Source organism: Natator depressus, chromosome 13 (genome assembly GCF_965152275.1).
Source record: "Natator depressus isolate rNatDep1 chromosome 13, rNatDep2.hap1, whole genome shotgun sequence".
Lineage (NCBI taxonomy): Eukaryota > Metazoa > Chordata > Testudines > Cheloniidae > Natator > Natator depressus.
The window spans coordinates 34,319,693-34,390,479 of NC_134246.1; the positions used below are offsets into that span (position 1 = coordinate 34,319,693).

Sequence of the window (70,787 nt, forward strand, 5' to 3'; positions counted from 1 at the left end):
TAGTCTGGGTCCAGCAATCACTCACACCCCCCATAGTTACTGTCCTTTGTTCCAGTTTCTTTCAGGCATCTCTTTGGGGTGGTGTCAAGGTTCCTTCCCTACTCTGAACTCTAGGGTACAGATGTGGGGACCTGCTTGAAAACCTCCTAAGCTTACTTTTACCAGCTTAGGTTAAAATTTCCCCAAGGTACAAACTATTTTACACTTCGCCCTTGGACTTCCACTGCCTCCAAATGTTTAACCGGTTACTGGGAAAGAGTTGTTTGGAAATATCTTTCCCCCCAAAATCCTTCCAACCCTTGCACCCCACTTTCTGGAGAAGGCTTGATAAAAATCCTCACCAATTTGCATAGGTGAACACAGACCCAAACCCCTGGATCTTAAGAACAATGAAAAAGCATTCAGCTTCTTAAAAGAAGAATTTTAATAGAAGTAAAAAGAATCCCCTCTGTAAAATTCAGATGGTAAATACCTTACAGGGTAATTAGATTGAAAACATAGAGAATCCCTCTAGGCAAAACCTTAAGTTACAAAAAGACACAAAAACAGAAATATCCATTCTATTCAGCACAGCTTATTTCCTCAGCCAAAGAAATCATAATCTAACGCATATCTAGCTAGATTACTTACTAAATTCTAAGACTCCATTCCTGTTCCGTCGCCGGCAAAAGCATCACACAGACAGACCCAGACCCTTTGTTTCTTCCCACCTGCAGCTTTGAAAGTATCTTGTCTCCTCATTGGTCATTTTGGTCAGGTGCCAGCGAGGTTATCCTAGCTTCTTAACCCTTCACAGGTGAAAGGGCTTTTCCTCTGGCCAGGAGGGATTTTAAAGGGGTTTACCCTTCCCTTTATATTTATGACAAGTGGCGAGGCTATCTTTTGAGCCAGCTGAAGACAAAATGGAGGATTTACCAGGGCCTTATATATTCTCTCTTGTGGGTGGAAACCTCTTTGTACTCCTGTGTAAAATCCCCTCAACAAGATGGAGTTTGAAGTTACCTGAGCAAGTCACATCTCTATGAATGACTCAGTTCTTTGCAGGCTGTCAAGGTTCCTTCCCCACTCTGAACTCTAGGGTACAGATGTGGGGACCTGCATGAAAACCCCCCAAGCTTACTTTTACCAGCTTAGGTTAAAACTTCCCCAAGGTACAAATTAATTTTACCCTGTGCCCTTGGAATTTCCACTGCCACCACCAAACTCTAACTGGGTTTACTGGGAAATGTAGTTTGGACACGTCTTTCCCCCCATAATCCTCCCAACCCTTGCACCCCACTTCCTGGGGAAGGTTTGGTAAAAATCCTCACCAATTTGCATAGGTGACCACAGACCCAAACCCTTGGATCTTAGAACAATGAAAAAGCATTCAGTTTTCTTACAAGAAGAAAAGGAGTACTTGTGGCACCTTTAGACTAACCAATTTATTTGAGCATAAGCATGAAGTGAGCTGTAGCTCACGAAAGCTTATGCTCAAATAAATTGGTTAGTCTAAGGTGCCACAAGTACTCCTTTTCTTTTTGCGAATACAGACTAACACGGCTGTTACTCTGAAACCTTTTCCTACAAGAAGACTTTTAATAGAAGTAAAGGAATCACTTCTGTAAAATCAGGATGGTAGATACCTTACAGGGTAATTAGATTCAAAACATAGAGAATCCCTCTAGGCAAAACCTTTAGTTACAAAAAAGACACACAGACAGGAATAGTCATTCTATTCAGCACAGTTCTTTTCTCAGCCATTTAAAGAAATCATAATCTAACACATACCTAGCTAGATTACTTACTAAAAGTTCTAAGACTCCATTCCTGTTCTGTCCCCGGCAAAAGCAGCATACAGACAGACACAGACCCTTTGTTTTTCTCCCTCCTCCCAGCTTTTTAAAGTATCTTGTCTCCTCATTGGTCATTTTGGTCAGGTGCCAGCGAGGTTACCTTTAGCTTTTTAACCCTTTACAGGTGAGAGGATTTTTCCTCTGGCCAGGAGGGATTTTAAAGGGGTTTACCTTTCCCTTTCTATTTATGACACAGGCTGACGCAATTCATAGAATATCAGGGTTGGAAGGGACCTCAGGAGGTCATCTAGTCCAACCCCCTGCTCAAAGCAGGACCAATCCCCAACTAAATCATCCCAGCCAGGGCTTTATCAAGCCTGACCTTAAAAATATCTAAGGAAGGAGATTCCACCACCTCCCTCGGTAACCCATTCCAGTGTTTCATCACCCTCCTAGTGAAAAAGGTTTTCCTAATATCCAACCTAAACCTCCCCCACTGCACCTTGAGACCATTACTCCTTGTTCTGTCATCAGCTACCACTGAGAACAGTCTAGAGCCATCCTCTTTGGAACCCCCTTTCAGGTAGTTGAAAGCAGCTATCAAATCCCCCCTCATTCTTCTCTTCCGCAGACTAAACAAGCCCAGTTCCCTCAGCCTCTCCTCATAAGTCATGTGTTCCAGTCCCCTCATCATTTTTGTTGCCCTCCGCTGGACTCTTTCCAATTTTTCCACATCCTTCTTGTAGTGTGGGGCCCAAAACTGGACCCAGTACTCCAGATGAGGCCTCACCAATGTCGAATAGAGGGGAACGATCACGTCTCTCGATCTGCTGGCAATGCCCCTACTTATACATCCCAAAATGCCATTGGCCTTCTTGGCAACAAGGGCACACTGTTGACTCATATCCATTTCTCATCCACTGTAACCCCTAGGTCCTTTTCTGCAGGTCCCTAGTCTGTAGCGGTGCATGGGATTCTTCCATCCTAAGTGCAGGACTCTGCACTTGTCCTTGTTGAACATCATCAGATTTCTTTATATTCATGTTAGTTTGAACATTCCCAGGAAAGCTCAGATGTGTATTGACATCTCGCAATGTCATTGTCAGTTAAGTGTTTCTTGATTGGGCACTTACTGAGAATAGTCCTTTCTCAAGAAGCTGACAAAATGCTTCACTGAGGCTGCTGAGAATCAAACAAGTACATAGCCAAGATTCATAACTTCAAATACAAAAATGATACACACATACAGAAAGTATAATCATAACCAGCAAACAACAACCTTCCCATAAAGAAAAGGAGTACTTGTGGCACCTTAGAGACTAACCAATTTATTTGAGCATAAGCTTTCGTGAGCTGTAGCTCACAAAAGCTTATGCTCAAATAAATTGGTTAGTTTCTAAGGTGCCACAAGTACTCCTTTTCTTTTTGGAGTGTCCCAGACACAGAATGCAATGCAGACAGAAGGCAGGAAGCAGGAAAGGAAAGGGTTCTTCTCCCCACATTAGACGTGGGGAAACTGAGGGAAATTGAGCAGAGAAAAGTTCAAGTTGAGGTCCTCAGCTGCCTCTGGGGGGCCCAACTCCCACGGACACACCCCAGGGTTTGGCCTGAATCCAGGGTGGGGGTAGGGAGGCTTGGAAATCTGAATCCTCAGAAACAGGGAATGAAACCCCAGGGCTTCTAAACCCCCTTGGGGGCACACGACTAGCAGACCAGCCAGCCAGGAACTGAACTGTCAGTGTTACTACTTTGTCTGTAATGTGTCCATTGTCCTGACTACCATATCCCCATTCCTCTGACCACTAGACCCCACTCCTCTCTCAGAGCTGGGGATACAACCCAGGGGTCCCAGTTCCAGGTGTCCCCCAACATTCCTTTCAATCTCTTACCAAGATTGTGACCTGCTCTTATCCGGGGTCAATCTGGAGGCACTCCCTTTCTGCAATGGGGTGGAAAAGAATCTGCGCCTAGCTCCCCCGCACCCCACCCCATCTGGAGTCACCCCCGTCTGCAATGGGTCCAGCCCAGATTCTGCTCCCAGCTCCCCTGGTGTCAATCCACAGTGTCCCTTCCTCTACATTTCCCCCCTGGCTGGGTTTGTGCTCAGCTTACCCAACTCCTGGGGCTCCTGTCAGAGAAGGATCCAGCTGCCGGCAGAGCTGAGAGCCCCTGAGCCTCCTTCCCCTTCGGTTGTTGTTATATAGAGCACAACAAGGCAGCTGGGGTTGGGGTGGGGCAGCTCCTCTTACCAAAGGCCCCAGAGATTCTGGGTGTGTCAGGGAGTTAGGGGAGAAGCGGGCACAGGGCAGGATCCTGAAACACTGAAAACTCCGCAGCCACAGTGCCTTGTGCACCTGCCCCTATGACCCTCAACCCAATGTTTCCCCAAGAATGGAAATGGAACCCAGGAGTCCTGGCTCCCAGCCCCCCCCCCCCCCGCTCTAAGCCAAGAGATCCCATTCCCCCTCCAGAGCTGGGGATAGAACCCAGGAGTCCTGGCTCCACTCTCCTCTAAACACATGGCCCTGGTGCCCCAGTGAATCTACCCCCATACTGGAGCCCTGGATACTCCAGAACCACAACCCGCTGACCCAATCAGTCCCTGCCCAGGTTCCTGGCCATCGAGAGGGGCAGTGACCCAGCCAAGGGGGGGACAGGCCTGTGTGCTGGAGACTCTGATGCCCAGCAAAGCTAATGGGAGCCAGGTCCCGCCCCTGCAGCACCACCTGAGCTCCAGGGCTTGGGGGAAGGGCAAGGGACATGGGGTGCGGTCATCTCGCCTGGGTGTGTGTCCTTCCCCTGCAGTTATGTGTGTGTGTGTGTGTGTGTGAGAGTGAGAGAGATCCAGAGCCAGCGTATGAATGGGAATGTCTGTACAGTGTGTATGAGTATGTGTGTGCAGTGTGCAGTGTGTACGAGTACATGAGCAGTGGATGAGTGAGTGTGTGTGTGTGTGTGTCTGAGCAGTGTGTATGAGTATGTGGGTGAGCAGAGTGTGTACGCATCTGTGAACGCATCTGGGGGCGTAGTGTAGAATCATAGAATCATAGAATATCAGGATTGGAAGGGACCTCAGGAGGTCATCTAGTCCAACCCCCTGCTCAAAGCAGGACCAATCCCCAACTAAATCATCCCAGACAGGGCTTTGTCAAGCCTGACCTTAAAAACCTCAAAGGAAGGAAAAGGAGTGGAAATCTATCAACTGCATGAAAAAACTTGTACAGATACAGACAGACATCATCTTCCTTTCCAAATGCAAACAGATGGACATCATACCAAAAGGACTGAAGGTAAAAAATCCATTACAATCTACATACCACACAGACTATGCTGACAGCTTGTGCCACACGCTCTGAAAGAAACTGCGGAATCACCTGATCAACATCCTCTACAGCAAACAGGGAAAGATTAAGAATGAGCTCTCAAAAATGGATACTCTCATAAAAAACCAACCTTCCACACAAACTTCCTCGTGGCTGGAATTGACTAAAACTAGACAAGCCATTTACAACGCACACTTTGCTTCTCTACAAAAGAAAAAGGACACTAAACTTTCTAAACTACTACATGCTACAAGGGGCCACAGCAATGGTTCCCTCAACCCACCCAGCAATATTGTTAATCTATCCAACTATACTCTCAGCCCAGCAGAAGCAGCTGTCCTATCTCGGGGCCTCTCCTTCTGCCCCTCCACCCTCACGAACATGATACAGTTCTGTGGTGACCTAGAATCCTATTTTCGACGTCTCCGACTCAAGGAATATTTCCAAAATACCTCTGAACAACATACTAATCCACAGAGGCTTCCCTACCAACATTACAAAAAGAAGGATTCTAGGTGGACTCCTCCTGAAGGTCGAAACAGCAGACTGGACTTCTACATAGAGTGCTTCCGCTGACGTGCATGGTCTGAAATTGTGGAAAAGCAGCATCACTTGCCCCATAACCTCAGCCATGCAGAACACAATGCCATCCACAGCCTCAGAAACAACTCTGACATCATAATCAAAAAGGCTGACAAAGGAGGTGCTGTTGTCATCATGAATAGGTCGGAATATGAACAAGAGGCTGCTCGGCAGCTCTCCAACACCACTTTCTACAAGCCATTACCCTATGATCCCACTGAGAGTTACCAAAAGCAACTACATCATTTGCTCAAGAAACTTCCTGAAAAAGCACAAGATCAAATCCGCACAGACACACCCCTGGAACCCCGACCTGGGATATTCTATCTACTACCCAAGATCCATAAACCTGGAAATCCTGGGCGCCCCATCATCTCAGGCATTGGCACCCTGACAGCAGGATTGTCTGGCTATGTAGACTCCCTCCTCAGGCCCTACGCTACCAGCACTCCCAGCTACCTTCGAGACACCACTGACTTCCTGAGGAAACTACAATCCATCGATGACCTTCCTGATAACACCATCCTGGCCACTATGGATGTAGAAGCCCTCTACCCCAACATTCCACACAAAGATGGACTACAAGCCATCAAGAACACTATCCCCGATAATGTCACGGCTAACCTGGTGGCTGAACTTTGTGACTTTGTCCTTACCCATAACTATTTTACATTTGGGGACAATGTATACCTTCAGATCAGCGGCACTGCTATGGGTACCCGCATGGCCCCACAGTATGCCAACATTTTTATGGCTGATTTAGAACAACGCTTCCTCAGTTCTCGTCCCCTAATGCCCCTACTCTACTTGCGCTATATCGATGACATCTTCATCATCTGGACCCATGGAAAAGAAGCCCTTGAGGAATTGCACCATGATTTCAACAATTTCCATCCCACCATCAACCTCAGCCTGGTCCAGTCCACACAAGAGATCCACTTCCTGGACACTACAGTGCTAATAAACAATGGTCACATAAACACCACCCTATACCGGAAACCTACTGACCGCTATTCCTATCTACATGCCTCCAGCTTTCACCCTGACCACACCACACGATCCATCGTCTACAGCCAAGCTCTGCGATACAACCGCATTTGCTGCAACCCCTCAGACAGAGACAAACACCTACAAGATCTCTATCAAGCATTCTTACAACTACAATACCCACCTGCAGAAGTGAAGAAACAGATTGATAGAGCCAGAAGAGTTCCCAGAAGTCACCTACTACAGGACAGGCCTAACAAAGAAAATAACAGAACGCCACTAGCCGTCACCTTCAGCCCCCAACTAAAACCCCTCCAACGCATTATTAAGGATCTACAGCCTATCCTGAAGGATGACCCAACACTCTCACAAATCTTGGGAGACAGACCAGTCCTTGCCTACAGACAGCCCCCCAACCTGAAGCAAATACTCACCAGCAACCACATACCACACAACAGAACCACTAACCCAGGAACCTATCCTTGCAACAAAGCCCGTTGCCAACTGTGCCCACATATCTATTCAGGGGACACCATCACAGGGCCTAATAACATTAGCCACACTATCAGAGGCTCGTTCACCTGCACATCCACCAATGTGATATATGCCATCATGTGCCAGCAATGCTCCTCTGCCATGTACATTGGTCAAACTGGACAGTCTCTATGTAAAAGAATAAATGGACACAAATCAGATGTCAAGAATTATAACATTCATAAACCCGTCGGAGAACACTTCAATCTCTCTGGTCACGCAATTACAGACATGAAGGTCGCTATCTTACAACAAAAAAACTTCAAATCCAGACTCCAGCGAGAAACTGCTGAATTGGAATTCATTTGCAAATTGGATACTATTAATTTAGGCTTAAATAGAGACGGGGAGTGGCTAAGTCATTATGCAAGGTAGCCTATTTCCCCTTGTTTTTTCCTACCCCCCTCCCCAAAAAACATTCTGGTTAAACTTGGATTTATGCTGGATATGGCCCACCTTGATTATCATACACATTGTAAGGAGAGTGGTCAGTTTGGATGAGCTATTACCAGCAGGAGAGTGAGTTTGTGTGTGTGTGTGTTTTCGGGGGGGGGGGTGAGAAAACCTGGATTTGTGCTGGAAATGGCCCACCTTGATTTTCATACACATTGTAAGGAGAGTGATCACTTTAGATAAGCTATTACCAGCAGGAGAGTGGGGTGGGGGGAGGTATTTTTTCATGCTTTGTGTGTATAAAAAGATCTTCTACACTTTCCACAGTATGCATCCAATGAAGTGAGCTGTAGCTCACGAAAGCTTATGCTCAAATAAATTGGTTAGTCTCTAAGGTGCCACAAGTACTCCTTTTCTTTTTAAAGGAAGGAGATTCCACCACCTCCCTAGGTAACCCATTCCAGTGCTTCACCACCCTCCTAATAAAAAAGTTTTTCCTAATATCTAACCTAAACCTCCCCCACTGCAACTTGAGACCATTACTCCTCGTTCTGTCACCAGCTACCACGGAGAACAGTCTAGAGCCATCCTCTTTGGAACCCCCTTTCAGGTAGTTGAAAGCAGCTATCAAATCCCCCCTCATTCTTCTCTTCCGCAGACTAAACAAGCCCAGTTCTCTCAGCCTCTCCTCATAAGTCATGTGTTCCAGTCCCCTAATCATTTTTGTTGCCCTCCGCTGGACTCTCTCCAATTTTTCCACATCCTTCTTGTAGTGTGGGGCCCAAAACTGGACACAGTACTCCAGATGAGGCCTCACCAATGTCGAATAGAGGGGAACGATCACGTCTCTCGATCTGCTGGCAATGCCCCTGCGTATATGTCATAAATATAAAGGGAAGGGTAAACCCCTTTAAAATCCCCCCTGGCCAGAGGAAGAATCCTCTCACCTGTAAAGGGTTAAGAAGCTAAAGGTAACCTCGCTGGCACCTGACCAAAATGACCAGTGAGGAGACAAGATACTTTCAAAAGCTGGGAGGAGGGAGAGAAACAAAGGGTCTGGGTCTGTCTGTATGCTGCTTTTGCTGGGAATAGACCAGGAATGGAGTCTTAGAACTTTAGTAAGTAATCTAGCTAGGTATGTGTTAGATTATGATTTCTTTAAATGGCTGAGAAAAGAATTGTGCTGAATAGAATGACTATCCCTGTCTGTGTGTCTTTTCTGTAACTTAAGGTTTTGCCTAGAGGGATTCTCTATGTTTTGAATCTAATTACCCTGTAAGGTATCTACCATCCTGATTTTACAGAGGTGATTCCTTTACTTCTATTAAAAGTCTTCTTGTAAGAAAACTGAATGCTTTTTCATTGTTCTAAGAGCCAAGGGTTTGGGTCTGTGGTCACCTATGCAAATTGGTGAGGATTTTTACCAAACCTTCCCCAGGAAGTGGGGTGCAAGGGTTGGGAGGATTATGGGGGGAAAGACGTGTCCAAACTACATTTCCCAGTAAACCCAGTTAGAGTTTGGTGGTGGCAGTGGAAATTCCAAGGGCACAGGGTAAAATTAATTTGTACCTTGGGGAAGTTTTAACCTAAGCTGGTAAAAGTAAGCTTAGGAGGTTTTCATGCAGGTCCCCACATCTGTACCCTAGAGTTCAGAGTGGGGAAGGAACCTTGACAGTATACATCCCAAAATGCCATTGGCCTTCTTGGCAACAAGGGCACACTGTTGACTCATATCCAGCTTCTCGTCCACTGTAACCCCTAGGTCCTTTTCTGCAGAACTGCTGCCTAGTCTGTAGTGGTGCATGGGATTCTTCCATCCTAAGTGCAGGACTCTGCACTTGTCCTTGTTGAACCTCATCAGATTTCTTTTGGCCCAATGTGTGTTCGGGTATGTGTATCCGTGTGTGTCTGTTGTCCGTGTTAGAGTTGCCAACTTTCTGACCGAACTCTCTGTGCTGGTGGGTGCATTTGTCCCTGTGTCTATGTGATCAGGGGCGTTCTCAACCGCTGACCTTGTCACTATCTGATCCCCTGATGTGTCCTGTTGCAGTAGGGGAGGCCAGGCTGGGCCCTGGGGGATCCAGGACAGGTCGGGCTGGCTGGGCCCAGGAGGATCTGGGACAGGCTGGGCTGGGCCCAAGGGGATCCAGGACAGGTCGGGCTGGCTGGGCTCAGGGGGATCCGGGGCAGGCTGGGCTGCCTGGACCAAGCTGGATCTTGGGCAGGCTGGGCTGGCTGGGCTCAGGGGGCTTGGGGCAGGACAGGCCCAGGGGGATCTGGGGCTGGCTGGGCCCAGGGGGATCTGGGACAGGCCGGGCTGGCTGGGTCAGGATTTTCTGGGGCAGGGCAGGCTGGCTGGATACACAGTTTCTTCTCTGCCTTTCCCCCTGACCAGCCCGGACCCCGCATATAACGACCGAGGAGGGGCAGGCCCCAAGGCTGGTTCCCAGCCACCCATCTCTACTGGCACCAGCTATGGGGCCCTGCCAGGCCCCCTCTGTGCCAACTCCTGTCCCATTCCCCCTGCAGCGTCCCTGCTGCTCACAGGCTCCAAGCTTTGCCACCCCCACAGTCCCAGGGCAGGCCTGGATCTGGCCCTCCCAGGGCTGCCCACGACCCCGTCAGCGCGGCCTGGCCCCACCCCATCCTGGGCAGAGAGCAATGCCCAAGGGCCCGTCCCGCACTACCAAGGCCCCCTGACTTACCAGGTGGGTCGGTTGCTGCTTGGGATGTCACAGGCGTTGGACATGATCCTCTCTTGCTCCCTGTGGTCTGGGGCGGTTGCCATCACTGTGACGGTTGGGAAAACCCTGCACACACACGGGAAGCTTTCACAACCCTGGGGCCCTTACCCGCCAGGGCTCCTCGGATCTCCCCTTTCTGCCCCCATGCTCTGTGGGTGCCCCCCCCACTTCAGGATCCCCTGCTACTCCCCCCAGTTTCTTCCCTGCCAGGGTCTCCATATGCCCCGCATTGTTTCCTCTCCAGACCAGGGTCCCCCATTCCCCTCTCCTGCCAGGGGCTGCGTGCTCCTCTGCTCCCACTTTGTCCCACACCAGGGGGTAATGCCTCCACGGGGTGCCCAGGGCTGTGAGCCACCCACTTCCCGTAGCAGGAGGGTCTATGTCAGCTGGGGGCAGCTCTCTGACTCCACTGGCCAAGGGTGACAGAAACCCTCCCCTCTCGGCCTACGCGGGTGCCACAGTCCCTCTCTGGTCACCAGGCCCGCTGACAGCAATTCCTGGCCCCAGGGCAGAACATTCAATGGGCCCCCTAGCCAGGGATGGCTGAGGTTTATGACACTTATCCTATTGATAACACATTAGTAGCCACTATAGGTAAGTTGTGCCGTTGCTTGATGTAGTTAACTTTTTTTTCCCCAGTTACAGCACCAGTATTAAACAAATTGAGAGCCTAAATATAAGATGTAAAATTTGTTATTTTAAATTATATATTTAAATTAAATAAATATATAATGAAACGAAATTCGAGAGAGGAGGGCAATGAAAATGATTCAGGGGCTGGGGCACATGATTTATGAGGAGAGGCTGAGGGAACTGGGCTTATTTAGTCTGCAGAAGAGAAGAGTGAGGGGGGATTTGATAACAGCCTTCAACTACCTGGTATGAAATTAATTCTTTATAGGATATGAAGGATCGCATACAGTACATATGCTATGGAAGAGCAAGTTGAAATAAAACATACAACACAAATTTTCATTTCTAGGAAAAATATTGGACTTTATCCTATCTTGAGAGGAAAAGTCATTTGTATGTATGTGCCGAATGTGGGGCTTTGTCTCTTTGGACAGAGACCAATCTTATCAATAGTGATTTTCTGAACTGCCTGAAAACATCAAAGCCACAGATGCATCATGGCTGTAGGCTGCATGGTTGGGCGCACTCTTCTGGCATGGCCAGGGCTTCCACATGCTTGCCTGACTGCCTTCACCGCTGCTGGTACCATCCCACGTGCGCTTAGGAGCCCTGTGGCCCGCCCAGGCAATTGTGTTCTTTGTCCCCCGCCTCCCGTCAGCCAGCCTGCTGGTCACGCCCCCCCTCAGGCGCACAGCATCGGCGTGGGTTACACTGAAATCCAGGGGAAGTTTATTTAACAGCGATTGGTGGAGTCTCAAGGAAAAGTATTGGAAACAAATGGCTACATGGGAACTAAACCCAGAGCCCACCTGATAGAGCTGAGAGGGAGCTAAGAGGACACGTTCTATCCTGGCTGATGAAGTTTGCCCACCTGTCGCCTTTGCAGCACTGTCCAGCCAGGCTGGCTGGGAGCCTCCTTCCAAAGACAGGCCAAGCTGAGGTTTGTCTCCTTGGGGAAGGATCAGGGTGTGTCTCAGTCCCCTTGTGACACCCCCTGACACCATTCTCTGTACCCTAAACAGGACACCCCTCCCCTGCAGGATTTGTTTTTCCCAGGAGATTTTCCTTGTGACTTCACACCCCACGGTTCATCATCAGGCTCAGCAGGGCAATAGGCCCCATTGAGAGCCCTAAAATGCCCCCAGCCCCCCAAACACACCGACTCGTTCTGCATTGGCACGAAAGTGTTTTATTGCAAGAAGCAGCAAGGAAACAAAACTCAGGGAGAGCTTCCAGGGCCCCTCCTGGGACAATCTTCTCCCCACAACCTGCCCCCGCTGTCCAATGGGTGAGGAGTGGGAGGGGGTGGCTGGGCACCCAGTGAGGTGGGTGCTGGGCTCAGGGTCTCAGTGCCAGCTGGGAGGTGGCCGCCCGGATTTTCACTCGTGTGGATAGGGACTGGGCACACAGCATGGGAAATTCCCCCGCAGGCCCAAAGCTGCCGGCTTGTGAGATAAGGGGAGATGCTGGATGTCCTTGTGGGAGACATTGCCTGAGGAGGGGCAGAGACAGGGGTGAGGCAGGAGAGCCCCCAGCAGTGAAAGTGGAGAAACAGGGGACTCCCTGCTCCCAGCCCATGGCCAGCGCCCAGGATCTACAGGACTCTGTCAAAGTGCACGGGTTTCCGCTGCTGGTTACAGCCCAGGCGGATCCTGCGGGTCTGCACTCAGGCCCTGTAGATACAGCACCCCGGGAGGGAGCCGGGCACCACTCGGCAGGTGGTGACACTGAAGTGTGAGTTACTGTCACAGCGGTTACGTCCGTGGCACCTCCCTGCGCGCTGCAGATGGCTTGGACCTGGCCTGCGGGGGCGTGGATGAAGGTGTTGGTGGGTTTGCAGACAGGGCGGGTCAGGCCCTGGCGTCGCATTATGCAGTTGCAGTAGAGCCAGTCATTGGAAGCACTAGTCTTGGGGAAGTCAACCTGTCGGGTCAGGAACTGCCGGTAGGTGGCGCCTTCGCTGAGCTGGGCCAGGCAGACGGCCAGCAGGACCAGGGTCAGGAAGAGCAAGGGGCGGGGTCCTCTGGGGCCCATGGCCACATCTGTCACTGGATTGACCTGCAGTGGGGAGAGAGAGAAGACTGCTGGAGACAGCATGGGGTGGGGATCTGGCTCCTCCATGGAACCTCCTGGACTGAAAGCCTCCCCCTGACAGCCCATTCTACCCCTAAAGCCTCATTACCCAAATTGAGGTCAGGGCCCCCATTGTGCCTGTCACTGCCCAGACCCCAACAGAGATCAGGGCCCCTTTCTGCTTGGAGTGTCCCAGACACAGAGTGAAATGCAGGCAGAGCTCACGCTGTGCAAGAAGCAGGGAAGGAAAGCGTTCTTCTTCCTCTGTTACAGGTGGAGAAACAGAGCAGAGAGAAGTTCCACTTGGGGTCTTCAGCTCCCTCTGGGGGGCCCAACTCCCATGGACAGATCCCAGAGTTTAGCCTGCAGACTCCGGGGAGGGGGGGCTTGGTATCCACATCCTAAATAACAGGGAATGAACCCCAGGGCTCCTAGGCCCCATGGAGACACACAACTAGCAGAGCAGCTGGCCACAAACTGAACTGTAAATGTTACTGCTTTGTCTGTAATGTGTCCAGTGTCCTGACTACCATATCCCCCTTCCTCTGACCACTAGACCCCGCTCCCCTCTCAGAGCCGGGGCGAGATCCTCGGAACCCTGACTCCACTTGTCCCCCCATGTTCCATTCTCTCTCTTGCCAAGTTTCTGATCTCAGTCCCCAGGGTCAATACGGAATCACTCCCTGAGTGCAATGGGGTCAGGACCCCTGGGGTCAATCCGCAATGACCCTCCCTCTGCATTTCGCCCCTGCCTGGGTCTGTTCTCAGCTCACCCGAGTGTTGGGGCTCCCATCAGAGATGGATCCAGCTCCCAGCTGAGCTGAAAGTTTCTGATTCTCCTTCCCCTCCTCCAGGAGGAGCCTGGCAAGGGGATCGGGATTGGGATTGGGGTTGGGATTAGGACTGAGGTTGGGGTGGGGCAGCTCCTCCTACTGAGGCTCCCAGAGATGCAGGCACAGAGCAGGGTCCTGAGATGCTGAGAACCCCACAGCCCCAGTGCCTGGTTCATTGCCCCTGTGATCCTCAGCCCAGTGTTTCTCCCAGGATGGGAATGGAACCCAGGAGTTCTAAATCACAGCACCCCCAAACTCTAACCCAAGAGACCCCACTCCGCTACCAGAGTCAGGTTCCTGACCCAGGTGCCCCAGTGAATCTACCCTATTATAGGTGTCATAAATATAAAGGGAAGTGCAAACAGTACAAGGGCTGGTCAGGAATGTGGACTTTTGCAGTCTATGATGATTATCCCATCCCCATGCTGTTGTGGGAAAGACTTGGCCAATCATGTGAAGCTAGCCAAGAGGGTGGGAACGGTCAACCGCAGCCAGGCTAAGCAAGCCGTCACACCTAGCTTTGTTCCAGAAACTTCTACCAGGACCCGGTCAACAGTAGTGGATCCAGTCCCAGAGACCCTTACGGAGCCAGTCCCAGAACCAGAACCGGCGGAACAACCAGCACCAGACCCATTGCCAGCACTGAATTCAGTACTTGCAACCTCAACACCAGAGGGCCCCACCGAACCTGAACCGGCAGCAGCCCATAACCCTACACAAGAGGCTCAGCTGGAGCCTGAACCCCAACATAGTGCACCAGCACAGAGCGGTTCACAGTCAACGGAAACAGCCCCATCCCCTACATTGCTTCCAGAGGGAACAAGCCTAGGTCCACAATCCAGTGAGGAACTGATGTCTCCAGCATTATGGAACAGTTCCAGACCGAACAGGAAGCAGATGAAAGCCTCCAGAGAGCTTGGACAGCGGCATGGAGCAACCCACCGCTTCTCAGCTCTTCTAATCAATCCAAATTTGTTGTAGAAAGAGGACTTTTATACAAGGAAACTCTTTCTGGTGGACACCAGGAAGACTGGCATCCTCAGAGACAGTTGGTAGTTCCAACTAAGTACCGGGTCAAGCTCTTGAGCTTAGCCCATGATCATCCTAGTGGCCATGCTGGGGTGAACAGGACCAAAGACCGTTTGCAGGGGTCATTCCACTGGGAGGGAATGGGCAAGGATGTTTCTACCTATGTCCGGTCTTGTGAAGTATGCCAAAGAGTGGGAAAACCCCAAGACCAGGTCAAAGCCCCTCTCCAGCCACTCCCCATAATTGAAGTTCCATTTCAGCGAGTAACTGTGGATATTCTGGGTCCTTTTCTGAAAAAGACACCCAGAGGAAAGCAGCACATACTGACTTTCATGGATTTTGCCACCCGATGGCCGGAAGCAGTAGCTCTAAGCAACACCAGGGCTAAAAGTGTGTGCCAGGCACTAGCAGACATTTTTGCCAGGGTAGGTTGGCCCTCCGACATCCTCACAGATGCAGGGACTAATTTCCTGGCAGGAACTATGGAAAACCTTTGGGAAGCTCATGGGGTAAATCACTTGGTTGCCACTCCCTACCACCATCAAACAAATGGCATGGTGGAGAAGTTTAATGGAACTTTGGGGGCCATGATATGTAAATTCGTAAATGAGCACTCCAATGATTGGGACCTAGTGTTGCAGCAGTTGTTCTTTGCCTACAGAGCTGTACCACATCCCAGTTTAGGGTTTTCCCCATTTGAACTTGTATATGGCCATGAGGTTAAGGGGTCATTATAGTTGGTGAAGCAGCAATGGGAGGGATTTACACCTTCTCCAGGAACTAACATTCTGGACTTCATAACCAACCTACAAAACGCCCTCCGAACCTCTTTAGCCCTTGCTAAAGAAAACTTACAGGATGCTCAAAAAGAGCAAAAAGCCTGGTATGATAAACATGCCAGAGAGCGTTCCTTCAAAGCAGGGGACCAAGTCATGGTCTTAAAGGCGCTCCAGGCCCATAAAATGGAAGCATCGTGAGAAGGGCCATTCACGGTCCAGGAGCGCCTGGGAGCTGTTAATTATCTCATAGCATTCCCCACCTCCAACCAAAAGCCTAAGGTGTACCATATTAATTCTCTAAAGCCCTTTTATTCCAGAGAATTAAAGGTTTGTCAGTTTACAGCCTAGGGAGGAGAGGACGCTGAGTGGCCTGAAGGTGTCTACTACGAAGGGAAAAGTGCTGGTGGTGTGGAAGAGGTGAACCTCTCCATGACCCTTGGGCGTATGCAGTGACAGCAGATCAAGGAGCTGTGCACTAGCTAAGCGCCAATGTTCTCAGCCACCCCAGGACTGACTGAACGGGCATACCACTCCATTGACACAGGTAATGCTCACCCAATTAGAGTCCAACCTTACCGGGTGTCTCCTCAAGCTAAAACTGCTATAGAACAGGAGATCCAGGATATGTTACAGATGGGGGTAATCCACCCCTCTGGAAGTGCATGGGCATCTCCAGTGGTTCTAGTTCCCAAACCAGATGGGGAAATACGTTTTTCCGTGGACTACCGTAAGCTAAATGCTGTAACTCGCCCAGACAACTATCCAATGCCACGCACACATGAACTATTAGAGAAACTGGGACGGGCCCAGTTCATCTCTACCTTAGACTTAACCAAGGGGTCCTGGCAGGTACCGCTAGATGAATCCGCCAAGGAAAGGTCAGCCTTCACCACACATCTCGGGCTGTATGAATTTAATGTCCTCCCTTTCGGGCTGCAAAATGCACCCGTCACTGTCCAAAGACTTGTAGATGGTCTCCTAGCAGGATTAGGAGAATATGCAGTCGCCTACCTTGACGATGTGGCCATATTTTCGGATTCCTGGGCAGACCACCTGGAACATCTACAAAAAGTCCTTGAGCGCATAAGGGAGGCAGGACTAACTGTTAAGGCTAAGAAGTGTCAAATAGGCCTAAACAGAGTGACTTACCTTGGACACCAGGTGGGTCAAGGAACTATCAGCCCTCTACAGGCCAAAGTGGATGCTATCCAAAAGTGGCCTGTCCCAAAGTCAAAGAAACAAGTTCAATCCTTCTTAGGCTTGGCCGGTTATTACAGGCGATTTGTACCGCAGTACAGCCAAATCGCTGCCCCACTGACAGACCTAACCAAAAAGAAACAGCCAAATGCCGTTCAGTGAACCGAAAAGTGTCAGAAGGCCTTTAACCACCTTAAAGCGACACTCATGTCTGACCCTGTACTAAGGGCCCCAGACTTTGACAAACCGTTCCTAGTAACCACAGATGCGTCCGAGCATGGTGTGGGAGCAGTTTTAATGCAGAAAGGACCTGATCAAGAATTCCACCCTGTAGTGTTTCTCAGCAAAAAACTGTCTGAAAGGGAAAGCAACTGGTCAGTCAGTGAAAAAGAATGTTACGCCATTGTCTATGCCCTGGAAAAGCTACGCCCATTTGTTTGGGGACGGCATTTCCACCTGCAAACCAACCATGCTGCACTACAGTGGCTTCATACCACCATGGGAAATAACAAAAAACATATTCGGTGGAGTTTAGCTCTCCAAGATTTTGATTTCGACATCCAACACATCTCAGGAACTTCTAACAAAGTAACTGATGCACTCTCCCATGAAAGTTTCCCAGAATCAACTGGTTAAAATCCTCCTTGAGATGTGGAAAATATTATTAGTCTTTATGTACTTGGTAGTATATTTAGAGGTGCATGTGTCTTATTAACTCTGTTTTTCCTAGAGCTCCAGGAAGAAATCCCAGCCAGCGTTTCACCCTAGCTGAGATTTGGGGGGCGTGTCATAAATATAAAGGGAAAGGTAAACCCCTTTAAAGTCCCTCCTGGCCAGAGGAAAAATCCTCTCACCTCTAAAGGGTTAAGAAGCTAAAGGTAACCTCGCTGGCACCTGACCAAAATGACCAATGAGGAGATAAGATACTTTAAAAAGCTGGGAGGAGGGAGAGAAACAAAGGGTCTGGGTCTGTCTGTATGCTGCTTTTGCTGGGAATAGACCAGGAATGGAGTCTTAGAACTTTAGTAAGTAATCTAGCTAGGTATGTGTTAGATTATGATTTCTTTAAATGGCTGAGAAAAGAATTGTGCTGAATAGAATGACTATTCCTGCCTGTGTGTCTTTTTTGTAACTTAAGGTTTTGCCTAGAGGGATTCTCTATGTTTTGAATCTAATTACCCTGTAAGGTATCTACCATCCTGATTTTACAGAGGTGATTTCTTTACTTCTATTAAAAGTCTTCTTGTAAGAAAACTGAATGCTTTTTCATTGTTCTCAGATCCAAGGGTTTGGGTCTGTGGTCACCTATGCCAATTGGTGAGGATTTTTACCAAACCTTCCCCAGGAAGTGGGGTGCAAGGGTTGGGAGGATTTGGGGGGGAAAGACATGTCCAAACTACGTTTCCCAGTAAACCCAGTTAGAGTTTGGTGGTGGCAGTGGAGATCCAGGGACAAAGGATAAAATTAATTTGTACCTTGGGGAAGTTTTAACCTAAGCTGGTAAAAGTAAGCTTAGGAGGTTTTCATGCAGGTCCCCACATCTGTACCCTAGAGTTCAGAGTGGTGAAGGGACCTTGACATGGGTGGTGGTCGGGGACTCTCTCCTCAGGGGGACTGAGTCATCTATCTGCCGCCCCGACCGGGAAAACCAAGAAGTCTGCTGCTTGCCACGAGCTAGGATTCACGATGTGACGGAGAGACTGCCGAGACTCATCAAGCCCTTGGATCGCTACCCCTTCCTGCTTCTCCACGTGGGCAACAAAGATACTGCCAAGAATGACCTTGAGTGGATCACTGCGGACTACGTGGCTCTGGGAAGAAGGATAAAGGAGTCTGAGGTGCAAGTGGTGTTCTCGTCCATCCTCCCTGTGGAAGGAAAAGGCCCGGGTAGAGACCGTTGAATCGTGGAAGTCAACGAATGGCTACGCAGGTGGTGTCGGAGAGAAGGCTTTGGATTCTTTGATCATGGGATGGTGTTCCAAGAAGGAGGAGTGCTAGGCAGAGACGGGCTCCACCTAACGAAGAGAGGGAAGAGCATCTTCAGAAGCAGGCTGGCTAACCTAGTGAGGAGGGCTTTAAACTAGGTTCACCGGGGGAAGGAGACTAAAGCCCAGAGGTAAGTAGGGACGTGGGATACCGGGAGGAAACACGAGCAGGAGAACGCGAAAGGGGAGGGCTCCTGCCTCATACTAAGAAAGCAGGACAAACAGCAAGTTATCTCAAGTGCCTATACACAAATGCAAGAAGCCTGGGAAACAAGCAGGGAGAACTGGAAGTCCTGACATAGTCAAGAAATTATGATGTGATTGCAATAACAGAGACTAGGTGGGATAACTCACATGACTGGAGTACTGTCATGGATGGATATAAACTGTTCAGGAAGGACAGGCAGGGCAGAAAAGGTCGGGGAGTTGCATTGTATGTAAGAGAGCAGTATGACTGCTCAGAACTCTGGTATGAAACTGCAAAAAACCTGAGAATCTCTGGATTAAGCTTATCAGTGTGAGCAACAAGGGTAATGTCGTGGTGGGAGTCTGCTATAGACCACCGGACCAGGGGGATGAGGTGGACGAGGCTTTCTTCCGGCAACTCACGGAAGTTACTAGATCACAGGCCCTGGTTCTCATGGGAGACTTCAATCACCCTGATATCTGCTGGGAGAGCAATACAGCGGTGCACAGACAATCCAGGAAGTTTTTGAAAGTGTAGGGGACAATTTCCTGGTGCAAGTGCTGGAGGAACCAACTGGGGCAGAGCTCTTCTTGACCTGCTGCTCACAAACCGGGAAGAATTAGTAGGGGAAGCAAAAGTGGATGGGAGCCTGGGAGGCAGTGACCATGAGTATCTTGTCAGTAAGTTAAAGAAGTATGGGCTGGATGAATGCACTATAAGGTGGATAGAAAGCTGGCTAGATTGTCAGGCTCGACAGGTAGTGATCAATGGCTCCATGTCTAGCTGGCAGCCGGTATCAAGTGGAGTGCCCCAAGCGTTGGTCCTGAGGCCAGTTTTGTTCAATATCTTCATTAATTCATTAATTATCTGGAGGGTGGTGTGGATTGCACCCTCAGCAAGTTTGCAGATGACACTAAACTGGGAGGAGAGGTAGATACGCTGGAGGGTAGGGATAGGATAGAGAGGGACCTAGACAAATTAGGGGATTGGGCCAAAAGAAATCTGATGAGGTTCAACTAGGACAAGTGCAGAGTCCTGCACTTAGGACGGAAGAATTCCATGCACCGCTACAGACTAGGGACCGAATGGCTCGGCAGCAGTTCTGCAGAAAAGGACCTAGGGGTTACAGTGGATGAGAAGCTGGATATGAGTCAACAGTGTGCCCTTGTAGCCAAGAAGGCCAATGGCATTTTGGGATGTATAAGAAGGGGCATTGCCAGCAGATCGAGGGACGTGATCGTTCCCCTCTATTCAACATTGGTGAGGCCTCATCTGGAGTACTGTGTCCAGTTTTGGGCCCCACACTACAAGAAGGATGTGGAAAAATTGGAAAGAGTCCAGTGGAGGGCAACAAAAATGATTAGGGGACTGGAACACATGACTTATGAGGAGAGGCTGAGGGAACTGGGATTGTTTAGTCTGCAGAAGAGAAGAATGAGAGGGGATTTGATAGCTGCTTTCAACTACCTGAAAGGGGGTTCCAAAGAGGATGGATCTAGACTGTTCTCCGTGGTAGCTCATGACAGAACAAGGAGTAATGGTCTCAAGTTGCTGTGGGGGAGGTTTAGGTTGGATATTAGGAAAACCTTTTTCACTAGGAGGGTGGTGAAACACTGGAATGCGTTACCTAGGGAGGTGGTGGAATCTCCTTCCTTAGATATTTTTAAGGTCAGGCTTGACAGAGCCCTGGCTGGGATGATTTAGTTGGGGATTGGTCCTGCTTTGAGCAGGGTGTTGGACTAGATGACCTCCTGAGGTCCCTTCCAACCCTGATGTTCTATGATTCTATGACATCCAGTGTGTCCCCTTATTCCACAGGCTGGCAGCTTCACGCCTGCCGGGGGGCGTTTCCCATGCTGGGTGCCCAGTCCCCATCCACATGAGTGAAAATCCAGGTGCCCCCCCCCGCAGCAGGCACAGAGACCCTCAGCATTAGCCCAGCGCCCACCTCGCTGGGTGCCCATTATACCATACAGCCGCCCCCTCCCACCCTGCAGACGTTAGGTATGGGTGACTGAGTTTTCTTTCCTTGCTGCTTCTTGCAATAAAATACTTTCCTGCCAATGCAGAACGAGTCGGTGTGTTTTGGGGTCTGGAGGCATTTTAGAGCTCTCAAGGGGGCCTATTTGCCCTGCTGAGCCTGATGCTGAGCTGTGGGGTCTGAAGCCACAAGGAAAAGCTCCAGGAAGAAACAAATCCTGTAGGGGGAGGGGTGTCCGTGCAAAAAATTGCTGTTAAATGAACTTCGCTCGAATTTCAGTGTAACCCACACCAGTGCTGTGCATCCGGGGGGCTGGTGATCAGAGAGGGACCTGAGGAGCTAGGGGCCCTGTGCCTCTGCCAGCAGTGAGTCTGTGAATGCCACATGTGCCATGGAGCTCGGGCTGGGCACCAGAGGGGGACGCTCAGGGGTTGGCGTGTGCCTGTTGCTCCAGAAGAATGGCCTGCCGGGTCAGACCAACGGGCCAGTGGCCTGTCTCTGACAGCGGCCGGTACTAGATAGTTTGCGGGGAAAGAACAGCCTAGGCCAATTATCGAGTGATCCATCCCCTGCCAGTCAGGCCCGTCTTCTGGCTTCTGCCCACCCGCAGAGGGACAGCAGCGCCTACGTATGCCGAGAGGGGAGGGGTTGTGTCAACCATGGCCGGTGGAGTCAGGGAGCTGCCCTGGCTCCCTGCTAAGGGCAGGGGGTGGCTCACAGCCCTGCACACCGCAGGGAGGCATAACCCCCTGGTGTGGGGCAAAGTGGGAACAAGGGTCCATGCAGCAATTGGCATGAGGGGGCATGGGGGACCCTGGTATGGGGAGAGGGCAATGCGGGACACATGGAGACTCTGGCAGGGAAGAGATTGGGGGGAGTTTCAGGGGACCTTGAGGTAGAGGGGAACAGGGGCCATACATGGAGCTTGAGATGGGGGTGGTGAGATGTGAGGAGCCCCTGCCAGGTATGGACCCCCGGGCTGTGAAAGCAGCTTCCCCTGGGTGTGCAGGGTTCTCCCAACTGTCATGGTGGCAGCCGCCTGCCGCAGACTCCAAGGGACAGATGGGATCATGTCTGATGCCTGCGAAATTCCAACCATCTACTGACACCCAGGGAGCCAGCGGGGCTGGCCAGCGTGGGAAGGGCCCTCGGGCATCACTCCCTGCCTGAGGTGTGGCTGGGGCCAGTCCAGGCTGACGGGGTCATGGGCAGCCCCATCAGGGCCAGATCTGGACCTGCCCTGGGACTGTGGTGGTGTCAAAGCCCCAAGCCCGTGAGCACCAGGGGATACTGGGGCAGGAGCCAGGGCAGAGAAGAATGAGGGGGGATTTGATAGCTGCTTTCAACTACCTGAAAGGGGGTTCCAGAGAGGATGGATCTAGACTGTTCTCAGTGGTAGTGGATGACAGAACGAGGAGTAATGGTCTCAAGTTGCAGTGGGGGAGGTTTAGGTTGGATATTAGGAAAAACTTTTTCACTAGGAGGGTGGTGAAACACTGGAATGCGTTACCTAGGGAGGTGGTAGAATCTCCTTCCTTAGAAGTTTTGAAGGTCAGGCTTGACAAAGCCCTGGCTGGGATGATTTAGTAGGGGATCAGTCCTGCTAAGAGCAGGGGGTTGGACTAGATGACCTCCTGAGGTCCCTTCCAACCCTGATATTCTATGATTCTATGAACACAGAAGTCCTGGCTCCCAGACCCTCTAACCGCACAATCCCAGTGACTCTACCCCATTACTGGTGCCCTGGGTACCCCGTAACCACAAACCTCTGCCCCAGTCAGTCCCTGCCCAGGTTCCCTGTCAAAGTCCCTGGGCATCAAGAGGGGCAGCGACCCAGCCAGGGGAGGGGCAGTCCTGGCTGCTAGAGACACCCATACCCAGCAGAGCCAGAAGGAGCCAGCCCTGCCTTCCCGGTGCCACCTCAGCCCCAGGGCCTGTGGGAAGGGCGAGGGCTGGAGGAGATGTGGGGCTCAGTCGTCTCTCCTGGGTGTGTCTCCCAGCCCTGCAGTGTGTGTGAGAGAGAGAGCAAGAGAAAGAGAGACCGAACCAGTGTGTGTATGACCAGGAGTGTGTCTGTGCAGTGTGTGTTTGTGCGTGCAAAGTGCATGTGTATACATTAGGGTGTCCGGGTGTCTGCTGACCAGGCTGTTGACTGTCTGGTTGGCAGTGCCGCACAGTGGGGCTGGCAGTCTCCCTGCTAGCCTCCCTGCCATGTGGCTCCCAGGAAGCAGCCAGCATGTCTCCCCTCCGGCTCGTACGGGTACGGGCAGCCCGGGGGCTCCTCACACTGCCCCTGCCCAAGCACCGCCCCCTCAGCTCACATTGGCCAGGAACCACGCCCAGGAGAGACGACTCCTGGGAACCAGGGCCAATGGGAGATGCGGCAGTGGCACCTTCAGACAGGGCAGCACACAGAGCTGCCTGACTATGCCTCCACATAGGAGCCAGAAAGGGGACATGCTGCTGCTTCCGGGAGCTCCTTGAGGTAAGTGCCACCCTCAGCCTGCCCCCCTGAGCCCCTCCTGCACCCCAACCTCCTGCCACAGCCCCAATTCCCCTCTCACCCTCCAAAAGCCTCAGTCCCAGCCCAGAGCACCCTTCTACACCCCAAACCTCTCATCCCCAGCCCCACCCCAGAGCCTGCATCCCCAGCCAGAGCCCTCACTCCCTCTGCTGCACCCCTGCCCCAGCCCTGATCCCCCTCCTGTACCCCAAATCCCTCATCACCGGCCCCACATAGGAGCCCACACCCCCCGCTTGATCCCTCACCCCTCCCCCACACTCCCTGCCCCAGGAGGGATCTGGGACAGACCAGGGTGGCTGGATACATTGTCCAGTCTGACTCTCTGTTTCTTCTCTGTCTTCTCCCCCTGAACAACCCGGACCCCGCATAGAACAACTGGGGAGGAGCTGGCTCCAGGGCCAGTTCCTAGCCACCCTTCTCCACTGGCCCCAGAGCCCCATCCTGCACCCTGAACCCCTGATTTCTGGTCCCACCCCAGAGCCCGAAACCCCAGCCAGAGCCCTCATCCCCTCCCACACCCCAGCCCCCTGAGCCAGCCCAGTGAAAATGAGCAAGTGAGTGAGGGTGGGGAGAGTGAGCGACGGGGGGAGGGGGGATGGAGTGAGTGGGGGCGGGGTCTTGGAGAAGGGGCAGGGCAGGGGGCGAGGAAAGGGTGTTCAGTTTTGTGCAAGTAGAAATTTGGCAACCCTAGTATGCATGTGTACTTGGGGTGTGTGTGTGTCCGAGTCAGTGTGTTGTCAGTGTTTGTGTGTCACTCTGTCACTCTGTGCCAGGGGCTGATCTGGGGCTTTCTCACCAGCTGAACATGTCGCCATCTGATCCCCTGATGTGTCCTGTTGCAGTAGGGGAACCCAGGCTGACTGGGCCCAGAGGGGATCTGGGGCAGGCCAGGTTGGCTGGGCCAAGGAGGGATCTGGGACAGACCAGGATGGCTAGATACATTGTCCAGTCTGACTCTCTCTCTGTTTCTTCTGTCTTCTCCCCCTGAACAACCCGGACCCCGCATATAACGAGCGGGGAGGGGCTGGCTCCAGGGCCTGTTCCCAGCCACCCTTCTTCACTGGCACCAGCCATGGGGTCCTGCCAGGACCCTCTGTGCCGGATCCTGTCCCATTCCCCCTGGAGTGTCCCCTGGTGCTCACAGGCTTGGGGCTTTGACACCCCCACAGTCCCAGGGCAGGCCCAGATCTGGCCCTATGGGGGCTGCCCATGACCCCGTCAGCCTGGACTGGCCCCATCCCATCCCAGGCAGGGGGCGACGCCCGAGTGTCCATTCCGCACTGGCTCCTCGGGTGTCGGTTGGGATGTCGCAGGTGTCGGACAGGATCCCCTCTAGCACTCTGTGGTCTGGGGCAGGCTGCTGTCACCATGACGGCTGGGAAAACCCCGCACACACAAGGGAAGCTTTCACAATCCTGGAGCCCTTACCCTCCAGGGGCTCCTCACATCTCCCCCCAATCTCTTCCCTTCCAGGGTCTCCATGTGCCCCCCCATTGCCCCCTTCCCACACCAGGGTCCCCCATTCCCTACTTATGCCAGGTGCTGTGTGCACCTCTGTTCCCTCTTTGCCCCATACCCGGGGGTGATGCCTTTTCAGGGTGCCCAGGGCCATGAGCCACCGCCTGCCCTTATTGGGAATGTCTGTGCCAGCTGGGGGCAGGTCCCCAACTCCACCGGTCACAAGCAACACAAACCTGACCCTCTCGGCATACGCGGGCGCCCTCCGCAGGTGAGCAGAAGCCAGAAGATGGGGCCTGGCTGGCAGGGGATGGATCACTGGTACCGGCCGCTCTCAGAGACAGGCCACTGGCCCATTGGTCTGACCCGGGATGGCCATTCTTCTGGAGCAACAGGCACATGCCAACCCCTGAGCATCCCCCTGCGGTGCCCAGCCCCGGCACACACGGCATTCACAGACTCGCTGCTGGCAGAGGGACGGGGCCCCAGCTCCCCAGGTTGCTCTCCAGTCACCACCCCCCTGGACGCACAGCACCGGCCTGGGGTGCACTGAAATCCAGGGGAAATTTATTTAACAGTCATTGGTGAACTCACAAGGGAAAATACTGGCAGCAAATGGCTACATGGGAACTAAACCCAGAGTCCACCTGGTAGAGCCGAGAGCGAGCTAAGAGGACACGTTCCGGGCTGATGAAGTTTGCCCACCCGCAGCCTTTGTAGTGATCTCCAGCCAAGCTGGCTGGGACCCTCCTTTCAGAGACAGGCCAAGCTGAGGTGTGTCCCCCCTGGGTAGGATCAGAGTGCGTCTCAGTCCCCCCATGACACCCCCTGACCACATTGTCCGTACCCTAAACAGGGCACCCCTCCCCCTGCGGGTTTTGTTTCTTCCTGGAGTTTTTCCTTGTCACTCCACACCCCACAGCTCAGCGTCAGGCTCAGCAAGGCAAACAGGCCGCATTGAGAGCCTGAAAATGCCACCAAACCTCCAAACACACCAACTCGTTCTGCATTGGCAGGAAAGTGTTTTATTGGAAGAAGCAGCAAGGAAACAAAACTCAGTGAGAGCTTCCAGGGCCCCGCCTGGGACAATCTTCTCCCCACAACCTGCCCCTGATACCCCCTGGATGCAGGGTGGGAGGGGGCAGCTGTACTGTATGATGGGCACCCAGTGAGGTGGGCTCTGGGCTTGGGCTGAGAGTCCCAGTGCCAGTCAGGGGGGCTGGGTGTCCGGATTTTCACTCGTGTGGATGGAAACTGGGCACCCAGCATGGGAACCCCCACCCTTCGCAGGCCCCAAGCTGCCGGCCTGTGGGATTAGGGGAGATGCTGAATGTCCCTGTGGACACTCATCGTGGGTGCTGCCCAGGAGGAGCAGGGATGGGACAGGAGAGCCCGAAGAACAGAAGGCTTCCCAGGAGCAAAAGGGGCAGCAGGGGACCCCCTGCGCATGGCCAGCACCTGGGCTCTACCGGACTCTCTCAAAGTGCATGTGCCTTCCCTGGCTGCAGGTCAGGCTGATCCTGTTGGTGTGGGCTCTGCCTTGGTATGTACAGCGCCCGGGTGGGAGCCGGGCTCCACCCAGTAGGTGGTGAGGCGGAAGGCTGCCTTACTGTCACAGTGGTAGCATCTGTCACATGTCCCACCATGGCCGCAGATGGCCTGGAGCTGGCTGGCAGGGGCGTGGATGAACGTGTGGGAGGGTTTGCAGAAGGGAGTGGTCAGGTTCCAGCGCGGCATAATGAGGGTGCAGTAGCGATGGTCATTAGTGGTGCTGGTCTTGGGGAAATCAACATGTTCTCTCACAAACCACTGGATGCTGTTGGGCAGTCTGAAGTGGGCCAGGCAAGCGGCCAGCAGGAGGACGGTCAGGAATAGCAAGCAGTGGGGTCCCCTCAGGCCCATTGCCGTGTCTGTCACTGGATGGACCTGCACTGGGGAGAGGGGGGAGATGGATGGAGACAGGATGGTGGGGATCTGCCTCCTCCATGGAACCTCCTAGGCCTCAACCCCTCCCCCTGCCAGCCCATTCTACCCCTAAAGCCTCATTACCCCATTCGAGATCAGGGCCCCATTGTGCCAGGTGCTGCACAGACCCTGACTGAGATCAGGGCCCCTTTCAGCTTTGACAGGTTTCGGAGTAGCAGCCGTGTTAGTCTGTATTCGCAAAAAGAAAAGGAGTACTTTTCTTTTTTCAGCTTTGAGTGTCCCAGACACAGAGTGAAATGCAGGCAGAGCTCGCCCTACACAGGAAGCAGGGAAGGAAAAGTTTCTTCTCCCCCTGTTACAGGTGTGGAAACTGAGCAGAGAGAAGTTCCAGTAAGTTCTTCAGCTCCCTCTGGGGGGCCAACTCCCATGGACACACCCCAGGATTTGGCCTGCATGTGGGGTGGGGGTGGAGGGGGGGCCCTTGGAAATCCTCATCCTAAAAAGCAGGGAATGAAACCCAGGGCTCCTAAACCCCTGTGGAGAACCACGCCTAGCAGAGCATCCAGCCACAAACTGAACTGTTAGCATTACTGCTTTGTCTATAATGCATCCAATGTCCTGACTCCCAGCCCCCCGCCACCCTCCTCAAAGCACTAGACCCCACTCCTCTGCCGGAACCTGGGATAGAACCCAGGAGTCCAAGTTCCAGCTATTCTCCACTCTGCCTTTCACCCTCTTGCCAAGAATGTGGTCTCAGCTGCCCTGGGGATCAATCCAGAGTCACCCCCTGAGTGCAGTGAGTCAGGGTCCGCTTCTGCTTCCAGCCCCCCGCAGGTCAATCCGCAGTGACCCTTCCTCTGCATTTCCCCCCTAACTGGGCTCCATTCTCAGCTCACCCAAATCCTGGGGCTCCTGTCAGAGATGAGTGTCCCTGAGTCTCCTTCTCCAGGTGGGGCAGGGAGTTAGGGAGGAAGCGGGCACAGGGCAGGACGCTAAGACACTGAGAACCCCCCAGCCCCAGTGCCTGTTGCACCTCCCCCTGTGATCCTCAGCCCAGTGTTTCCCCAAGGATGGGAATGGAACCCTGGAGTCCTGACTCTGAGCCCCCACTGCTCTAACCCACTAGATCCCACTCCCCTCCCAGACTGGGGATGGAACCAGGAGTTCTGACCCAGGTTCCCCAGTGAATCTACCCTGCTACAGGTTAATCCCCTTATTGGGTGCCCTGGGTACCCCATAACCAAAATCCCCTGCCCCAATCAGTCCCTGCCCAGGTCCTTGCTCCGGTCCCTGGGCATAGCAAGGGGCAGCAACCCAGCCAGGGGATGGGCAGGCCTGGCTGCTGGAGACACCCATGCCCAGTGGAGCCAGTGGGAGACAGGTCCTACCCCCCAGTGCCCTCTGAGCCCCAGGACCTGGGGTTAGGGCAAGGGCTGGAGGGAACATGAATGACTAGGAACTGCCTGCGGCTTCTTGGCATCTCTTCTGGGTTTCTGTCATGCTCCCTGCAGTGTGTAGGAGTGTGTTTGTCTGACAAGTCTGTATGTGTTGTGTGTATATCTGTGAGCAGTGTGTATATCTGTGCAGGGTACATGTGTGTGTGTGTGTGCACGTTTGCAAAGCACGTGTGTATGCATGTATGAATGCACGTGTCTGTGTGTGTGTGTGTGTGTGTGTGTGCTCTCATTGTGTTTGTGTCACTCTGTGGTCGGGGGTACATTGGTCCCTGTGTCTGTCTGATCTGGGCCTTTCTCACCATCTGACCTTGTCACCATCTGATCCCCTGATGTGTCCTGTTGGAGCAGGAGGACTGGGCTGGCTGGGCCAAAGGGGGATCCAGGACAGGCCAGTCTGGCTGGGCCAGGGGAATCCAGGGTGGGACATGCTGGCTTGGCCCAGGAGTCTCTGGTGCAGGCCGGGCAGGCTGGGCCCAGGGGGATCTGGGGCAGACCAGGCTGGGTGGATAAACCGTCCAGTCTGACACTCTGTTTCTTCTGGTTTTCCCCCTGACCATCCCAGACCCCACAGACAATGACAGGGGAGGGTCTGAGTCCAGGGGCTGGTTCCCAGCCACTTCTCTCCACTGGCACTGGCTATGAGGGCCCTGTCCCATTCACCGTGCAGTGTCCCCCGGTGCTCACGGGCTCAGGGCTTTGACACCTCCCAGTCCCAGGGCAGGCCCAGATCTGGCCCTAACGGGGCTGCCCCCAACTCCATCAGCCTGGACCAGACCCAGCCCATCCCAGGAAGGGAGCAAGGCCCGAGGACCTGTCATAGAATCATAGAATATCAGGATTGGAAGGGACCTCAGGAGGTCATCTAGTCCAACCCCCTGCTCAAAGCAGGACCAATCTGCAATTTTTGCCCCAGATCCCTAAATGGCCCCCTCAAGGATTGAACTCACAACCCTGGGTTTAGCAGGCCAGTGCTCAAACCACTGAGCTATCCCTCCCCGGTCCTGCATTGCCCAGCCCTGTGGCTCGCCGGGGCTCAGTTGGTCGTTGGGACGTTGCTGGATCCCTGCCTGTGGTCTGGGGCAGGCTGCTCTCCCCGGGACGGTGGGGAAAACCCTGCACACACAGGGGAAGTTTCCCAACCCGGGATTGGGCAATGGGCTAACGGTTGGTGACTCCACCAGGCCACAGGATGTGCCAATGGCTGCTCATTCCCTGCTGTTATCCATAGAGCCCTGCTCCCATGTGGGGTGTCGTTATGGTTGTGGAGGAAGGAATGATGCGAGGTTAACACCCACATACCCATCTAGACACACACCCAGACATCCCCATCCACGTGTGCCACACACCAGTACACACACACCCATCTACATACCCACCCTCAGCCCCACCCAAACACAAACACACACACACACATGCAGCGAGAGGAGCAGAGACCCTAGCCACAGGGTAGGGCAGGCCTGGCTGCTAGAAATGTAGCAGCCCTCAATCCAGTCAGCCTGGCCTCTCCCTTCCCCACTGGCCCACTGGTCGGCCCACTGGCCCAGTTTGTCCATCCTCTCCCTGCCTGGTTCATGAACTGTAAGCTGATAACACAAGGACACAGTGTCCCTAACACTGCACGGGCTCTTTACTCAGGGAACTAGTTACAGAGACGCTGGACCAGCAGCTGGGTATGCCAGCCCTGTGCACACAGACTGACTGCCAGGGGCCTCCATCCAACTCCTCCCTCCTGCAGCCTAGCTTCTCCAGCCCATTGCCACGTGGGTAGCTGCATCCCACGGCCCAGCCAGACTCATCTCCCGCCCCTTCCCCCCCGCCCCAATTGGCCCCTCAGCCCAGCCAGCCTGATCTACCCCTGCTGCCCCTGTTAAGGAAAAGTTAGCATATGTGACTCCATTTTGGTTTCGGGCCCACCATTGTTTAAAAGCAAGTACATCATGCACCAGGAGGAGTGTTCCTTAGATACTGCATTCCTGTGACCCCCCCCGCCTTGTTTCCAGCCTGTCTCGACTCCCGGTTTCTGTTCTTTGTCTGTTCCTAACTCCCTGCCTCCTGGCCTCAATGTGAGCCTCCCATCCTGATAAGAAAGTCTACTGATGCATTGCTGTAGTTGATGTAATGGTTTAGCACGGGGAATGTACCTAGCAGGGATAGGTGGTAGATAAGGGAAGGGTTTGTCTATTGGCTAAGGTTTCCGATGCACGAGGGCAACATGCTTTGCTAAAAGGTATGTAATCTTTGTATAACCTGCATTTGGGGTCCCCTCCTGACTAGCAGGGGGGCACCACACTCGAGCGTAATAAACTTAGTGTCTCTGGAAACTCTGCAATTGTGGACTTTGTTCGTGTGACTCAGCCTAGACTCGAACTGTGCGTGACCTATCAGGTATAATTCGTAGCAGTTCTTGTGCGTGACCTATCAGGTGTAATTCGTAACAGTTTTGGCGACCACGAAGGGACTCTAGGCTCACCCCAACAAGCGAGACTACACTCCTCCTCTTGGACAGCTCCAGCCGGCACAGGGTGAGTTCACCTTTGAGAACTCCGAGGAGCGGGGGTGTGAGCCGTCGCTTAGGCGATAAGGTGGCACATTTGGTGTCCTTTTGGTAGCCCATTATGGGTTCTAGGCAGAGTGTAAGTAAGGGGACTGAAATTCTCAAGAATTGGGAGAATATTTCTGGTACCCATGGGTTAGGTAAAAAGAAAGCTGTAATCTTGTGCAAGGTTGAGTGGCCAGCACTAACAACTCAAACATCTTTCGAATGGCCACCAGATGGGTCTTTTGCTGGGGAAAAATTAACAGCACATAGGAAAAGGCTGGAGGACAAAGCTCCAGCCCAGATGGATTATTGGTATGTATGGGACAACTGGGCTTATGCGCTGCGAAAGGACATCCTCTTTCCTCCTCCTTTTCTTATTCATCTCAGGGGTCTCCAGCCCCGCTCTGTGCTATGCCTGCTTCTGCCCCTCCTCCGGCTTACCCTAGGCTTTCTGACCTATGCCCAGGACCAGTTGCAAGCCTTAAGACAGGACTTCCAGGCAGAAAAGGAAGCACTGGCTAAGCAAGTACCAATCCTTCAGAGACTTGTCAAAATTTAACCATTTGTGCTCAGCATATGCCATAACAACAGTGTGTCTGCCATAAGAGGAAATTAAATAGTTAAACTGCCAAGTTCTGTCCAGGTGACAAGCCTCACGGGGGAGGACTCGGGTAGCCCTTGTGAGTGAGAATATTTAAGAGAAGAGACCAGTAGGGCTGGGGGCTAGTTAAGAAGCCCACCCTCCTTGTTAAATTGGTAGTGGGACAAAGCTGGTGCGCATGGAAGGGACAGTTCAGAGAGAAAAACAGGATCGGGCCCAAGCGGGCAGGCAACAGATAGAGAGATTGGAAAACAGATTGGAAACTTGGAGGGCATAGTGAAAAAAAGAGGAGTAAATAATTACAGGAATGGGAAATGTAAATCCCGGAATAATGCTTGGAATGGTAAAATCTGAGTTGATTGGGTGTAGTTTTGGGAGATAAGCAAGTGATTTAAGAAAGGAAAGTGAGAAGTTAACTCTGTAGTTGCTGGAGGGAATTAATCAGTTGAACTCTGTGAAATACTAGAAAGAAAAAGAATTCTTGGTTTCTTTGCAGCCATTGGGCCCTTGTCCAAAGGAATGCAATTATACAGTGCCACTTAATTAATATCTTATTAGGCTCCTAGGGGCTACAATAGGTGGTGTCTTTCTTTTCAGGTCGCTGTGTGTTTGACAGCAGGAGTTAAGAGTAAAAGTCAATCAAAAGTCTGGTAAAGTTTATTGTGCCCTTTTTAAAGTAAGAATCTTTAAGTTGTGGATCCAAAAGCAAGCCGGAAAGCATTTGTTTTAATGTAAATTACCTAACTGATAAGGTAAAAGCCACTAAAACCTGGGCTGCCTATAAAACAAATACAAGAGTAATTCCTCTGTTTTGCCTGCAATTAACAAGGGTATTTGTATAAAAAGGAAATATTTTAAGGAATGACTGACTGCCCAGAAGGGGTAGATCTGTGTTCTTTTTGTCTTTCAGAAAATCAGAGAAAACTAATGCCAGCTGAAAAGCAATTCAACATATCATGAATTTACTGGCACAATAGGAATTATGTTCTATGTTCTATGTTCTGTCTTGTGTTTGTCTTGTGGCCAGAATTGCTGTGTTTAATTTTTCATAGGACAGTTTAGTTTAAAACTAAATAGAAGGGTTAAATCAAAATGCAGATACTTGTTTTATTCAACTTGGAATACAAAGTGTTTGGATAATATCAGGAAAATGTAACATACTAAAGTTTAATACATTTGCTTAAGTAAGAAAAAGAAATTTCATTGGCCAGATCTTTTAATTGAAAAAATTGTTGTTAAAATTCGCACACCAACAGGCTTTGGAAGCAAGGACATGAAAGGTTAACCCACTCCCCATATTACACATGGGATGCTTCTGGCTACCTCAAATTTCTAGCCAGAGGGCTGGGGAGGAAGGAAAGCTATTGAACATCAGAGGTTGTACCAAGTGGATTCCTCAAAAGTGGGTGTGCTTGTCCTGGCTTGTTGCTCCAAAGCTCCGTAATAAAGTCATTTTCCTAGAAGGGTGTATGTGGCATACATTGAACAATAAGACTAAAGTGCTGTATAATGGGCAATGTATATGTGTTCATTTTTGAACAAAGGTGTGTGAGTGGAAAGTGAAAGTTTCCTTTGCAGGTTAATAGAAGCCAAGAAGGGGAGAAGAAAAAGAATGGAGGACGAGTTAACTCGACTCTGTAGCTGGCAGGCTCGGTCCAAAGATAAGACGCTGGCCTGCCCAAGGACACTACTCACAGCTAGGATTTGGCTGACAGCCAAGAAAGAGGGGGGCTTGAATGTGCCCAAGCACCTGTGAAATCTGCAAAACACTGCCAGACAGTAATGAAATGTGTTAGGTCTCTGTATTTACAGGTGAAAGAAGTCCTGCTCCAAGGATCCTGAGCAAACCTGCCATTTGTTAAAACCAGGTGACTGGGTCTACATAAAGGTCCATCAACAAAAGGCTACTTTGGCCGGACGCTGGAAAGGCCCTTATTAAGTCCTGCTAACTACCAACACCGCTGTGAAGTGCCAAGGACTGACTGCCTGGACCCATGCTTCTTACTGCAAAAAGACCCCTCCGCCTCGAGATGACTTCACTTCGACTACCGATCAGCCTGTCCCTCCTTCTGGGTTTTTTCTTTCCTCCTTTTGGACAGCAGGGGAAAGGACAAGGTGAAGTGCTAGTAACGTCTCCCTTGTCCACTGACAGAGCTAATCTGCATTCAGTATTTGCTAAAGAAACCAAAGCACTACAGGGTGACGTGCTAGTAACCTCTCCCCTGTATAATGCAAAACCATGCCTGTTCCAAGAGAGAAGAAGGAACGCCTGCTCTGCTGAAGCCACCACGATCCAAGGATTCCTGACTGAAAAAGACATTAAGAATTGGCCTTGGTGGCAAAGACGGAGCATTGTACACTGGCAGGGAGGGAGCTGCGGGATGTATTCTTGCGAATGTGGAGTGAAGTGGTGGGGTGAGTTTATTCCAGGAGCTGGAATCTGTGCTTGTGGGCAAGTACCATCAGAATGCACTGTCCTCCCTAATTGTTTTCCGGATAATGAATACCAAAAACACCTTACAGCCACGAACATTACTCCCACCATCTGCCACCACTCCTTTGCAGGTAAAGGTTCCTGGATCCATCATAGCTACATTAAGTTGGCGCTGGGACCCGCACCTGACCCAGACAAGCCATCGGACAAGCCACTTCAGGAATGAACGCCACGACCAACCCATGGACTGAGATTTCCAGCTATTGGAACCTTTACAGCCCACCAGGACTTCTTGTGTTCCTGTTTATTGGACTTACATTGGTAGTGTTATTTTTTGTATGGTATAGAGGAGGGTGCCGACATTGGTATGGTTTGCCTGGGGGGTCCTCTCCCTATTCCCAAGTCCAGTACAAGGATGGGAGGGCAATAGCTTTTTGAATTTAACCCGCGCCATAAAACAGGGTGTAAATCGAACGCAGTGTTGGATTTGTATTCATACTCCCACATATTTGGGTCAGGGGGTCCCGTTGGTAGGGGTACCTATCCCTCTTAATCAAACAGACTCACCCTTTTGGGATAAAACATCTTTACAGCAAGCCACCTATCAGGATCGGGAGTATTCAATTGCAATACTAACTAAGGGAGTATTTTGTTTTACTTGGAATCAATCTGACCAGTATGCGCGTCCTGTAGGGAAGAGTTCTTGTATTATCACTCAGTGGGCAAATGGGTATTAAATAAAGACCGAGGGAGGAGGCTGGCAATGTGGGAGTAGTGATTCTTCCCCTTTCAAAGAGACTCTTACAAATGACCTCTCCACAATAGGGAGTCGGACAGGTATAACTTGTCGTTTGGTTAATGTCTCTGATATATCAGGCCAATGGTGGGTTTGTAGTAGTCCCTATAAAGAGTGTAATTTAAATGGTACAACCAAAAACACCCCTACCCGTAGTCAACAAGGAGGATGGGAAGCCCCATTGGGAGCATATAAGCTGTTTGGAAAAGCAGCATTAAACACTGAAGGAATTTCCCTGAGAACCAGTCCTTATTGGGCCCTACAGGGTCATTATTTTGGGTGTGGCCGGAAAGCTTATAAAGTGTTACCAGCTAACTGGACTGGTAGCTGTTATATAGCCCATGGAATTCCCCATCTTTATGTTACTACTACATTACCTAAAGGCAAAATTAGAAACATCCGGAATACCCCTATTGAATCACGGGGGGAAACTCTTCAACGGCTAAATGCTGCGTTGGAGGGCAACGCAAAGAATCCCCTCACGACAGGGAAGCTCATAGGGTGTTCCATTCTGGGGATAGTACCACTACTAACAGGGCCAGCCATGACATGCATAGGCCGTTACACCGTGAGACTTCAAATGGTACTTAAAAAGGTTGCCTTGGAGTTAAAAGACTCAATTAGTGGTTTGGAATCAGCGGTAAAAACATTAAATAAGAAAGTGCAACAACTCAGAACGTATTCCCTCCAAAACAGGTTGGCCTAAGGGTATGTCTACACTACGAAATTAGGTCGAATTTATAGAAGTCGGTTTTTTAGAAATCGGTTTTATATATTCGAGTGTGTGTGTCCCCACAGAAAATGCTCTAAGTGCATTAAGTGCATTAACTCGGCGGAGTGCTTCCACAGTACTGAGGCTAGAGTCGACTTCCGGAGTGTTGCACTGTGGGTAGCTATCCCACAGTTCCCGCAGTCTCCGCTGCCCATTGGAATTCTGGGTTGAGATCCCAATGCCTGATGGGGCTAAAACATTGTCGCGGGTGGTTCTGGGTACATATCGTCAGGCCCCCGTTCCCTCCCTCCCTCCGTGAAAGCAAGGGCAGACAATTGTTTCGCGCCTTTTTTCCTGAGTTACCTGTGCAGACGCCATACCACGGCAAGCATGGAGCCTGCTCAGGTAACCGTCACCGTATGTCTCCTGGGGTGCTGGCAGACGTGGTACTGCATTGCTACACAGCAGCAGCAACCCATTGTCTTGTGGCAGCAGACGGTGCAATAGGACTGGTAGCTGTCATCGTCATGTCCAAGGTGCTCCTGGTCGCCTGTGTGAGGTTGATCAGGAGCGCCTGGGCAGACATGGGCGCAGGGACTAAATTTGGAGTGACTTGATCAAGTCATTCTCTTTAGTCCTGCAGTCAGTCCTATTGAACCATCTTATGGCGAGCAGGCAGGTGATACGGATTGCTAGCAGTCCTATTGCATCATCTTCTGCCGGGCAGGCAAGAGATGAGGATGGCTAGCAGTCCTATTGTACCATCATCTGACGAACAGCCATGAGATGTGGATGGCATGCAGTCCTTCTGCACCGTCTGCTGCCAGCCAAAGATGTAAAAGATAGATGGAGTGTATCAAAACAAGAAATAGACCAGATTTGTTTTGTACTCATTTGCAAACCCACCCCGCCCCCTGTCTAGGGGACTCATTCCTCTAGGTCACACTGCAGTCACTCACAGAGAAGGTGCAGCGAGGTAAATCTAGCCATGTATCAAACAGAGGCCAGACTAACCTCCTTGTTCCAATAAGAACAATAACTTAGGTGCACCATTTCTTATTGGAACCCTCCGTGAAGTCCTGCCTGAAATACTCCTTGATGTAAAGCCCCCCCCTTTGTTGATTTTAGCTCCCTGTAAGCCAACCCTGTAAGCCGTGTTGTCAGTCGCCCCTCCCTGCGTCAGAGCAACGGCAAACAATCGTGAATCTGAGTTGAGAGTGCTGTCCAGAGCAGTCACAGTGGAGCACTCTGGGATAGCTCCCGGAGGCCAATACCGTCGAATTGTGTCCACAGTACCCCAAATTCGACCCGGCAAGGCCGATTTAAGCGCTAATCCACTTGTCGGAGTGGAGTAAGGAAATCGATTTTAAGAGCCCTTTAAGTCGAAATAAAGGGCTTCATCGTGTGGACAGGTGCAGGTTTACATCGATTTAATGCTGCTAAATTCGACCTAAAGTCCTAGTGTAGACCAGGGCTTAGACTACCTTTTAGCATCCCAGGGAGCGGTCTGCGCTCTCATTGGGTCCCGTTGTTATGTGTATGTAAATAATAATAGCTATAAAGTCTATAAGGAAGTGGTACGGGCAGAGACCCATGCCCAAGTCGGGGCACAAGCTGCCTACACCGCTCCTGAAAGTGATTGGTTGCAAACTCTATTTTCGGGGTGAGGTTTATCATCATGCCTTAGTAGTTTATTCAGTTTACTACTTAAGATTCTCCTTCCTGTATTAATTGTACTAATAATATTATGCTATGCAGTGTCATGTATTAGGGAGCTTTTGCAGAATATGTTAATCCATTCTTTTCAAGGCTATCGCAAAATGCTTATGCAAAATAAATTGTAGAATAAGTAGGCAGGGATGCCTACAAAATCAAAGGGGGGACTGTTATAAGAAAGGGCTTATATGCTATTTTATATGAATGTTTAATAAGTTTGTTCTTATAATTTAGCATAAGTTACTAGTTTAGCATAAGTAATTAAAGTAGTTGAAGCCTTAGGCCAAGGTCAAGCTGCCCTGAAAGGAAGGCTAAAAAAGCAGCTGCAAAACCAGTTGAAACTGCCCGTTATCATTGAAAATAAAGAAAAATGCAAGGAGTAGAACTAACTGTCTCCCGGAGCAAATCCAGCACCCGACAATGGACTGTCCACTCAGCAACAGAACTGTCCAATGGAAAAGAGCAGAGACCCCTACTCAAATTAGGGGATTGGACTTTGGACATGGGCGAGGGCGGTGTTACCAACCGTAGAGGGTATAATTGCTTGCAATTTCTGAGAGACGGGGTTCCCTCTCCGGAGTAAGGTGTGAGCCATCTCTGTGCACCCCCTTGTGGCCAGGCATGGTGCTCCAAGTGTGACACGCTTTAATCTCTGCCGATTGGGGCAGTAATAGGGTCGTTTTCACAGCCCGGGGCAAGGGAGGACCAACACGTACCAACAAACCAACATGTCCCCCTGTAATTCAGCTTCCGGAGTGGAGTAATGATGAACAGGTCATAAGGTCCTCACCTCAGCTCATATCCAAAACTTAAAGGCCCCAGAACAAAGCCCCTGGTTAGGCTGGTCTCCTGGGGCTAGAGCAAAGGGACTTAGGTACATCAGAGGTAGTCAGGTGCCTGAATCCCAAAATCAGGCCCCAAAATCAGGCACAAAACCCCCACTCAGCTGCCTCCAAACCCTAGAGGCATCTAAACTCACTCAGCACCTAGGGTCCCAGATATTATTGGGACCGTCCCACTATTCAGAGCTTTGACTTATATCGGTACTTAGTACCCCTCCACACACATACTGAATTTCCACACTTGCCATCTGGTCATCATAGCAACACCCAGCACATGGGGGGCCCCTCTTCTGGTCAGGGTCTGTGCAGTGCCTCACTCTGGGGTGAGCTTGCAAACCTTGAGAAGCACTAGGAGTGGCAAAGGGCTCCCACCAATGGTCTAAGATAAGAGTGATAAGTGAAGAACTTTTTCCTGGTGGTGCAGACGTCGCTCTGGTTCCAGGCGATGGAAGCAAATGCACCTGCTCTGGCTACGCAAGGTCTGGCTGATCACAGCCTCACAGGCACTTCCCAGACTCACCCTGGACAAAGGAGGGACTCTCAGCAGCACAAGTGTGCTGGTTCTCAGCAAAAGCGGTGAGCACAGAAACCCCCCGGGAGGGAATCCAAAGATTGTTCCCCGGCTCACATCGTGGTCGGAGCGAGAGGTGAACTGGTGCACGTCTTACCTTCCTGTTCCTGTTTCTTGGCTGATTCCTGCCCCCTGAACTCAGGGTTGCGGTTCCTATTTTTCAGCAGCGGAAAAGGGTGTGTACGTAATGTTTAGGGGGCCCAGATAGCATGTGTGCAAAATCGGGACACTTGTTTTTTCTGACGGGCATATAATGGCATATATAAGACACAGCCCCGAATAGCGGGATGGCACCAATGATATCTGGACATCCGGTCATCCTAACAGCATCGGGTGGTTGCTCAGTACTCAGGACCTGCTGCTGCCTACCTGCTGGTGGGGCAGGTTTTGGGTTTCCGATCTGTTTTCTCTGGAATGCTTTGACCTTAAGGATAAAGGTGCTTCTTAGAAAGGAGGGAGCGGTAGTTTGACTGTGGTAATTATACACTTCACCCTCTCTGAGGAGCACAGTGAAGCAGGCTGACATTCCTGGGGATAGAGCTAGCAAAGGAGGGAGAGAGATGTGGGTCTCCGCCCAACAGAGGCGACAGCTGAGGAGCCAGAAGGCTGAGGGTGGGTGTCCTTGTTGGACCACGGAGTGGGGGACACAAATTGTGACACCCACACAACTTTACCGCTGCCCCCCTGGAATCGGCAAGCACCACAGGGAATTAGCCTGTGTGCATGGCAGCTGCAGTCCCTGGGTTGGGTGCAGCCGAACGGTGAGGAGATAAGACGGAGCTTGGCAGAGCGGTGGTTGTGATATGAGGAGATCTGGAGATCAGTTTGAGGAGTGGGGCAGAGCTTGGTGATGGAGAAAATATGGAGGGGCCCTGCCCATCTTGGCTGGCCTCAGGTTCCTCGCCATGTGCATGATCAAAGGACAGAGGCGCATGTGCACCGCCAGGGACCCGGAACCCCTTGTTCCAGCACAGTGTTCATAGAATCATAGAATCATAGAATATCAGGGTTGGAAGGGACCCCAGAAGGTCATCTAGTCCAACCCCCTGCTTGAAGCAGGACCAATTCCCAGTTAAATCATCCCAGCCAGGGCTTTGTCAAGCCTGACCTTAAAAACCTCTAAGGAAGGAGATTCTACCACCTCCCTAGGTAACGCATTCCAGTGTTTCACCACCCTCTTAGTGAAAAAGTTTTTCCTAATATCCAATCTAAACCTCCCCCATTGCAACTTGAGACCATTACTCCTCGTTCTGTCATCTGCTACCATTGAGAACAGTCTAGAGCCATCTTCTTTGGAACCCCCTTTCAGGTAGTTGAAAGCAGCTATCAAATCCCCCCTCATTCTTCTCTTCTGCAGACTAAACAATCCCAGCTCCCTCAGCCTCTCTTCATAAGTCATGTGCTCTAGACCCCTAATCATTTTTGTTGCCCTTCGCTGGACTCTCTCCAATTTATCCACATCCTTCTTGTAGTGTGGGGCCCAAAACTGGACACAGTACTCCAGATGAGGCCTCACCAGTGTCGAATAGGGGGGAACGATCACGTCCCTCGATATGCTCGCTATGCCCCTACTTATACATCCCAAAATGCCATTGGCCTTCTTGGCTACAAGGGCACACTGTTGACTCATATCCAGCTTCTCGTCCACTGTCACCCCTAGGTCCTTTTCCGCAGAACTGCTGCCTAGCCATTCGGTCCCTAGTCTGTAGCGGTGCATTGGATTCTTCCATCCTAAGTGCAGGACCCTGCACTTATCCTTATTGAACCTCATCAGATTTCTTTTGGCCCAATCCTCCAATTTGTCTAGGTCCTTCTGTATCCTATCCCTCCCCTCCAGCGTATCTACCACTCCTCCCAGTTTAGTATCATCTGCAAATTTGCTGAGAGTGCAATCCACACCATCCTCCAGATCATTTATGAAGATATTGAACAAAACCGGCCCCAGGACCGACCCCTGGGGCACTCCACTTGACACCGGCTGCCAACTAGACATGGAGCCATTGATCACTACCCGTTGAGCCCGACAATCTAGCCAGCTTTCTACCCACCTTATAGTGCATTCATCCAGCCCATACTTCCTTAACTTGCTGACAAGAATACTGTGGGAGACCGTGTCAAAAGCTTTGCTAAAGTCAAGAAACAATACATCCACTGCTTTCCCTTCATCCACAGAACCAGTAATCTCATCATAAAAGGCGATTAGATTAGTCAGGCATGACCTTCCCTTGGTGAATCCATGCTGACTGTTCCTGATCACTTTCCTCTCATGTAAGTGCTTCAGGATTGATTCTTTGAGGACCTGCTCCATGATTTTTCCAGGGACTGAGGTGAGGCTGACTGGCCTGTAGTTCCCAGGATCCTCCTTCTTCCCTTTTTTAAAGATTGGCACTACATTCGCCTTTTTCCAGTCATCCGGGACTTCCCCCGTTCGCCACGAGTTTTCAAAGATAATGGCCAAGGGCTCTGCAATCACAGCCGCCAATTCCTTCAGCACTCTCGGATGTAACTCGTCCGGCCCCATGGACTTGTGCACGTCCAGCTTTTCTAAATAGTCCCTAACCACCTCTATCTCCACAGAGGGCTGGCCATCTCTTCCCCATTCTGTGATGCCCAGCGCAGCAGTCTGGGAGCTGACCTTGTTAGTGAAAACAGAGGCAAAAAAAGCATTGAGTACATTAGCTTTTTCCACATCCTCTGTCACTAGGTTGCCTCCCTCATTCAGTAAGGGGCCCACACTTTCCTTGGCTTTCTTCTTGTTGCCAACATACCTGAAGAAACCCTTCTTGTTACTCTTGACATCTCTTGCTAGCTGCAGCTCCAGGTGCGATTTGGCCCTCCTGATATCTTTCCTACATGCCCGAGCAATATTTTTATACTCTTCCCTGGTCATATGTCCAACCTTCCACTTCTTGTAAGCTTCTTTTTTATGTTTAAGATCTGCTAGGATTTCACCATTAAGCCAAGCTGGTCGCCTGCCATATTTACTATTCTTTCGACTCATCGGGATGGTTTGTCCCTGTAACCTCAACAGGGATTCCTTGAAATACAGCCAGCTCTCCTGGACTCCCTTCCCCTTCATGTTAGTCCCCCAGGGGATCCTGGCCATCTGTTCCCTGAGGGAGTCGAAGTCTGCTTTCCTGAAGTCCAGGGTCCGTATCCTGCTGCTTACCTTTCTTCCCTGCGTCAGGATCCTGAACTCAACCAACTCATGGTCACTGCCTCCCAGATTCCCATCCACTTTTGCTTCCCCCACTAATTCTACCCGGTTTGTGAGCAGCAGGTCAAGAAAAGCACCCCCCCTAGTTGGCTCCCCTAGCACTTGCGCCAGGAAATTGTCCCCTACGCTTTCCAAAAACTTCCTGGATTGTCTATGCACCGCTGTATTGCTCTCCCAGCAGATATCAGGAAAATTAAAGTCACCCATGAGAATCAGGGCATGCGATCTAGTAGCTTCCGTGAGTTGCCGGAAGAAAGCCTCATCCACCTCATTCCCCTGGTCCGGTGGTCTATAGCAGACTCCCACCACTACATCACTCTTGTTGCACACACTTCTAAACTTAATCCAGAGACACTCAGGTTTTTCCACAGTTTCGTACCGGAGCTCTGAGCAGTCATACTGCTCCCTTACATACAGTGCTACTCCCCCACCTTTTCTGCCCTGCCTGTCCTTCCTGAACAGTTTATAACCATCCATGACTGTACTCCAGTCATGTGAGTTATCCCACCAAGTCTCTGTTATTCCAATCACGTCATAGTTCCTTGACATCACCAGGACCTCCAGTTCTCCCTGCTTGTTTCCAAGGCTTTGTGCATTTGTATATAAGCACTTGAGATAACCTGTTGATCGCCCCTCATTCCCAGTATGAGGCAGGAGCCCTCCCCTCGCAGACATTCCTGCCTGTGCTTCCTCCCGGTATCCCGCTTTCCCACTTACCTCAGGGCTTTGGTCTCCTTCCCCCGGTGAACCTAGTTTAAAGCCCTCCTCACTAGGTTAGCCAGCCTGCTGGCAAAGATGCTCTTCCCTCTCTTCGTAAGATGGAGCCCGTCTCTGCCCAGCACTCCTCCTTCATGGAACACCATCCCATGGTCAAAGAATCGTGTTGCGTAGGTGTCGTCAGCAGAGGAGTACAGGGGTCTCCTTGCCAGGGGACTCACCAGCAGAGGGCCGGACGGTGCAGTGGGCAGCAGAGGGTGGGGGTGGGGAAGGGGCGGCTATACTGTATAATGGGCACAAGGGGCAACAGAGGGTGGGGGTGGGGAAGGGGCGGCTATACTGTATAATGGGCACTAGGGGCAGCAGAGGGTGGGGAAGGGGAAGGGGCGGCTATACTGTATCATGGGCACAAGGGGCAGCAGAGGGTGCGGGTGGGGAAGGGGCGGCTATACTGTATAATGGGCACGAGGGGCAGCAGAGGGTGGGGGTGGGGAAGGGGTAGCTATACTGTATCATGGGCACTAGGGGCAGCAGAGGGTGGGGGTGGGGAAGGGGCGGCTATACTGTATAATGGGCACTAGGGGCAGCAGAGGGTGGGGAAGGGGAAGGGGCGGCTATACTGTATCATGGGCACAAGGGGCAGCAGAGGGTGCGGGTGGGGAAGGGGCGGCTATACTGTATAATGGGCACGAGGGGCAGCAGAGGGTGCGGGTGGGGAAGGGGTAGCTATACTGTATCATGGGCACTAGGGGCAGCAGAGGGTGGGGGTGGGGAAGGGGTGGCTATACTGTATCATGGGCACAAGGGGCAGCAGAGGGTGGGGAAGGGGAAGGGGCGGCTATACTGTATCATGGGCACAAGGGGCAGCAGAGGGTGCGGGTGGGGAAGGGGCGGCTATACTGTATAATGGGCACGAGGGGCAGCAGAGGGTGGGGGTGGGGAAGGGGTAGCTATACTGTATCATGGGCACTAGGGGCAGCAGAGGGTGGGGGTGGGGAAGGGGCGGCTATACTGTATAATGGGCACTAGGGGCAGCAGAGGGTGGGGAAGGGGAAGGGGCGGCTATACTGTATCATGGGCACAAGGGGCAGCAGAGGGTGCGGGTGGGGAAGGGGTAGCTATACTGTATCATGGGCACTAGGGGCAGCAGAGGGTGGGGGTGGGGAAGGGGCGGCTATACTGTATCATGGGCACAAGGGGCAGCAGAGGGTGCGGGTGGGGAAGGGGCGGCTATACTGTATAATGGGCACGAGGGGCAGCAGAGGGTGGGGGTGGGGAAGGGGTAGCTATACTGTATCATGGGCACTAGGGGCAGCAGAGGGTGGGGGTGGGGAAGGGGCGGCTATACTGTATAATGGGCAGCACAGAGTGGACACCCCATGTCGATAATCCGGCCTGGAGCAATAGCTCTGAGACGTGTGAACGGCTCCATTCTGCTCAGCGGTTGTTCCCATTCCCCACCCCCAGTGGCACTGCTGCAGGGCCTGTTCCATGCACCGATGACGCCTGTTCTCAGCTCCTTCCCCCGCTTTCAGCCCTGTCTGCCTGGTGCCGCTCCCTGCCTGCCCTTTCTTAGTGCACATCAGAGCACCGGAGCATCCTCACCTGCTGGGGAACCCGCTCGCCTCCGGAAACGGGGGACTTATTGCTGCTCACGGCTGTTGTATCCAAAGTAGGGGCATTAGTCCGGGTAGGGAGCCAGCTGTACAAGGGGATGTCCGCCCTGCAGTCGGGGCAGCTCGTGTAGAGCTGTGGTTGAGCTGGGCCCCTGCAAAGATCAGTGTAGCCACGGCCAGAGAGGTTATCCCCCTGCGTATGTCTTCAGGGTCCCAACTGGGATTGTGCCAGGGGCTGCCCATGGCGCCCTGGCTACACTGCTATCTTTAGCGAGCGGGCTCGATCAAAGCTAGTGTCTCCACACGCTGCATCCCGATTGCTCTGTGGACAGATCCCAATTCTACGGTAACTTCGAAGGGCTCGGAGCTAAATGAAGCCTCCTTACATTTCCTGGATGAGTAACTCTAAGAAGTAACCATGACCTGCACAAACCTCATGGCTCGATCACTCGCCCTGTTCGTTAAGAGCCAGATTTTTAAAGGTATTTAGGCTTGTAGTAGGATTTTCAAAAGCATGTGGATGCTTCATTCCCATTGATTTCAATGGGTGCATATCAAAATCCCACTAGGCAATAAAATTCCTTTAAAAATCTGCCCCTTCCTGACTTGTTCAATTGCTGATTCGATATAACAGGACTGTCCGTTCGTTCATTGACTGGCTCAGCCCCAGTTGTTTTCCTAATTTGAGCAATGTATCTTCTAATATTGGGTTAGTTTCATAGAGCTGAAAAGGAGCCAGCCTTAGTGAGAAGTTTAATTGCTTTTAAAGGCTTCCTTGTTTACTGATTTTTAATAACCCCCATAAAAAGCACACAGAGCTGGTTTTTCTTTCACATTCGTGGCTGGGCCAGTAACTCTGCGTATTTGAGGGCCCCCGCAGGCTCTCTCTCTTCCTCCAGGGTAATCCACGTGGCTTCGCCATCTCCTTAGACTGGGCCCCTGGGCTTGAAGCCCCCCTGCTGCAACCCATGAGCTCTGCCCAGCAAGTCCATCAGAGACAGCCCCTGACGGAGACTTGGCCGCGCTGCCGGGATGAACGCGCCTAGCCCAGCATTGGCAGTGACGCTCACACCACGCTGTCAGAACAGTCGGGTTCATGAGTCACCTGGACACAGCCTAGGAGGTCCTTAGGGTAGCACAGAGAGATGAAGGGTGAAGTGTAGACCATGCTGGGTAGTCCAGAGCCCTGCCAAGCTGAAGGGAACCCCTTGGTTCAAGCTCTGCCTGACCTCCAGGTGAGAGCCCCGACTCCTCCCAGGCCCCAGCTCTCATCCTCCACCTCACACCTCCCAGTCCTTTCTTCTCCTGCTGGGGGGTTGTTCAACTTCCCTGCAGAGAGGTGGGGCAGTCCATGCCCCTCGCGGTCCTTGGGTGCTAGGTGTTGGCTCCTCGGTGTTGTCTTCTCAGATGCTCCACTGAGATGGAGACTAAGGGTCAGATGGCTAGGGGACACCCACACTTATGTGTCTCAGCCTGCCCAGAGAGCCAGCAGTCCCCTTCCACTCATGGTGCAACAACACAGCACATAGGGGAAACTGAGGCACAGCCAGGCCTCATAAACATATTACAGAATATTCCCACATTGTCACACGGTTCAGCGGGCAGATGCCCTGGGAAACGATCGGCAAAGGGAAGAGTTCAAGCAGCTGCTCTTGCGATTCCAGGAGATCTCAGCAAAAGACTCTTCTGGCTGTAGAGAACCCAACTACCAGGCGCGCCGGCTGTTTTGGGGGCCAGTACAGGGTACTGGGCTGCTTATGGGGCTGTACAAAAGACACTGGATAGGCCCTTGGACAGGAGAGTTATACAGGAGTGTCACTGTACTTTGAATAGTCCAACCCAAAACCTAACGGGACCTGGCAACTTCTAGTAGACCACAGACAACTTGGTGGGACTTAGCTCCAGGGATACACTTGCCAAGGGCTGCGGTGGCAGCTCAGTCCCTGGCAGCTGGTTTTTGAAAAGCTCTGCCCTCGTTCAAACAGGAATCAATTTGGGGCAGCTCGCCATCCTGTGCTCTACAGGAGCTCAGACCAGATGATCGCAATGGTCCCGTCTGGCCTTGGAATCTACGCGGCAAAGGAGCTCAGGTTTTCTAACGCCAAACTCTTCTCTACCCTGGAGGTCGGGGTTGGACTCCCCAGTTGGGTCCGGGTGATCGGTGTCAATCAGTTAATCACCGACATGGCCCCTGGAGGAGATGCTCCTTTGGGGATGCCGATGCCCCTCCAGAGTTCAGCCTCTCCCTGCGCTGGGGTGATGCAGCTGCCAGGGAAGAGGATAAATATTCACTGACAAAAAACCGACAGCAATGCAGCGTTCCGGCTGCCCGGCAGTATACGGCGCCCTTCCGGAGCACCGCTTGCAGCAAAACCAGCACCTCTGACGAGTTAAGGGACCTGCCTCCCCGGAGAACGAAACTCTCATGCAGGTTAGGTTTTGATTCCTGCTCCCCCAAAGACCTGCGGGGGGTGCCATGCACTCACAGGGGGTATTCCTCAAAGGAGCGAGACCACCATGCCAGCACCAGAGCTGTGGTTCAACCTCCCAGGTCTGGGCAAAAAAAGAATAAGTTGCAAAAATACATCAACGGTGAGAAAAGCTGGTATTTTTTTCCAGGCAGCCTGTATCTCAGGAACCCCTGGGTCAAATAACCCCAAATTTGGATCAGTAACCCTAAGGGGTGCGCTTTGGCAGAGGGTGAGAGGGGATGCGGTAGGGGGCATTCCACCCTTGGAATCAGAGCTGACCCAAATGCCCCAGCATGGTGCTGGGGGGCAGAGAGTGGGATGGGTGACTCAGGAAGGGGTGCTGTGCCCTGTTCTGTGCTGATGTTTGTGCATTTTTCTACAAAGCGCCCAGCCACTCCTGCTCATTAACTCTGCCCTGGCAATGTGGGTTAATTCTGCTGCCCGGGTTGCATCGCAGAATTGAGGAAATCTGCCTCCCATGGTGCCATGAGGATGTGACATCCTGACCCGGCACCGGGACGCCACCCAGTGCTAGTCACTGCCCCCCCCCAGCACCCCGGAGGGCACTGGGATGGGGACCCTAGTGCACAGCGAGGGGCAGGTCATTGTGATAAGTGTGAGCAGAGTATGTCCCAACCACCCTGCCGTGGGTCAGGGCAAAGCTTCCCCTTTCGATGGGGCGTCGCCGCTTCTTGTGGGCCTGGATTATGAAATACTTAACGTCAGATATTTCTCTGCCACCAGTTCCCTCTTCTTTTAACTCCCATGCAGCCAGGGGGAGGCCAGCTCTGCAGACAGCTGGATCAATTCTCCGGGGGAAACAGAGGCACCAGCACTAGGGTGAGTGGGAGAGCATGGGAGAAGGGCACTGGTATAATCCAGGCAGGATTGTTCAGCAGTTTAGCTAGTAGAGAGGAATGGTAGGAAATGCACCAAAGAGGAGTTCAGACAAGGCTCTTCTCTCTTATACGTTCCAAAGGTTTGTACAAAGAAGGTGGGTGTTGTTTTACGGGGGGAAACTGAGGCAAACAAAACTGAAGCCGCCTACAAGAGGTCAGTGGTTGAGCCAGGATGAGAATCTTGGGCTCATGAATCCCAGCCGGGGTCCCCCCCATCCCTTGTTCAAGGCTACTTGGGATCCTGAGGGAATGGGGGAAGGGTGGTCCCCAAGAAGGGGGGATCCTGAAGGATTGGGGAAAGGGGAGGTCCCTGGGAAGGGGGATGCTGAAGGGATTGGGGGAAGGGGGGTCCTCTGGAAGTGGGATCCTGAGAGGATTGGGGGAAGGGCAGTCCCCAGGAAGGGGGATCCTCAGGGGATTGGGGGAAGGGCAGTCCCCAGGAAGGGGGATCCTGAGGGAATGGGAAGGGGGGGTCCCACATGAGGGGGGAACGAAGGTTAAGCCATAGCCCATGCTGCTCATATCCCCCTGAACTATGGGAACAATGCTCCTTTATCTTGTTGGGAACATTTGCCAGCCTGACTCCTGATCGTTGGGGTGCTCTCAGTACCTTGGCTTGCTTTCTTGGAGCGCTGATCCCCCATTCTCCAGCTAGCATCGGGAAGCCTTGAGTGCAACTATCCCCCCAAAATCAAGTTCTGAGCTGGCCCCCCCAAACCCAGAGGCCATTTCTGAAAACTTTGGTTTGAATGTTGCAGCGGGTTTGGGAGCCTAAAGCATCAGGGACTGAAGAAGGGCAAAGTCTTGTTCTTAAAGGTATCGTTTAGAGCTGCTCCTCCCCACCCTGATCTCAGCTCTCCAGCCCTCCTCCTGGGATAGAGTCCTGTTCATCGCAGGTTCATGCTGGTTTATGGAGATTGTAATCTCTTCTCGGCTGGGACCCTCTCTTACTACATGTTTGTAAAATGCCTAGCAGAATAGGGCCATGATCTCAGTTGGGGGGCACCTGGTGCCTACAGCTCCGGGCCGGGGCAGCAGAGCCCGGGGCTGGGTCCAGCTGGAGAAAGTCCCCCCGGGCTGGGCACACAAAGACTTTCAGTGAAAGTCTGTCCCTGGTGCAGGCCCAGCTGGGGAAGGAGCAGCTGCTGAGCCTGGGCTCCCAGCTCCCCCTGGAGGCTACAAAGCTCCACCCCCGTGTCTCCTTTCATTGTTTTTCCTGCTTCCTTTCTTCCTGCCAGTCCTCGTTCCCCCAGCCCATTCCTGGCTCCTTCCGCACTGACCTGAGCCGGGGTCCCCCATGCCCTTTTAAATTGCCTGGGCCCCTGGGCAGTTGCCCCCTTTGCCCCGCCCTGTCAGCGGGGCCTAGTTAAGGGGCTGATATGTATGCTAAAGATTGCTAAAGACAGACTCTCCTAGCTTCTCCTGGGGATCTGGTTTCCTGTCTACTGTAGAGTCATTGTCAAAGATTGGGACTGGGGTTATTACCCAGTGTGTCTCCAGGCAGTAGAACAAAGAGGCGATGTCACATGTACATAGATGTTGTGACTAGAAACAACGCGGTACTGCCCCTCCATTACAGGTTTCCCTCGCCGCTGGTTGGCTCCCTTTTCTCAACCTGACGGGCATGAGGCAGTGGCCTCGTTTGCCTCGTTGGACTGGTCTGACTCCGGCTGTCCATGCCATGGAATTGCAATCTCAAAGACTTTGCATTTGCACACAAATCGAAATCCCCAGATGGAACAGGGAGAATTCTGAATTCTTCCGCTACCCTAGCTGTGCCCTTTGGGGAGGTGGATAAATTTCAGCGATGGGAGAACCCCAATGGAGAATTGCATAGCCGTAAGCTGTGGGAGTGGCGGGCCATGGGGCTTTTGTTAAAAAGGATATTGCCCGCACTGAGTGGAATATAACGCTGCTAATGCCGCTTTGTCCTTTACTAGCCTTAACAGGAAGCCTGTGGGTGAATGGGTTTGTACATGGAGGTGAACCAGGTTGGCAGAATAAACATTAATGGGGTATATTAGGTAGTGCCAGAAGAGGACAGAGTTAAGGTTGTGCTGGCATCTTAACTTTTCATTGCCTGCTTTTCAGAAGACTGCCTTTTGCCCAGCGAAATGTTCTGCGAGAGGACGACAAAGCACCAAGGAACCTTAATGCTGTGCTAACCTCATTGTTTTGGTCTGCTTTCCCCCACCGTGCTGTTCTCTCACATTGAGCTATTTCACAAGGCGGGAGGGAACAAAGACAAGATACACTGGGGTTGTGTCCTGGTACAGGCAGGGAGTGCTGTCACGTCCAGACTGGTATGGAATGTGGTTACCAAATCAGAGCCAAAAAAGGCATGCAACAAGTAACGGCTGGTGGGGGATATGTGCCATTCCCTCCAGCTAGTGGATATAAATACAGGCATCTTAGATGAATGTGTGTGCAGCAGATTTGCCGTGGACGGTGCACATGCCACCAGATTAATTGCTTCCCAAGAGGAGGGGTATGTATGTCTCCGTCCTGCCCTGTGCTGCTTTCCTTCAGCTCATCTGGTTAGCTGGTTAGCATGGCTGTTTGGGCTCATGAACATTTTTAATATTGATCCACAAGAGCAATGGGCTATATTTCTGTCAGTCATCCTGAGGGGACTGGGGGAAAAGGGGGTCCCAGGAAAGGGGGATCCTGATGGGATGGGGGGGAAGGAGAGTCCCTGGGAATGGTGATCCTGAGGGAATGGGGGAAGGATGGTTCCCCGGGAAGTGGGATCATGAGAGGATTGGGAGAAAGGGTGGGGCCTGGCAAAGGGGGATCCTGAGGGGAAGGGGGGGTCCCTTGGAAGGGGGATCCTGAGAGGATGGGGGGAAGGGGAGTTCCTGCGAAGGGGGATCCTGAGGAGATGGGCGAAGGGTGGTCCCTGGGAAGGGGTGACCCTAAGGAGATTGGGGGAAGGGCTGTCCCCAGGAAGGGGGATCCTCAGGGGATTGGGGGAAGGGGTTCCCTGGGAACAGGGATCCTGAGGGGACTGGGGGAAGGGGGGTCCCACGCGACGGGGGAATAAAGGTTAAGCCATAGCCCACGCTGCCCATATCCCCCTGTACCATGGGAACAATGCTCCTTTATCTTGTTGGGAACATTTGCCAGCCAGACTCCTGATTGCTGGGGTGCTCTAAGTACCTTGGCTTGCTTTCTCGGAGCGCTGATCCCCCATTCTCCAGGTAGCATCGGGGAGTCTTGAGTGCGACTATCCCCCCAAAATCAAGTTCCAAACTGGCCCGCTTTTCTTCCCCATCATTCCCTAGATCATCCAATCATAGAAGATTAAGGTTGGAAAAGACCTCAGGAGGTCATCTAGTCCAACCCCCTGCTCAAAGCAGGACCAACCCCAACTAAATCATCCCAGCCAGGGCTTTGTCAAGCAGGGCCTTAAAAACCTCTAAGGAAGAAGATTCCACAACCACCCTAGGTAACCCGTTCTAGTGCTTCACCACCCCCCTAGTGAAATAGTTTTTCCTAATATCCAACCTAGGCCTCCCCCCGCCCCCCTGCAACTTGAGACCATTACTCCTTGTTCTGGCATCTGCCTCCACTGAGAACAGCCGAGCTCCATCTTCTTTGGAGCCCCGCCTCAGATAGTTGAAGGCTGCTATGAAATCCCCCCTCACTCTTCTCTTCTGCAGACTAACTAAGCCAAGTTCCTTCAGCCTCTCCTCATAAGCCATGTGCCCCAGCCCCCTAATCATTTTCATTGCCTTCCGCTGGACTCTCTCCAATTTGTCCACATCCTTTCTGTAGTGGGGGGCCCAAAACTGGACGCAATACTCCAGGTGTGGCCTCACCAGTGCCAAAGAGTGGGGAATAATCACTTCCCTCATCTGCTGGCAACGCTCCTGCTAATGCAATCCTGACCCACAGGCAGCTGAGAACATACCTCTTTTTTCTCTGCACTGCACCCCACTGTACTCAGCCACTCATTCCCTCACCCCTCTAATCCCCCACCCCTCCCCTGGCTCCCCAACAACAACCTTTTCATGGCATGACCAGCGGCCCCTCTCCTGCACCCTGGTGCCTGGAGCATCCATCTTCCCTCCTTACCTGGAAACACCAGCTCACAAGCACTTTTCTTCCTCCTCCCATTTACAGGTTGTGATTTTCAAAGGGATTTGAAAATCTCACTTCTCATAGAATCATAGAATCATAGAATATCAGGGTTGGAAGGGACCTCAGGAGGTCATCTAGTCCAACCCCCTGCTCAAAGCAGGACCAATCACCAACTAAATCATCCCAGCCAGGGCTTTGTCAAGCCTGACCATAAAAACTTCTAAGGAAGGAGATTCCACCACCTCCCTAGGTAACGCATTCCAGTATTTCACCACCCTCCTAGTGAAAAAGTTTTTCCTAATATCCAACCTAAACCTCCCCCACTGCAACTTGAGACCATTGCTCCTTGTTCTGTCATCAGCTACCACTGAGAACAGTCTAGATCCATCCTCTCTGGAACCCCCTTTCAGGTAGTTGAAAGCAGCTGTCAAATCCCCCCTCATTCTTCTCTTCCGCAGACTAAACAATCCCAGTTCCCTCAGCCTCTCCTCATAAGTCATGTGTTCTAGTCCCCTAATCATTTTTGTTGCCCTCCGCTGGACTCTTTCCAATTTTTCCACATCCTTCTTGTAGTGTGGGGCCCAAAACTGGACACAGTACTCCAGATGAGGCCTCACCAATGTCGAATAGAGGGGAACGATCACGTCCCTCGATCTGCTGGCAATGCCCCTACTTATACATCCCAGAATGCCATTGGCCTTCTTGGCAACAAGGGCACACTGTAGACTCATATCCAGCTTCTCGTCCACTGTAACCCCTAGGTCCTTTTCTGCAGAACTGCTGCCGAGCCATTTGGTCCCTAGTCTGTAGCGGTGCATGGAATTCTTCTGTCCTAAGTGCAGGACTCTGCACTTGTCCTTGTTGAACCTCATCAGATTTCTTTTGGCCCAATCCTCTAATTTGTCTAGATCCCTCTGTATCCTATCCCTACCCTCCAGTGTATCTACCTCTCCTCCCAGTTTAGTGTCATCTGCAAGCTTGCTGAGGGTGCAATCCACGCCATCCTCCAGATCATTAATCGAGATATTGAACAAAATCGGCCCCAGGACCGACCCTTGGGGCACTCCACTTGATACCGGCTGCCAACTAGACATGGAGCCATTGATCACTACCCGTTGAGCCCAACAATCTAGCCTGCTTTCTATCCACCTTATAGTCCATTCATCCAGCCCATACTTCTTTAACTCATTGGGCCTTTGAATTCCTTCAGCAGCTTTGCAAGTGGCAGAATTCGCCATGGAGGTCAAGGAATAAATAAACTTAGAAAACCAAGGAAATTAAAGGCAAAAACTTTGTGAGAGTGATTCTATGATTCTAGGAAGCTTCAAAGCTTTGTACAAAGAAGGTGGGTGTCGCTTTACAGGGGGGAAATTGAGGCAAACAAAACTGAAGCCACCTACAAGAGGTCAGTGGTAGAGCCAGGACTAGAATCTAAGACTCGTGAATCCCAGCCTGGGTCCCCCACATCCCTTGTTCAAGGCTACTTGGCTCTTAGATGGTGCCCACTAGCTGCAAAGACCTGAGAGTTGGGGCGTTCAGAGCTGTGATGATTCTCTCATGCCTGCCGCCATGGGTCGCTCTCAGAGCAGCTCGGGCGTGGGCACTCCAGCAGCAAAGACCTGCTCCAAAGGTCTCAGGACTGAGGGGAGTCTCAAGTGCTATTGAAGTCTCCTGGTGCAAAGTTGGGGTTTTGCCAAGGGAGGCCCAAAATACAGCACCCCCAGAAGCAACCACTTTTTAAAAATACCCTCCTGCTTCCACACTGCTTTTTTCCCCACTCGCTGCTGGGGGGTAAAGCTCCAGGCAATATTCATGTAAAACAGACTGTTGTGCTCAGGTAGCACCAGGAACCAAGATCCAGTTTCCAGACCTATGATTAGGGCCCTACCAAATTCACGGCCCATTTTGGTCAATTTCACGCTCATGGGATTTTAAATATCCTAAATTTCATTATTTTGGAAATTTAAATCTTAAATTTCACAGTGTTGTAACTGTGGGGGTCCTGACCCAAAAGGGGGTTGTGCGGGGGCCACAAAGTTATTGTATTGGGGTTGCAGAATTGCCACCCTTACTTCTGCGCTGCTGCTGGCGGTGGTGCTGCCTTCAGAGCTGGGCAGCTGGAGACCAGTGGCTGCTGGCCGGGCGCCCAGCTCTGAAGGCAGTGCAAAGTAAGGGTGGCAATACTGAGACCCCCCCATAAGAACCTTGCAACCCTCTCTGTGACCCTTTTTTGGGCCGGAGCCCTCCCCCCACCCAGTTTGAGAAATGCTGGTGAAATCTGTATAGTATAGGGTAAAAGTACACAAAAGACCAGATTTCAGTCTGTGACACATTTTTCACAGCTGTAAATTTGGTAGAGCCCTACTTATGATTCCAAAATTAGTGTCTACGCTGCAATGTAAGGCCGTGCCTCACCCTGGTCTCAAGCCAACCACCCCACTCCCTTGCATCTACACTGCAACTGTGCTAACCCAGGGCTCAGACCCAGGACCCTGCAGGGCGGGTGGGCAATGTTCCCTCTAATTTTTTACATCCATGTGCAGAATGAATTTTGTTATGTGCACCAATATGGAGGTGATGTGTGGCGGGGGTGGGGCTGAGGGGTTTGTAGTGCGGGAGGGGGCTCAGGGCTGGGGCAGAGAGGTGGGGTGCGGGGGGGTGAGGGCTCAAGCTGGGGGTACAAACTCTGGGGTGGGGTCAGGGATGAGGAGTTTAGGGTGCAGGCTGCTCAGGGGCTGGGGTCAGAGGACTCCCCCCAGCCCTCTCCCTGTTGGCAGCAGCTCCGGGACTGGGGCTGGGGGAGAGACACCTCTCCCTGCCGACAGCAGCTCTGGGGCCAGGGCTGAGGCACCTCTCCTCCGTGGCGGCAGGAGCCCCGGGGCCAGGGGAGAGGCCCACGGCAGCCCTGCATGCCCCAACTTGCTCTGCTCCACTCCCCAGTACCCACCCACCTCCGACCTCTCTCCTCTCCAGGCCCCTGTGGCTACGCTCCTGTGCAGCCCTCAGCCGTGCAGGTTAGAGGGAACTTAGCTGGAGGGTCCCAGCTGAAGTGAAGCTGGGACCCAGCGGCTGAGCCCTACTGCTTTACAGTGTAGACGCAGCGCCGCTTGACTCAGGTCCTGGGAATCAGCTGGAAGTATCCCACAATTCCACAGGACAACTTCCTTACTCCTCTCATGGCCACAGCTCAGGTCAGTGTGGACCCGTTCTCTTCTGACCACATGCACTATCAGAGAGCTGCCTGGGTTGGCAGCAGAGAACGAACCCAGCAAGCCTTTTGCAAAGCCAGCTGCTTCCTGCTCACAGTCAGGGCAGGCAGAAAAGTTTTCCCATGGGCCCTAGGTCTAGAGCGGCCATATTGTGGGGTGCTAGGGGGTCTGCAGGCTGCAGTGTGGGTGCCAGATCCCCAGGTTTGAGCCCGAGTTAGAAAAGCCCTTTGGTTAAAATACCACATAGACGCCCAAGCTCAGGGTTCCCAACATGGCTCGGCTGAGTGGAGTCCCACTAACCCTGAGCTTACACTGCAGTGTAGACGTACCCTTAGGAGCAGGGGAAGTTTGGCAGCACAATCCCTGGGATTGGCAAGCATTCAAAACACTCTAAATCCCACCCACCTGGGCAGAGCGCCTGGACGTTTGGCTTGGCACATCGGTGTCTGGGGCATTAGCAGGGTCACTCGGGCAAGGGGATCCCTTCCAAACCACTCTGCTTTACATGAACGACTAGCAGACTGGCTTGGAAATGGCTGGGCCATGGTTGGGGTGAAGAGAAACTAGGGGAAGGGGGGAAAAGCTAGGGTGATGCCACTGCCATGAGGCCATTTAAATACTGTATGTTATGTGATAGAGTGACACTGGCACCCTCTAGTCGCCGCAGTCTTCGGAGAGGACGAGCCCTGAAATCACTGCAGCGGAGGTGAGTCGCCCAAAGGGGGTCCATGCCGTGCTGGTCTCACATTCCCATCTCACACCCACCTCCCGCTTTCTCCCCTCCAGCCAACGATGAAGAAAAGGATGGGTCCAGGCCTCCTGCTGCTGATTTTCCTCTTGCTGGCCTACATGGCCATGGCCAGGAGAGAGACGCCGTACGAGAAGTTCCAACGGCAGCATGTCGACACCTCCAGGAGCTGGGAGCCCGACCCCAACCGCTACTGCAACCTCATGATGCTGCGGAGGAACATGACGGTGTCCAGCTGCAAAGAGCTCAACAGCTTCGTCCACGGGGTGCTGGCGGGGGTAGTTGCCATCTGCAGCTCAGAGGGGACATGGCATCATGGGAACTTTTACTACAGCAACTCGCCCTTCCCAGTCACAGACTGCCAGACCACAGGGGCGTCCCTCTGGCCCCGCTGCATTTACAGGGGAGTCGTCAGCCATAAGAGAATTTGTGTCGCCTGCACAAATGAGCAGCCTGTGCACTATGCCCTGCCATCGGTATGCAGCGGCCCGTGAGCCGTGGGGCGGACATGGAGTCCTGCAGCTCCTCTGGGCTTTGGCAATGCTGGCAGCCCTGCGTGCCCATAGCTGCTGGACGCCGTCCCCTTCCTCCTCCCCAACAGGGTGTTTGGACACCGCACTGGGGACAGCAACAAAGGCTGTTATTCCTTTTTCTGTGGCAAATTATAGCTGCCCCTTCCCCTCCCCCACCCTCTGCTCCCCCACCCTCTGCTCCCATTGTATAATGTGGGCACCTTTTCCCCATCCTTTATCCATGGAGGGGGAGGCGAGGGGGGGGTCAAAGTGCAGTGGAGATGTTACCAGCCTGAGCCCTGGATGCTGTTTTCTCTTGCTTCTTCCTGCAATAAAATACTTTTTGCAAGTGCAGAATGGCTGTGGGGGGTGCGTTGTGGGGGATTTGCTATAGGCAAGACAGCACTCCCTATTTCCAGTGCTTCAGTAGCAGCCGACAGACATGACTGTCTTGCTCAAAAGGGGCAGGGAATGGGACATGGGGCCTTTCTCCTCTACGGGGTGCTGGTTCCAGACAATTTTCCTTTCCCATGAGACGCCAGGTGGGAGACAGCCCGTGAGAAAAGCTGGGTGTGAAAATCTCCCGACATGGTGCAAATCCCCTTGGGTTTGATGTTGCATATAAAATATACCCGATACACAGGGACAAACCAAAGCACCAGTGCCCAGGCAGGGCTGCAGCGTGTGGAGACACCATCAGTCCTGGGAGAGGGACGGCAGAGCTGGGAATTTCATGGCAAGCCGCCAAACGGCCCATGAAAGATGTGAATGCCTGATCCCGCACTTCACAAGCCCAGGGCAGGAACCCCTGGGCTACAGGATTAAGTGTGTTGTTTTTCCTCATTAAACCCCCTTTTCCTTCCCACCTTCGCATCTACTCCACCTTTCCACTGGGGTTCTGGGGAGGCTCCTGGCCGGGCCTGGTGGGGCTGCTCCAGATGGAGGGCCCTGAAAATAGGATCCTGCAGCAGCCAGCCCCCCCACACACACTAGCCTCCTGGTCCAGATGTGTCAATTCCCAGATGGGTTTGGGGAGGATGAGACAAGGAATTCATGGCCCGGGCCCCCAAAGCATGGGGCTCCTGGCAGAATTTGAACCCACAACGGTGGAAAAGTGCTACCGCAGAAAGTGCTACCAAATCCTCCCCTCCCAAATGAGGTGACTCTCTCGTTCCTCTCTTAGGAGAGCTGGCATCTGGGCAGACAGACTTCTGGTGGTCCCTCCCATCCAATGACAGACACAAGTGAGCTCTGTCAGATGCGGGTTAATTTCCTCCCATGACAGTAAACAATTAGAGCTCACGGCTGCTTCTAACCAGGATTTGAACCCATGACCATGCACACGGTAAACAACGTGCACGGCCCCAGACTTGGGCACTCCCTGTGCCCAGCTAAACGGCTCTGTCCTAACCCGCTCATGGCCTCTCCTGGTGCCAGAGGCATTTCCTGTACCAAGCAGCCACAACCTTGCAATGGAGATACGCTGATGGTCTCTGTTCCTAGCTGCATGGCTTTACGTTTAGCTGGATCCAAACACACATTGCTTGCTTAGGCCCAGTTTACCAACCAATCCACATTGTCCTCTAGCAGTGACCCCCGCCCTTGTTGTTTACCATCCCCCGTCTTTGCTGAAAACTTGATCTGTTTTTTCCAGTCCATTGATACAACCGGTCAATAGCCCAGAAGATCCACCTGGCCAAAGGGGGCCCAATCCGGCAAGAGCCAAGGGCCCGAACCCTGACACGGTCTCGGGGAGAGGAGGAAAAATGAGGCCCCTGGAGCTGGGCGTCGTCACCCACCACAATGGGGGCCCTGATCAGGTCAGGGTCTGGGCAGTGACCAGCACAACGGGGGTCCTGATATCAGTTGGGTTCTGGGCAGTGCTTGGCACAATGGGGGCCCTGATATCAGTCGGAGTCTGTGTAGTGCCTGGCACAATGGGGCCCTGATCTCAGCCGGGGTCTGGAAAGTGCCTGGCACAATGAGCCCCTGATCTCGGTCGGGGTCTGTGCAGCTGTGACCCTTAGCGCCCCTGAATGCCACCTGGCAGAAGTCCCTCTGTTCTGTAACTCCTCTGAGGCCCAACACACTCACTGCCCCTAACAGGGTGCAGTCATAGTATTTCTCTGCAAGGTGTAACAAAGGAAAGCTGCACACACTGCTCAGTAACACCATGGCCTGACATAGGCACAAACGGTGCACAGAGTTATGTGTCTGTGCCACACAGATGGTCCTCACACGTGTTTCAAGGACAGACTTGATCTGCAAGTTCATCCTGACACAGGAATGTGGCTTTACCACTCTGACTAAGGCCAGAGACTTGGGAAGTTACATGTGCCTGAGTCAACAGAAAAAGCCAGCTGAGAGCCGGGTGAGGGAGCCGGGAGTGTGTCAGCTGATTGGAGAACAGTCAGCGGGGCTGTCAAGGTTCCTTCCCCACTCTAACCTCTAGGGTACAGATGTTCCTTCCCCACTCTGAACTCTAGGGTACAGATGTGCGGACCTGCATGAAAACCTCCTAAGCTGACTTTTACCAGCTTAGGTTAAAACTTCCCCAAGGTACAAACTATTTTACTCTTTGCCCTTGGACTTCCACTGCCACCACCAAACGTTTATCTGGGTTTATTTTTATTAGGAAAGCGTTGTTTGGAAACGTCTTTCCCCCCCAAATCCTCCCAACCCTTGCACCCCACTTCCTGGGGAAGGTTTCGTAAAAATCCTCACCAATTTGCATAGGTGACCACAGACCCAAACCCTTGGATCTTAAGAACAATGAAAAAGCATTCAGTTTCTGAAAAGAAGGATTTTAATAGAAGTAAAAAGTAAAAAAGAATCACCTCTGTAAAATCAGGATGGTAAATACCTTACAGGGTAATTAGATTCAAAACACAGAGAATCCCTCTAGGCAAAACCTTAAGTTACAAAAAGACACACAGACAGGAATATTCAGCACAACTTAATTCCATTCTATTCAGCACAACTTAATTTCTCAGCCATTTAAAGAAATCATAATCTAACACATTCCTAGCTAGATTACTTACTAAGTTCTAAGACTCCATTCCTGTTCTGTCCCCGGCAAAAGCATCACACAGACAGACCCAGACCCTTTGTTCTTCCCCCTCCTCCCAGCTTTTGAAAGTATCTTGTCTCCTCATTGGTCATTTTGGTCAGGTGCCAGAGAGGTTATCCTAGCTTCTTAACCCTTTACAGGTGAAAGGATTTTTCCTCTGGCCAGGAGGGATTTTAAAGGTGTTTACCCTTCCCTTTATATTTATGACAGGGGCAGAGACCTTTACCTAGGGGTGCCCGTCTAAGGGCAACTGGACTATAAGGCGAAGGGGAGAGATCCTCTTTGTGCCCATCACTCCAAGGGGCTGGCTCTGGCCGTACGGTGGATCCCCTGCCATGTGGGAGTGTGAACCTGAAAATTTGCTTTTGGTCAGTGTGACCTGCTGCAGGAGGGGCAATCCGGAGCACTGAAGACTCGTGTCCCCTTTTACCTGTCTCTGCCTGGGATGCCGGCAGGTCACAGGGAGCAGCCTCTTCGCGTCTATGCATTAGGCAGTCCTGAGCCAAAGTTTCGGGTTCAGGAGCCTGCCTGCAGTGCCACAGCTGGCCACTGGGCCCCCAGCATTGGTTAACTACTCCCAGCCCCGATTTTCCCCAGATGGTGAGTTCTGCATCGTCCGTCCCACTCCTGGGCAGCTCAGATATTGAAGATCCATTGCCCCCCCAACCCCCGGGAGGATCAAACCAAGTCTATTCTTTTAACTGGAGTTATCAAATGGTTCACATGAAACACAGCACTGGATGGGTTCAGATTAAAGATAAAGCAAGTTGATTTACAGATGCAGTGAGAGCTTTCAAGTGAGTTCGAGCATCGGGCATGAAAGTCAGGAAAGACAAGAGAAATGAAGATAAAATGCTTCCCCGCAGCAAAAACTTAACAAGCTAGACTTGGTTGAAGGGAAAATCCTTCCCACATGGTCCCAGCAACCTGGTGAACCAGATTCTCAGATCAGGATCAACTCCCAAAGCCAAAAAGCTGGTCTCTTTAGCTTCTTAGAGGACTAAGAGATGATCTGGGGTGTTTTTGCCCCTCGCTTTAATAGTCCGGTCACCCTCTGAAATGCAGTTGCTGGACAGTTACCCCTCGTAAAGGTCATTCCCACAGTGAGGATGGAGACATGGGGTCTCATGGGGACAGAGCCCCCCTTTCTTGGCAAAGACAGGCCATTTGACAGGTGAGGGCCCATCAACTTTGCTGACTCCTGACCAGAGGCGTGAGCTTGTGCTTTGTCTTTGTGAACCCAGTTTAGCCTGCCCCCGGACTCGCCTGGCAAACACGTTGCAATCATAATCTCAGCTCATGTTCATAACTCTGGCTATGCATTTCGTGCACACATTCCACATGAATATTACCCATCAGGCTGTCATTACTCTTTAAATGCTACCTTGCATGGAATCCTTGGCATGGAGATTATTACAATAAATGCAGGGTGTGAACACGGGGACTCAGGGTCACACTGAGGTGCTTAGCCATGGGTTGTCGCTGGCTGAAGGCAGGTTGAGTCACCAAGAAGAGAGTTTATACTTGTGCTTTATCTGTGATCATTTTCTGTCTCTATTCTCTTTGCTATGTGGCACTTGAAGCTCTGTTCTTTAGTCCTAAATGTACCCTGGTTTTGTTACAAATTCATCTCACTGCCCCTAACACTGCCACAGTATTTCTCTGCAAGGCACAGCAAAGGAAAGCCGGTGACACACTGCTCAGTAACACCATGGTGTAACGTAGGCACAAAAGGTACATAACGAGGTATGTGCCACACAGATGGTCCTCGCATGTGTTTCAGGGACACACTTGATCTACAAGTTCATCCTGACACAGGAATGTGGCTTTACCACTCTGACTAAGGCCGGAGACTTGGGAAGAAGTTACATGTGTCTGAGTCAACAGGAAAAGCCAGCTGAGAGCCGGGTGAGGGAGCCGGGAGTGTGTCAGCTGATTGGAGAACAGTCAGCGGGGCAGAGACCTTTACCTGGCCCGTCTAAGGTCAGTTGGACTATAAGGAGAAGGGGAGAGATCACCTTTCTGGCCACCAAGTGAGGACAGAGCAGCTGGGTCTCTCTGAAGCTTTGCATAGCAGGTTCCTAGCCACGTGGGAGAGGGACACCGAGAAGTCACATTAGGTAAGACAGGGAGCTTCGCTGTGGATTCTGGCTGGCTGAGGGCAGGTTGAGTCACTGGGGATGGAGGTCGTATGTGTGTCTTCTCTGTGACCATTTTAGCCTCTGGTCTCTCTACTTCATGGCACAGAAAGCTCTGTTCTTTAGTCAGGACTGGACCCTGGTTGGTTATAAATGCATCTCAGTGCTGTGATATTGAAGGGAAGGGTGAGGACCCAGCAGAGCCACCAGGCTGGCCATGTCCTGGCTCTTTGGGGGTGGCGGCCTGGGTGATTTCTCTGCCTGTCCGGGCTGCCTGCTGCAGGGAGATGCTTCTGAAGAGCTGGGGAACTGGAGAGCCCCAAGGGCTACCTGCAAAGCAAGGCCAGGGTGTGCCAGGACCAGAGGAGTGTGCCGGGCCACCCAGCCGACGGGAGAGGCAGGGAGCAGACTCATTTTAGCAGCTGCAAATCTCTCTTGCTTTGAGGCAGGGGGGTGACGCGGTGACTTACAGCTCCGGACACCTGAAGAAACATCACAACAGCACCCAGTACAACAGGAGCCCTGATCTCAGTTGGGGTTCGGGCAGTGCCCGGCACAATGGGAGCCCTGATATTGGAGGGGTCTGTGCAGCAACCGGCATAATGGGGGCCCTGATTTCAGGCGGGGTCTGTGCAGCACCTGGCACAACAGGTACCCTGATCTCAGACTGGGTTAGGGTGACCAGATAGCAAGTGTGAAAAATTGGGCCAGGAGGTGGGAGGTAATAGGAGCCCATATAAAAAAAATCCCCAAATATCGGGACTATCCCTATAAAATTGGTATATTGGGACACCCTAGTCGGGGTCTGTGCAGCACCTGGCACAACAGGGGCCCTGATCTCTGTCGGGATCTGGGCAGTGCCCAGAAGGTTCCGTGGAGAAGGCAGATCCCCACCCTGCACTGTCTCCATCCATCTCCCCCCTCTTTCCCCACTGCAGGTTGATCCAGGGACAGACTCAGCCATGGCCCTGAGGGGAACTCGCCCCACACTCCTGCTGCCCCTCGTCCTGCTGGTCGCCAGTCTGGCCCTGGCCCGAGAGGAGTCGCGTTATGAGAAGTTCCTGAGGCAGCATGTAGATGCCTCCGACCCCAGCCCTCTGGATGCCCGGCGCTACTGCAACCTCCTGATGCGGCGCCGGGACATGGCCACTGCCCACAAGTGCAAACACCTCAACACCTTCATCCACAGCAGCGCCGACCAGATCAAGCCCGTCTGCGGGGATGGAGGGGAGTCGGCAGGAGGAGACCTGCGCCTCAGTGAAGACCCCTTCCCCCTCACCGTCTGTGAGCTCCAAGGAGGGGCCTATCCCCCCGACTGTGACTACAGCGGGTCCAGTAGCACCAGCAGGATCGTCATTGCCTGCGTTGATGGAGAACCAGTCCACTTCGAGACACAGGTTGAGAGTCAGGCAGGGGAGGGGAATGAGCTGTGATCCCTCTAAGGGACACTGAGTCCTCCCACCAAGTCCTGCATCCAAACCCAGACCTTACCAGGATCAACCCCCGAATCCTCCTTCAATCCAGCCTCCAACCCCCCTCAGATCCCCTCCCAAATCCTCCTTAGATCCAACCTCCAACCCTCCTCAGATCAACCGCCAAATCCTCCTCAGATCCAACCTCTGACCCTCCTCAGATTCACTTCCAAATCCTCCTCAGATCCAACCTCCGACCCTCCTCAGATCAACTGCCGAATCCCCCTCAGATCCAACCTCCGACCCTCCTCAGATCAACCCCCGAATCCTCCTCAGATCCAATCTCCGACCCTCCTCAGATCAACCCCCGAATCCCCCTCAGATCCAACCTCCGACCCTCCTCAGATCAACCCCCGAATCCCCCTCAGATCCAACCTCCGACCCTCCTCAGATCAACCCCCGAATCCTCCTCAGATCCAAACTCCGACCCTCCTCAGATCAACCGCCGAATCCTCCTCAGATCCAACCTCTGACCCTCTTCAGATCAACCCCCGAATCCTCCTCAGATCCAACCTCTGACCTTACTTATGTGCCAACTCTCTGGGGCAGGCCTGTCTGTTTGTTCTGTGTTTGTGCAGTGCCAGGCACACTGGGTTGCTGGGCAACTGCAATATGGATAATGATAATAATAATAATGGGCACACTGGGTGCAACTGCAATATGGATAATAAACCACGCCCAAGGAGTTCTATGGACAGTCCTTCCATATTGGGGTTTGACTCCGGTTTTGTCATTAGCCCAGACTAATGGCTCAGGTGGGGGCGGGGTTTTCCAAATGGGACCTGAATGCCCAGCTCCTATTAACTTCCCAGAAGCGCTGTCTCTTCCCAGTCTCTGGTCTGACTGAGAATTAGAAGTGGAAAATTCTCAGCGACAGCCAAGCAGCCACATCCATGCTCAGGCTTGAGGAACGCGGCCTGCTATTCAGAAGCACCAAGCAGCCAAAACTTCTGCTGACCCAACAGGAACGTATGGAGCCCAGCAGCTCTGGAAAATGATGCTCAGGAAGTTTTCTCACCAGGCTTCCTCAGGAATTTGAACCCAGGAGTCCCAATATACCAGCGAACCTGCAAGAATTGAAACTTTAGGAAATGGTCCTAAGCCTTAAATTTTCTGTCCCAGTCTCCCTAGTTCCAGTTCTTGGCCCCACCTCCGTTTGCAGTAGCCAAATGGTACTGTTGCTTGAATAAAGTCATTATTCATTACAGACCCCCTTGAGGACCTAATCAGAAATGAACCCGAATGCTGCTTGATCTGCAAGGAGGCCATGTCTCTTTGGGCTCTGCCATGGTGGTTATAATTCGGAGCCCCCTGAGATGTGGCCATGAGGGTTTTGGGTGAACACCCCCCTGAACTTCCCCATCCTCCTCCCCCAGTGGTCAACGAGTTACATCAGTGTTGCCAATTTAGTGGTTTTACAATCCCCAACCCATACATTTGAACTCCCCCTCGTATTTCAATCCCTGGGGAAAACACTAGTTTGGGCTGAATCCTAATTCTAAGAGGTGAAAACTCTATGCACCGAGTCTAGCTAAAGTTTGTGGACAGGAGACCATGGTTAATTGCTGCTAGTAGGAGTCATTCAGCCATGCCTAGAGCATAGTAACAGGTTTCAGAGTAGTAGCCATGTTAGTCTATATCCGTAACAAGGAAAGGACTTGTGGCACCTTAGAGACTAACAAATATATTAGAGCATAAGCTTTTGTGAGCTACAGCCCACTTCATCGGATGCATACAGTGGAAAATATAGTGGGGAGATTTTATATACACAGAAAACATGAAACAATGGGTGTTACCCTACAGACTGTAACAACAGTGATCAGGAAAAGTGAGCTATTACCAGCAGGAGAGCGGGAGGGTGGGAGGGGGGAAACCTTTTGCAGTGATAATTAAGGTGGGCAATTTCCAGCACTTTACAAGAACAGTAGGAGGGGAAATAAACAAGGGGAAATAGTTTTACTTTGTGTAATGACACATCCACTCCCAGTCTTTATTCAAGCCTAAGTTAATTGTATCCAGTTTGCAAATTAATTCCAATTCAGCAGTCTCTCGTTGGAGTCTGTTTTTGAAGTTTTTTTGTTGAAGAATTGCCACTTTTAGGTCTGTAATCGGGCGACCAAAGAGATTGAAGTGTTCTCCGACTGGTTTTTGAATGTTATAATTCTTGACGCCTGATTTGTGTCCATTTATTCTTTTACATAGAGACTGTAGGTGCTTAACAACTCAGGTCTGGAGCTCCACAGTCAGCTGACAGTCCTTTGGTATGTCTACACTAATCCCGGGCACTGATTCAGGTTTGAGCCATGCCCCCCTTCTGTCCACACACAAATGAGCTGGCATGACCAGGTGACGACTTTCAGTCTTCACAGGGGAAAAACAATGCTCCTTAACCAAGAGCAAGGCTGGGGGTTCTCCCTCTCAGGACGACAGCTGAGCTGCAGTGCTGGCAGGGCAGGGAAGAGCTGCAGGAAGATGAGGCGAGACAAGCTGGGCTGGAGGACGAGCTGAACTGTTCGTGAGTTTTATCAAAGCCTCTTTTTAGGAAACCCAAAAGGGGACAAGTGGGCAGCGTACTTCACCCCGCTCATTATTGTGTCCCCAAATTAGTCACACCAATTTTGGTCTATTCATTTCTGGTTCCACATCTTCTGTGTTTCACCATGCATGATTTCAGCAATCCTTGAATGATATCCGTGGGGCCTTTTTGCTTGGATGAATCCAGCTTCTTCGTGTGGGTCACTTGCACTTGTTACAACATTCAGCATTGTTAACGATTTGGCCTGTTTTTCATGGCGGATGTAATGTCTTACACACTTTCCCATACTCTTTACATTTGAGCTCCCAACAGGGGTACACTTTGTAGGCTCTGTGGTCACAACAGAGGTCAAAGAGACATGACTGCAGAGTGAGGCATGTGTAGATTTACAGACTGTGTAGATTTACAGGGGTAGTCGATTATTTTTTGTCAAGGTCCAAATTGCTTGGTCAAGGTCTAGTCAAGGTCCAGACTCCAGAGAAAATAATAAAACAATAATTATAATAATAAGTACAGGAAAAGATTTTGGAGTCTGTTCAAAAGCATCTGGCAGGCCGGATCTGGCCCGCGGTATGCCTATTGAGTACCCCTAGTGTAGAAGGCTCTGCCAGCTGGCTCGTGGGCCGGGGTATGATGCTTGCTTTGGGTTTTAAGCAGTGGTGAGCTTGAGCTAGAACCGGTTGTTAAATTTAGAAGCCCTTTTAGAACTGGTTGTTCCGCGAGGGACAACTGGTTCTAAAAGGACTTCTAAATTTAACCGGCCAAAAGTGGCACCTTAGGCGCCGACTCCATGGGTGCTCCAGGGCTGGAGCACCCAAGGGGAAAATTTGGTGGGTGCAGAGCACCCACCGGCAGCTTCCCACCCCACCTCCGGCCCCAGCTCACCTCCGCTCCACCCCCTCCCCTGAACGCACCGCCCCCCCGGCTTCTCTGCGCCCCACCCCCACCCCACCCCACCCCAGCTCACCTCCGCTCCGCCTCCGCCTCCTCCCCTGAACGCGCTGCCCCGCTCTGCTTCTCCGCCCCCCACCCCAGGCTTCCCGCGAATCAACTGTTCACACGGGAAGCCGGGGTGGGCTGAGAAGCGGGTGGCAGCTTCGCCCTCAGGCCCAGGGAGGCAGAGGTGAGCTGGGGCAGGGGGGGCGCGAAGAGGGCCGCCCGCACCACAGCAGGTAACCCGGGGGAGGCGCGCAGGGGAATCGCTCCTCGCCCCAGCTCACCTCCGCCACCCTCGGCCTGAGTGGGAAGCTGCCCCCTGCTTCTCAGCCCTCCCCAGCTTCCCGCCAAACAGCTGATTCACGGGAAGCCGGGGGGGCAGAGAAGCAGAGCGGGGCAGCGCATTCAGGGGAGGAGGCGGAGCGGAGGTGAGCTGGGGCCGGGAGTGTGGCGGGGCAGGGAGCTGCCGGTGGGTGCTCTGCACCCATCAAATTTTCCCCATGGGTGCTCCAGCCCCGGAGCACCCACAGAGTCAGTGCCTAAGGCGCCACTTTTGGTGTGATCAGTGGGGGGAACGACCACTCCCCCTGCTCCCCCCTAGCTACGCTACTTCTCCCCTAGGAGCCAGAGGGACCTGCCGGATGCTTCCTGGGAGCTGCCCCAGGTAAGCACCCCCAGGACTCCCCACCTCGCCCCCCGGCAGGTCCCCCTGCCTCTTAGGGGTAGGGTAGGCACCCACGATGGAGGCCCATGAGACCCTCCTGCCCAGTTCTGGGGGCAGTCAGGGAACAGGGGAGGGGGGTGGATGGGGCAGGGGTCCTGGGGGGGAGTCAAGGGACGCGGGGGGTTGGATGGGGCAGGAGTCCAGGGGGGCGTGGGTGGGCAACGACCCCCTCGTGGGGTGAGGAGGGAACCAGTTGTTAAGATTTTGGCAGCTCATCACTGGTGTTAAGTGGGTCAGGGTTCCAATCCTGGATCAGACCTGTTTTGCAAAGAGGCTAGGTTTGGGAAGAGGAGCAGACATGCTTGGGCAGCAACCCAAGAGAGGCTGAGCGTGGGTTAGAAAGTCCTGCTTTAATTGGTGAATATATTGAGTGCCTAACTCTAAAGCTGGTTTGAAAACAACTTGTGTAAATCAGTCCCGTCCCCCTGCCCTTTACACCAAAGTCAGTGAAACCCCCTCATACAGGGAGCAATTGGCAGCATAGAATCATAGAATCATAGAATATCAGGGTTGGAAGAGACCTCAGGAGGTCATCTAGTCCAACCCCCTGCTCAAAGCAGGACCAATCCCCAATCAAATCATCCCAGCCAGGGCTTTGTCAAGCCTGACCTTAAAAACTTCCAAGGAAGGAGATTCTACCACCTCCCTAGGTAACGCATTCCAGTGTTTCACCACCCTCCTAGTGAAAAAGTTTTTCCTAATATCCAACCTACACCTCCCCCACTGCAACTTGAGACCATTACTCCTTGTCCTGTCCTCTTCTACCACTGAGAATAGTCTAGAACCATCCTCTCTGGAACCACCTCTCAGGTAGTTGAAAGCAGCTATCAAATCCCCCCTCATTCTTCTCTTCTGCAGACTAAACAATCCCAGTTCCCTCAGCCTCTCCTCATAAGTCATGTGTTCCAGACCCCTAATCATTTTTGTTGCCCTTCGCTGGACTCTCTCCAATTTATCCACATCCTTCTTGTAGTGTGGGGCCCAAAACTGGACACAGTACTCCAGATGAGGCCTCACCAATGTCGAATAGAGGGGAACGATCACGTCCCTCGATCTGCTCTCTATGCCCCTACTTATACATCCCAAAATGCCATTGGCCTTCTTGGCAACAAGGGCACACTGCTGACTCATGTCCAGCTTCTCGTCCACTGTAACCGCTAGGTCCTTTTCCGCAGAACTGCTGCCTAGCCATTCGGTCCCTAGTCTGTAGCTGTGCATTGGGTTCTTCCGTCCTAAGTGCAGGACCCTGCACTTATCTTTATTGAACCTCATCAGGTTTCTTTTGGCCCAATCCTCCAATTTGTCTAGGTCCCTCTGTATCCTATCCCTGCCCTCCAGCGTATCTACCACTCCTCCCAGTTTAGTATCATCTGCAAATTTGCTAAGAGTGCAATCCACACCATCCTCCAGATCATTAATGAAGATATTGAACAAAACCGGCCCCAGGACCGACCCCTGGAGCACTCCACTTGACACCAGCTGCCAACTAGACATGGAGCCATTGATCACTACCCGTTGAGCCCGACAATCTAGCCAACTTTCTACCCACCTTATAGTGCATTCATCCAGCCCATACTTCTTTAACTTGCTGACAAGAATACTGTGGGAGACCGTGTCAAAAGCTTTGCTAAAGTCAAGAAACAATACATCCACTGCTTTCCCTTCATCCACAGAATCAGTAATCTCATCATAGAAGGCGATTAGATTAGTCAGGCATGACCTACCCTTGGTGAATCCATGCTGACTGTTCCTGATTACTTTCCTCTCGTGTAAGTGCTTCAGGATTGATTCCTTGAGGACCTGCTCCATGATTTTTCCGGGGACTGAGGTGAGGCTGACTGGCCTGTAGTTCCCAGGATCCTTCTTCTTCCCTTTTTTAAAGATTGGCACTAAATTAGCCTTTTTCCAGTCATCTGGGACTTCCCCCGTTCGCCACGAGTTTTCAAAGATAATGGCCAATGGCTCTGCAATCACATCCGCCAATTTCTTTAGCACTCTCGGATGCAACTCGTCCGGCCCCATGGACATGTGCACATCCAGTTTTTCTAAATAGTCCCTAACCACCTCTTTCTCCACAGAGGGCTGGCCATCTACTCCCCATGTTGTGATGCCCAGCGCAGCAGTCTGGGAGCTGTCCTTGTTAGTGAAGACAGAGGCAAAAAAAGCATTGAGCACATTAGTGGGATTTGAACCCACACCTCTAAAGGCACAGCCACCCAGCCCCTCCCACCCCCAACTCTGCTCTGGTCCTGCCCTGAGCCGTGTCCCAGGTTCCTGGCCCAACAGCTGGCCTCTTCCCCAGCCTCGGCGCGGTTCCACTCCTGCCCCAGCCTCAGCCCCTGGCTGCAGCCTCACTTCTGGCCCCAGAATCACCCCCAGCTGAGGCCCCAGCCTCGGACCCCTTACCCTTGTCTGTTCCCCCAGACACACCCCGGAGCCATGGCCCTGGTCCTGGTCCCAGTCCTGGCTCTGGGGGAGCAGGGGCCACGGACAGAGGTAAGGGGGGCGCAACCCCCAAAGTTTGGGGACCACTGTTCTAGCACATCCTCTCTCATTCGTCTCCTTTTACAGTCCCAGCCTTTTCCATCTCCCTTCATACAGACCTCTCCCGCTCTGCTGCCTTGTCTCAGAGCCCTCTCTGCTGGCAGCTAGAGATTGTCCTTAGTGACAAATAACACTATTCAGTCTTTAATAAAAAATCTGGCAATAGCCCGAGGGAGCTGGGCTGGGGCTCTCCCATCTCCTGAGTCTCTGAGAAACAAACCTGAGCACAGGCCCTTGATGGGATGATGGAGAGGATAAGGAGCAAAGAACTGGATTTGACAGACTCAAAAATTAACTAAAGGAGCGATACGATCTGTTGATTACACAGAAGTAACTGTACTAACATTGAGTATCGAGTCCAGCCCAGTATCAAAGGCGAATGTACGATAAAATGATTAACTAAGTCTAAAGAAATAGGATTACAAAATCACTCTAAGTCCTCAGGTCACCTCAACAACAGGACAATGTTATTCAATTCGCCATTTATGAAACAAAATCCCTTGGAAGAATGATTGAAAAGAAGCCAACCCTGGATGGAGGCAGGGAAACTCTCCACAGCCTTAGTACTGCTCAGCCACTATCCTAAAGAAGCTGAGCAGGATGTTGTGGGTAACTAGAGATGGGACAGAGCCGTCTGACAGGTTGAGCAACATCCAGTGGCAGGGAGTTCTGTGGGCTAATGTCAACACCAGATAAACCCATGAGACGCGGAGCCTGCAGGGCAGAGGCAGCTATAAAAGAGCCGAAGATGCCAGAGTGCAGAGTGACACAACCTTGCTCAGAGAAAACATGATGCCTGCTGTGTGGGGCTAGTGGCCTGAGTCTCATGGTGCATGTGAGAGGCATGGGGTCCAATCCCAGATGAGCCCAGCAGTGCTAGTTTTTCAAATTGCCTTTAGGAAGCAGCTAGATCTGGGACAAGGCGCAAACAGGGGTGGGTGAGCACAGTTGTGAAGGTGGGATAAAGAGCTCTAGAGGGGGCCTGGCACCTCTGGGCCTGGCAGTTCAGAGCCCTGACCCCTCCAGGCCTGGCACTTCAGAGCCCTGGCATTTCGGGGCCTGGCAGTTCAGAGCCCCAGTTCATGTGGGCTTGGCACATCAGTTATAAAAGTAAAAACATTGTTTGAGCCCCAGCACTTCTTTCATTACAAATTAAGCACTGGTGAAATCCCTCCCAAGAAGGGTACATGGCAGTACACAACCAGCTGCAGAGGTGAACTGTTCTCTGGTTAGTGGCCCAGTGGTTAGCTTCTAGCTCTGGACATAAGATGTTACAGATTCAAA

The 70,787-nt window shown here is 52.1% G+C and overlaps 2 protein-coding genes across 7 annotated transcripts; both read left to right on the forward strand.

Annotated features, from left to right (window-relative positions):
- The first annotated feature begins 23,382 nt into the window (after positions 1–23,382).
- On the forward strand, positions 23,383–56,269 carry LOC141997900 (ribonuclease-like). Of its 6 annotated transcripts, none has more exons than XM_074970480.1 (3): positions 23,455–23,520; positions 54,588–54,805; positions 55,610–56,269. In XM_074970480.1, the coding sequence occupies exons 2-3, from the start codon at positions 54,791–54,793 to the stop codon at positions 56,063–56,065; spliced, it is 471 nt and encodes a 156-aa protein (XP_074826581.1). In that variant the 5' UTR covers positions 23,455–23,520; positions 54,588–54,790; the 3' UTR covers positions 56,066–56,269. The 6 variants fall into 6 exon arrangements, 5 of the variants coding, with proteins under 5 accessions (XP_074826582.1, XP_074826581.1, XP_074826583.1 ...); XM_074970479.1 differs by lacking the exon at positions 23,455–23,520 and adding an exon at positions 47,433–47,472; XM_074970481.1 differs by lacking the exon at positions 54,588–54,805 and having other exon boundaries at positions 23,383–23,520.
- Positions 56,270–62,233: 5,964 nt separating this feature from the next.
- Positions 62,234–62,724, forward strand: RNASE10 (ribonuclease A family member 10 (inactive)). Its single transcript, XM_074970154.1, has one exon. The coding sequence runs from the start codon at positions 62,254–62,256 to the stop codon at positions 62,722–62,724; it is 471 nt and encodes a 156-aa protein (XP_074826255.1). The 5' UTR covers positions 62,234–62,253.
- The last annotated feature ends 8,063 nt before the right edge of the window (positions 62,725–70,787 follow it).

Coding starts and splice junctions, on each gene's coding strand:
- LOC141997900 (XM_074970478.1), top strand. CDS start 47,398: ATGCAGCCAGGGGGAGGCCAGCTCTGCAGACAGCTGGATCAATTCTCC. Junction 47,473..55,609: donor ACAGAGGCACCAGCACTAGG/GTGAGTGGGAGA, acceptor TCTCCCCTCCAG/CCAACGATGAAGAAAAGGAT.
- RNASE10 (XM_074970154.1), top strand. CDS start 62,254: ATGGCCCTGAGGGGAACTCGCCCCACACTCCTGCTGCCCCTCGTCCTG.